The 72089-nt window shown below is 39.0% G+C and overlaps 1 long non-coding RNA gene across 1 annotated transcript; it reads right to left on the minus strand.

The window, feature by feature from the left end:
• Positions 1-3324: 3324 nt before the first annotated feature.
• On the minus strand, positions 3325-51014 carry LOC26515296. The gene is made up of 3 exons (XR_004311340.2): positions 50825-51014; positions 50503-50745; positions 3325-3957 (listed from the first exon to the last, which is right to left on the minus strand). It is a non-coding gene; the product is annotated as an uncharacterized LOC26515296 (long non-coding RNA).
• Positions 51015-72089: the final 21075 nt, after the last annotated feature.

The following is a 72089-nucleotide window of genomic DNA, read 5'->3' on the forward strand; positions in this document are numbered from 1 at the left end:
CACGCTGGCACAAGGAAGGAAAAGAGGGCCCACCTGAGTGAGCTGAAAGCCCAAGCGCAGGAGTCGGCGCAGGCATAAACCACAGAAAAACAAAAAAAAAAAAAAACAAAAACAAAAAAAAAAATTAAAAAACAAAAAATTAAAAATAAATAAAATAAAGAAAACAATGTTATAAAAAAAAATGGAAAAAAATATTAGAAGAAAAGTGAAAAGATGAAAAATGAAAAAAAAGGATACAAAAAAATATTATAAAAAAGAAAAAAAGGATACAAAAAAAAAATATTAGAAATAAATAAAATAAGAAAAAACATTGAAAAAAAAAAAAAAAAAAAAAAAATAAAAAGAAGGGGTAAACAAAAAAGAATTTATATACAAAAAAATATATATATACAACAGCATTGAATGACTCTGACGTCATCCGAAGAAGGGGGGAGGTGGATAAGGGTATCCACACACAAAAATATCCACACGCAACAACAAAAAAAAAAAAAAAAATCAAAAGCAAAAAAAATTTTGGTGCAAAAACAAACATGAAGCTGGAACCACGAAGCTTCTGTCGTTCCCGAAGAAGGGGGGAAGTGTGAGGAGATTAGATCTCCCACACACCAAGACAGGTGGCAAGAGGGGCAACAGCGGGGGGGAACATGCAAGTCAGCACTGGGATGGGCAAGCGCTGCTGTGTTTAGAAATACGGAAGAAGAGAAAGGTATCAAGGGAGAAATGCGTCGAGCACAGACGGCATGCGGGGGCAGCAGCGGGGGCAAGAGGAACCAGCACGGCGTCGCACACGGAAGAGGGCGAAAGAGGAGTCACCGTGGAACGTAACGGTCCCGGCCGGGCCTCCGCGGCCGCGCTCGAAGGTCATAGGAAACAGCGGGGACGGCGGGGAACGAAGCGGCCGGCGACCGCGCAGCTGTGTTTATAAAATGCACAAAATCACAGAAATGCATTTGAATGTCCAGGGGGGATCGCGGGGTATCGGGACGAAGTCCGATGACCGGCACAAAATAATGCGGAGCTAACGGAGAAAGTGAAGGAGCGGAGGATTAACGGCAGGAAGTGGATTCGCAAGGATTAACGGGCGCCTCTGACACTATATAAGGAGGGCCCCTGGAGCGAATCGAGGCCGAGTCTTCTAGGGAAGCTGGGAGAGTGAGTGAAAGACCCCCCGTGGGTAAGTCTGCCATTCAAGTTGGAAAGCTTCCTTGAAGAGTTAGGAGTACAGGCTGAAGGACCCCCCGTGGGTAAGTCCGACGGTCTTCAGTGCGGGCTATTAAAGCGAGTGAGCAAGGATATACGAAAATAGCCTAAGGACCCCCTGTGGGTAAGTCCGGCGGCGGTACGCGCATCAAATCGAGCAAGGAGTCAGGGGAAAAGGATCAAGGATCCGCGGCAAAGCTGAGGCCCAAGGGTAAAAGAGTCGGGTGGAGTTATTCCCGGACACGACAGGTATCCTGGTGTAGTGGCGGCAGCAACGGATCAGCCTGGCGTACGCCTTGTCTGCTCCTGACCGTTCGATCCAGGTGTGATCCTGTAACGCGAGGGCTAACCAACCCGGGAACTCAAGCCCATTTGTGAAACCAGGCAGGGACACCCCGGGCAGTCAAGAGAATCCTGATCCAGGCGCTGGAGCGTATGCACAGTGAACCACCTGGAGTCAAAGGAGACGCGACGCCCAAACCTCTGGCCTACCATAGATCCTGCGGGGCGTAGGCACGCAGGTGTTTGGAGGCGAGTGGCGAACGCGACCGGGGGCGTGTCCTGTAGGGTAGGAAGGCCCTTCGTGCCCTGATCCGGCCGCTAAGCAGCGAGGAGCATATCCTGCCCGGCGTATGCCTGGGAGGTGAGCCACTCGGTCTGTTAACACGGATTAGGTGCCGGCCACGGCGAAAGGGCAAGTCCAGGCAAGCCAAAGGTTCCGAGGTCCACGGCGTTCCCAAACGGAGGAGCAGCAGCAGGAGAGCAGCGACGACGAGGGAGCAGCAACAACCGTAGAGCAGCGACGACGAGGGAGCAGCGGCAACCGTAGAGTAGCGACGACGAGGGAGCAGCGGCAACGGTAGAGCAGCGACGACGAGGGAGCAGCAGCGACGGACAGGCAGCGGCAGCAGAAGACATCAACAACACAGGCCCCGCAACCAGAGTCCGTGAGTCCGAACGAAGGGAACCGAGAGCCGTTTCGGCGCCAGGCACCAGGACCGCACGACCTGCCGGGCGCAAGCTTTGGGAGGGCGTGCGTATTGGCACCAACCCGGAGCGGGGATCGGGGATCGACGGGAGGGCGAGCGGTCGGTCGGCTGAGCCAGACAGCCGGTGAGATTCTCTTTATTGCTTTGTAAATTAATTACAATAAAGGGGATTTATTCGAAAAGAAGCAATAACGTGTTATTTCTGGGCTCGGGCAATCACGTCGAACTATAAATTCGGTGGAACGTACCCTCAACCTCTGTGAGCTAGCCGCGGCGTTTGTTGCGAGCAAAACATAGCAAAACAGTTCGTTACAACGTGAAGCCACTTATATTAAAAATAATATATTTACTTTCAATTTCACATTTGAACGGACAGTGTATGTTTAAATTGATTAATTGATTATTTTCCGGGTTGGCCGAATAAATTCCATAGAAAAATAATAAAAAATGAGGTTTCCTTTCTGTTATGCTATTAATAGTTTTTAATAGCAGCCGTATAAATACACGCGTTTCAAATCAGGGTTTCAATATTTTTATTTTGAGTTAAATTTAACCCTAATCTATGCGGCTCCAATCAATTCCAAATCACAACAAAGAGAGCATACGCTCAAATAACAATAAAGCGCATGCGAAACTGGGAGACAAGACAGACAATAATAGATGCTGATAAGAACAGCTGCAGCTAAGTATTTTATGATTATTTTACATTCATTTTTTGGTAGCTGCCTGGCCCAAAACTTTCTTTGAAGTTGATATTCGCCGTCTAATTTTTTCATCGCATTGCAACTCTTAGGTATAAGGTAAGAAATGCAAGCTTCAAATTTCTTGAAAGTTTCAACAGCTGACATCTACCATAATACTGGGCTGAAAGTCGGTGAGCTTCATTGTCACGATTCCTTTTGAATAACAGTGTACTTGGACATCTGCAGACAGAAACTTACCGAGAATTCATTTGTTAATGTTCCACCATTGCATACACCAAATAAAACTTCATTCTGAACTAGTTTTTGGAAATCGGTTGTCATTTTTTTATTATTTTTAATTCCGATGAAATATGCTGCAACGGAAATTCACATAAAATGCACCAGTGATTAAATAATGAAAACTAGTTAGTCTAAGCAATACAAAATAGAGCCACATTAAATAATAATAATTTAATACATTGTTTAATCACTATATTATAAATGATGCTAAACCGCTGCTTCTGAGCAACGAATTTTGAACTACTAAAGATTTTGGGCTTTGTTTGAGTTTAGAAGTTTTTCCACTCTCATTTTTTCTGTTTAGTGCTCTTCAATCGATTTATTTTCCTTTTTGGCGTTATTCTTTTGGATTTGCTGTTCATCTTTTTCCTCCTGAGCTTGCTGTCTTTTTGCCTCTTTCGCTGAAGTTTCCTGTTCCTTTTTAATCTGAGCGTCTCTCTTACCTACGTGCCTGTGCCAATTCTTCGACAACTTTTGAAACTCATTCAAACGTTTTTTTTTGTCCTTTTCTGATTCAGGTTCCTTACCAATTGAACTTTCATCGACTTCATCTTCATATCCAGCAGGGGGAAGAGCATTAAAATGACTGTTATGAAAAGCAGTGCGATTTCCATCTCGAAACCAAAAAGGCTTAGATCTCTTATACATATGAGTATAATTTTTGAACTCGCTTCGATCCATTTCCATATGAGAACTGAATACAAGAAGAGTAAGTATTGCGACCAAAGGAAGTGCTCCAAAGAGTGAAAACTTCTTCCAACGCCCTGCATGTTTTCCTGTTGTAGCTGTAAAAAATTACAGAAAAAAGATATTATAGAACAAACTTCTTATTTTGTGAAAAAATGAAACATGTATGAGCGTTATTTATCTTCTCAATTTCCCCCAACTCTTTATTGAGCTTAGAATCTACCCAGAGATTATTCTACCTGTAATCTCTGTCAAGTAGATCAGATCAGCGAAAAAAACGAGAAGCAATGCCAAGGCAGAGAGAACTTTCAATGCAGAGGCAGAAACGACGAACAAAAGTGGAAAAAAAATATGTCCGTTGAAGGCCCCTTCAACAAAGAAATTGAGGGGCAGCAGAGACAGCTTGGATACAGCTCGCTTCGTCGTTTTCAAAGCTGTCTTTTACGGCTACCCGTACAAAGTTGCCGATGCTCAACCAATCCCCGTAGATGGGCGAAATAACTTCGCTACCTTCGCTAAAAACCTTCGAAATACTTTCGCTTGGTCGTTACTATTTATCGACCAAGCATTGGCATTTTTAACGGTCTATGACTGGTCTATCCTTGTGCGCTTATCCATTTGCTGTCGGTAGGCTATAAAGGCTCGATAATCTGATATATTTTTTGCATTAAAAAGCTGTGTAGTAATGACTGGAGTTAGCATATTTTATTATTTTTTATTCATTTGATAACAAATTTTATATTAAGACATTATTAAGTCATATTTTTCAAATATTAGTATTTTAATTTCATATATCATATAAAAAAACCTCTTTCAGGTAAAATACCGGTGACGAACTTGCATGCAAAGCCGAAAAAATTGTATATACACAGCTGGCCAAAATAAGAGTACACAGATATAGTGTTTATTTGTTTCGATAGAACTCGATTTTTATGCAATACACACACGCCAATTTTTTTATATTGATAAGTTACAATGTTACACAATTTCTAAAACAAGAATGAAATATGGGAACCTCGTGTATTCAATACTAAGCATAATTTTCTGCTGGGTTGGCGATTTCGATACGATTATTATAGCAGATCGTATATAGTCGGCCGATCCTTATGAAATTTTGCAAATCAGATTATTTTGTTCAAAATAGAATCTGTACCAACTCTCATCTTTTTAACTTAAAAAACACCAAAGTTATGCCAATTCCGATCGTTGTATGACAGCTATAGGATATAGTTGGCCGATCCTTATGAAATTTTGAACACAAGATATTTTGGTCAAATATAACATGTGTGAAATCCCAACTCTCCAACTTAAAAAACACCAAAGTTATGGCATTTCCGATCGTTCAGTTATTTGGCAGCTATAGGATATAGTCGACCGATCCCGGCTGTTCCGACTTATGTATTATACTACCTGCAAGAAAAAGAAGGATGTGTGCAAAGATTCAACTCGATAGCTTTAAAACTGAGAGACTATATATTTTAAGTTAGAGGGTTGGGACTTTCCACACATGTTATATTTGATCAAAATATCTTATGTACAAAATTTCATAAGGATCGGCCGACTATAATCTATAACTGTCATAGAACGATCGGAATTGGCATAACTTTGTTTTTTTTTTAAGTTAGAAAGGTGGGACTTGGTACAGATTCTATTTTGGACAAAATAATCTGATTTGCCAAATTTCATAAGGATCGGCCGACTATATCCTATAGCTGCCATATAACTGAACGATCGGAATTGGCATAACTGCAAGGGTAAATCAACTTCGGCTCCGCCCGAAGTTAGCTTTCCTTTCTTGTTTTTTTTTATAGTTTATTATATAGTAAAAGTCTCATAAGGATAGGACTCTCATCTGTTTGAGACAATTTGGTTTCCCACAACTACGAAACAATTTTGGATTTTAAATACATTTTTGGGAAAATTTTTAGTTTAAATTTTTAAACTAACCAAATTCCCAAACCTTTTTAAATTAAAAATACGTATAACTTCAAAACCACTGAAGCTATCGAAAAATTCTTTACGTTTTTGGACGTTTTTACGTTTTTAATTATTCCACCTTCTTAAATGTCAAAATCTGTGGAGTTAAAAAGAGTTAAAGAGTTTTGGTGTTTATCCTTACAATTAAAGTATTGCTAACTGTGTGAATCGCCAGTCCAGAGGTTACTTCCATATATATATAATAAATCACAGCACCTAAAAGTATGCTATGAAAATGTAACTCAAAACCTGTTGCTCCGCCCACCGCCTCTCCTCCTTTTCGTCCCTTGGTGGCCCCAGGGGGGTACCAAAGGGGGGCATGGGTTGGTCGACCCTCCAAAGTTAGTGGGGGTCGTTCATACATTTGGACTCGATTGGGGCACTCTAAATGGGTCAAAACAATATTTTTCCTTCACGTTGAAACGAGGGACATCAGAATTCATTTTAGAGGTATGGTCTCTTGAGCAAAGTTTCTTATTTTGATCCCTAGAATCCAAAAATCATATGTGCCTAAGCGATTTTTCAATCGACCCACCCTAATATATATTCTATATATTATGCGTTCTGTTTTAAATAATTGAAGATCAATATATACAAAACAAGAAAGGCAAGCGAACTTCGGGCGGAGCCGAAGTTTACATACCCTTGCAGTTGAGTTGCAGTCCGCTAGGTGGCGCCACGCATCTTATATTATTAGATATATAACGGATCGTATATAGTCTGCCGATCCTTATGAAATTTGGCATATCGAATTATTTTGCCAAAAGAGGAATCCATTGATTCTTCCATCCTTCTAACTTGAAAAACAACGAAGTTATAGCGAGTTCCGATCAATCAGTGATATGGCAGCTATAGGATATAGTCGGCCGATCCTTATGAAATCAGATTGTTTTTCCCAAAATAGAATCTGTACAAAATCCCAACCCTCTTACTTAAAAAACACCAAAGTTATGGCATTTCCGATCAATCAGTTATATGGCAGCTATAGGATATAGTCGACCGATCCTGGCCGTTCCGACTTATATACTGCCTGCAAAGGAAAGAAGGATATGTGCAAAGTTTCAACTCCATAGCTCTAAAACTGAGAGACTAGTTTGCGTAGAAACAGACAGACGGACAGACGGTCAGACGGACAGACGGACATGCTTATATCGACTCAGGAGGTGATCCTGTTCAAGAATATATATACTTTATAGGGTCGGAGATGTCTCCTTCACTGCGTTGCACACTTTTGACCAAAATTAAAATACCCTCTGCAAGGGTATAAATATGCAAAAAATATGCAATTAAATTTCGTTAAAAATGGTATATCTACTTTTTTAATATTAATAAACCAGGAATGAAACATGTGGGTAACGTAACGTAAATATATAAAATTAGTGGTTTAAGTGATTTACGTGTTCACTTGTGGTTTTAAATAAACGAGTTCATGCTGTTATTTAAGTAACGTAACAAGCCATGCCAAAAATAAATATTCATATGGAATTACCCCCTGAACCCTTAATAACCAGATGGGGTGCGTGGTTAAAAGCGCCATTATATTATGCCAATAACATGGAAGGAATTGCAGAGGTTCTTAATATACTAAACGCAGAAGACGCTGAATCCATAGAGCAGGCAAAAAATTTCATGAAAAATCGTCTACTACATCGGGATTTGATATTTATAAAAACGAATTTTAATAGAATTGTCGAAATAATAACTTCCTTGGAAGCGAGGGGCCTTCCATTAACAAGAGCAATGGAATTGTTTGAAAATGAAATTTGGGAAATCAGATTATTTTTTCCAAAATAGAAACTGTACCAAGTCCCATCTTTCTAACTTAAAAAACACCAAAGTTATGGCATTTCCGATCAATACTACAATCAGTTATATTTAAGCTATAGGATATAGTCAACCGATCACGGCCATTCCGACTTCTATACAACCTGCAAGGAAAAGAAGGATGTGTGCAAAGTTTCAACTCGATAGCATTAAAACTGAGAGACTAGTTTGCGTATAAACCGACAGACAGACAGACAGACGGGCAGACGGACATGCTTATATCGACTCAGGAAGTGATCCTGATCAAGAATATAAACACTTTATTGGGTCGGAGATGTCTTCTTCACTGTGTTGCACACTTTTGACCAAAATTATAATACCCTCTGCAAGGGTATAGTAACTATTAATAATAATCAATCAAATATTAATCTATTGCGTCTCTATAAAGAGCTTTTATTAAATATTCATATATTTTTGTATATTCTTTGCATGTATTTAGCATATTTTGCATATTTTTTATATATTTTGCATATTCTGCATATATTTTTCATATTTTTTGCAAATGCATTTTATGCAAATATGCATAAAAAAAAAATATGCTGATTGTTTTTAACTATATATTCATTGAAATGAATTTTGGTGTTTTCAGAATTCAAATAACTTAAACCGTTAAAAATATGCAAATATGCAAATTCCGAGGTCTAGTTATAAAGATATCCTATTAGATTGATCGTTGATTATATACTGATTTTAAAAATTTAATTTTCTTAGTGTGGCTCTCTCCGAACGCTCTCAACAAGCGGCGCCTGGATACTCGACCTTGGGGCAGCAGTCCAACATCCAAAGCTGCCCGCCTTCCATGATCTGTTCACGCAACTTGTTCACCAGAACTAGCGTTATCGAATCTTCAGCGGTTTCATTTCCTCAAGCAAGTACTGCCTAAAGAGCAGGACCAAGATATACACCAAATGGAACTCACGTATAAACCAGCTAGCTAAGCCGAAATGCGTGTACGAGCAGTACATGAACAAACAATCTGAGTCAGCAGGCTCAGAGGTGGGTGACCCTGGCATTAACATTGACTTTTCTTAGATTTAATTATGTATAATTTAGCATCTTATATAAGAATTGTTCTTCTGAAATAAAGATAGTTGCAAAATCAGAGTGAATCGTCTCGTTACTCAGTGTTTGAACTACGGCACTTAAAACTAACCTACTTCGAGTGATTCTGTGTAAAACGGTTCACAAGTTAAGACTCTCTAAAAAAGCTATCAACTTCGCGTGGCTTCAGTGTAAACGGACCACCAGTAGAACTTTCATCATCGAACCTACTTCGAGTTGCTCCCGTGAAACGGACCACAGGTACCACCATACCATCTGTACTTTTGGAAACCCAGCCCAGAACTTCAAGTACCCCACATCCACTCCATCCTGATCACAGCAAGCACCTGGTCAACCCGAACAGTCCCTTGCAGAATCCAGGTACCTTTATTCAGAACCTTTATACGTCCTTTTGACTACGACTCCGGGATCTACGGGTATGCCCACGAGTTCAAATTCGACGTAGTGGCCGCATAACGCTCTACGAACGAACAGTTGGTGATCCTTTTCTAGAGGATGTCGCGGTCCAGCGGGGAATCGTGACTGCATGAGCGAGGATTTTTCAACAGACCACCATGCACCTTCATAGCCGCTATAGTTGGTTCTGTCAATGACGGAGCAATGGGGCCAGTGATGCCGTGGAGTGTGGCGCCGAGTGGAGTGTTCAGACACCCTCATGGAGTACCTTGCCATTCCCACCTGAATATCAACGCGCACATCAGCGGCAAGCTGGGAGAACTTCCAGAATAATTCGCTCCCAATTTAGAGCTCAATCGCTTTAACTCATCCTGGAGTATGGTGAATTTCTTGCGCAACACAATTTCCAACGGCTCCAGTACCAAGATGGTCAAATCGTCCTTCTGCACTGCATCCTTGACCTTATCATGCATGGCTTCCATCTCCTGGTATGTCACCTCTGCTCTAAGGTCACCAAAAGCCTTTCCCTGCTTGCAGGAACCGAGGCTCTAACTACGATTCCAGACTCCATTATGTAAGTTTGTAATGGATGGTAAGTTATGTAATGGAAACAACAGCAAGAGTTTTTTCAAACTACGTATTCACCTAGCAGCAGTTCAGCTCATCCAGTCTATTATCTAATCGCTTTCTTCTACGCCAGGCCTCCAGAAGCATCATACATATAAAGCGCAGTGTTCATATGTTTAGTGACTAAGGCAATACATTTAAAAGCAGTCACAGTCCTGTGGGCTCTTCGACGCTTTATCGGATGTAAATGTTTAGGTAGCAGACAACTATCATCGCATATGGCAAAGGGAGTTTAGAAATTCCATGGATACGGACATCGCACCGACCCTGGCGGCATGTATAATCCAATGGCACTTCAATCAAACTATAACTGTTTCTATGTTTAAAACGTATCTATTGCAGGTTCAGCTGGTTTAGTAAAGCTTTTCACAAATTTTAGATAGCCATGACATTTTGAAAATATGGGATTAAAAACTCCTATTTAATTGAAGAATATTGTCGGGTCTAGCAGCCGCCTGAAAGAAGTTTGGTCGGCAATAATTTATTGGGTTCGTTTTTGTTTTTTTTTTTTTTTCATACTTTTATCTTTTATTTGTTGGATCTTCTCTTATTAAGAGACTAACAACAATTTTAAAAATCTTAATCTAATAAATAATTAGTTTATCTTTATAAACATCTATACTATGGGGCCTCCGATGTCAACGGGCTGGAAGGTCATTTCTTCTTAATCGGGATTGTTGACTAACTTGGTGTAGCGATCTGGCTAGAGGATTTTGGTGGGTGGAGAGTTTCCTTTTGTATTTTTCCTGGAGTTGAGAAATTTCGACTTTGACGAGAGGTATACCTAGGTCTCTGTGGATATCTTCATTGCGAATATACCATGGAGCTCCTGTGATGGTTCTGTGCCCTTTGGATAACGTCTATATTGCTACTGCTTGCATTTCCCCAAAGTTCGGAGCCATACTTCCAGATAGGCTTAATGACTGAATTGTAAAGTAGTACTTTATATTCCAGTCGAAGTGGGGAACGAGGATTGATAAGCCAGTGCAGTCCTCTGGATTTATGTCTTAATTGGTCCCTTTTCGCTTCAATATGTTTTTTCCACGTAAGACGCCTGTCCAGGTGGACGGCGTGGAGATATGTGACCTCATTCACAGAGGGAACTATGGTATTGTTTAGAGTTAGAGCGGGGCAGTTTTGTCTGTTGAGAGTAAAGATAATGTGTTTAGATTTTTCACTTCCACTTTTCTATTAGTGCAAGGTGAGAGGAGAGGCTTCTGGATGCCTCCAACGGCCATTTAGATCTTTTTAGTATGGCTGTATCATCGGCAATTGTTGACATGGTCTGTTGGGATATCTGCTGTATATAGAAGCAGATATCCCTTAATTTCGAACTCTTCTGTTGTAAAGTTTTTTGTTTTACAGTGAACACTCGATTATGCAGGTATGTTTTGAGCAGCTCATGACAGTTTTGTGGGAGTAATAGTTTTATTTTATACATAAGTCCTTGCAGCCAGACTCGGTCAAATGCCTGGGATATGTCCAGAAATAAAGCAGAACAGTATTCTCGCTGTTCATAGGCGGTTCGAATTTCAGATGTGATACGGTTCACCTGCTCTATGGTGCCATGCTTTTTTCGGAAGCCAAATTGATGTTCAGGGATTATATTATTCGAAGTCATATGAGGCGTGATACGGAGCAGTAGAAGTTTCTCAAAAAGCTTTGCTAAGCATGAAAGTAGACTTATTGGTCTAAATGAAGAGGCCAAAGCTTTGTCTTTCCCTGGTTTCGGTATCATTATTATAATGGATTTTTTCCATTGTTGGGGGAAGTGGCCAAGCTTTGTAATAGAGTTAAATAGAATTTTTATATAATTGATAGCGCACGCAGGGCTCCATAATCATTTTCGGCGCAATGAGGTCATACCCTGGAGACTTATTTGGCTTGAGGTGCTCTTTGATGACCTTAGTGATTTCAGTTGTTTGAAATTCTATAGCTGTAATTGGATCTGGAATTGGTAGCTCTGGAAGAATGAAAGAAGAGGCTGCTTGATTTGGAGTAAAAACTTTACAAAGGTAGCGAAGACGTTTGCTTTTTCTTCATCGCTGCGCGCCCAAGATCCATCTGGTTTTCGAAGGGGCATATCTGCTTCTATGGGCGGCTATAAGCTAGGATGGGCTTTCCATAGAGGATACCTGGTACTTTTTGAAGAAAGCTGTATGTATGTATGATTTTTGAGCAAGTTCTTCTCTGCTCCGTAGGACCTTTGTGAGCCTTCGAGTCGCTGTTTTTAGCCTTTCCTTTGAAGAAGGGGATCCGGACTAGATTTTCTATATAGGAATTTGTGGCGGAGTATGGAGGTTTTTCTGTGGTCGCAGGAGTCGAGAGTTTTGCTGCTGAGGTCATCATGTCTTCCAGGTGGTTGACTGCATCTTCAATGTCCTTGCTACAGTTAATTGACGGTCTTATGTTTATGTGAGAGCTTATGTACTTTTTGTAACTAAGCCAGTTTGTCCTTTTTAATATGAGATAAATTTGATTATTTTGTAATTCGGCATGTTGAAATAGGTGAAGAAGGACAACTGAATGGTCAGACGATAGGTCATCCAAAGGTTCGGTTCGAATGGTGCTTCGAGGAATTTTTCTAGTGATCGCAAAGTCAATTAGGTCTGGCTTCTTCCGTGGGTCCGCTGTTTATTTTTATATTAAACAGCCACTTTTGTTTCAAAAATCGTTGAGATAAAATAGTCGCGGCTTGAACTTGTTTATTAAAATTTTATAAAATAAGCATCAAGTGACAGTGACACAAGGAATACAAAAACAAAAATAAAAATAAAAAGTTGCTCGCGACGGTAGTGCTGGGGACTTTGAAAGCAATAAACAACAAACAATTTAAAGTTTGCGTCGCGAAACAACATTTATTTAGCAACTGGATTTATTGAAGGAGTCATCGTCATCCCCATGTCCTGGTCTGGCTTCTTCCGTGGGTCCGCTGGCCAGTATGTAGGCTTTCCCGGTGATAGAAATTGCTTGTTTTTACTAAAGCCAATATTTAGAACGTTGAACACAGCTCCCGAAAACGCTCGGTAACTGAATAAATATATTGATTAACTAACTATAACAAATTCAATAACATTATTTCGTGCTTCTCCTTAAATCCAAAACTACAATATTGTAGGATCTACTGATTTTAATAATTTTTAATTTTAATTTTTTAAATTTAGTTGGTGTTAAGCTATTAATTTTAAAGTAGTAAATATTATTAATTAAAGTAGGAATCTCTTTACCTAAACTACTTCGAGTGTTGGTCCTGTGTAAACGGACCACTAGTATTACTGTCATTATCTAACCTACTTCGAGTGTTGCTGCCGTGAAACGGACCACAACTAGGTCCCTCGTTACCTAACCTACTTCGAGTGTTGCTCCCGTGAAACAGACCACTAACCTACGCTGAGTATTGCTTCCGAGAAACGGACTGCCACTAGGACCTGCCGATATGAAATCACACGAAACCCCTTACCATCTGTTCTTGAGAATAACCAACCCAGGACTTCAAGTATCTCATATCAACTTCAGCTTGATCGCAGCAATCTACTGATCAGTCCATTGCAGAACCCAGGTAAATTTAGTCCGACTTTAATACGTTCCTACCGTTACGCCCGCGAGTTCAAGTTCGGCGCGAGTTCAAGATTTGGGGGATCAATCCCCCCCCGAATTCGAATGCCCGAGTTATGTTCAATACTGTTGACTTCTTGTCAACCGACAAATTCTTCCTGGAATTTTTTAGCTTGCCAGCGCTTCTAACGGACCAACCAATCATGCGACCTCCAAGTGATACCTCAGTCAGTCACAGTGCCTCTTAGTTTACTGCGTGCTGCGGCGCTGCATCAGCTGCATATAATAGTTTCGAGCAGTTTCGAGTATGCATTTCGTTTATATTCTATTAAAATGAAGCGATTTTAGTACCTGTAGAACCATTTTGCAAACCTCCAAAAACTGAAGACAATGAAGAAGCGCAATCATCTGTCGAAACAGCCGTGAAAAAACCTCGGTATGCTGCATCGGGTAGTGAAAATACGGGCGATCAAAGCTCATGTAGTGAAGGCAACAAAAACGTTAAACAACATAACCCTCATCCGCCTTATCGGAACGTGAATAAACACGACGTCGGAAATTTTATTGGCATCAGAGTTAGTGAATCTCAGAGGCTGGACTTGGGTTCCAAACAAAAAAAAATATTAGTCCAGATTGGTAGCTCGGGGTTTTACTCAAGAATACTTGTTAGATTATGATGAGACATTTGCACCAGTTGCAAGAATATCTAGCTTTCGATTCATTCTATCCATAGCAAACCAATTCAATTTAAAAGTTCATCATATGGGTGTTAAGACGGCATTTCTAAATGGAATTTTGAAAGAGGAAATCTTTTTTATCGAATCTTCAGCGGTTTCATTTCCTCAAGCAAGTACTGCCTAAAGAGCAGGACCAAGATATACACCAAATGGAACTCACGTATAAACCAGCTAGCTAAGCCGAAATGCGTGTACAAGCAGTACATGAACAAACAATCTGAGTCAGCAGGCTCAGAGGTGGGTGACCCTGGCATTAACATTGACTTTTCTTAGATTTAATTATGTATAATTTAGCATCTTATATAAGAATTGTTCTTCTGAAATAAAGATAGTTGCAAAATCAGAGTGAATCGTCTCGTTACTCAGTGTTTGAACTACGGCACTTAAAACTAACCTACTTCGAGTGATTCTGTGTAAAACGGTTCACAAGTTAAGACTCTCTAAAAAAGCTATCAACTTCGCGTGGCTTCAGTGTAAACGGACCACCAGTAGAACTTTCATCATCGAACCTACTTCGAGTTGCTCCCGTGAAACGGACCACAGGTACCACCATACCATCTGTACTTTTGGAAACCCAGCCCAGAACTTCAAGTACCCCACATCCACTCCATCCTGATCACAGCAAGCACCTGGTCAACCCGAACAGTCCCTTGCAGAATCCAGGTACCTTTATTCAGAACCTTTATACGTCCTTTTGACTACGACTCCGGGATCTACGGGTGTGCCCACGAGTTCAAATTCGACGTAGTGGCCGCATAACGCTCTACGAACGAACAGTTGGTGATCCTTTTCTAGAGGATGTTGCGGTCCAGCGGGGAATCGTGACTGCATGAGCGAGGATTTTTCAACAGACCACCATGCACCTTCATAGCCGCTATAGTTGGTTCTGTCAAAGGGAGTTTAGAAATTCCATGGATACGGACATCGCACCGACCCTGGCGGCATGTATAATCCAATGGCACTTCAATCAAACTATAACTGTTTCTATGTTTAAAACGTATCTATTGCAGGTTCAGCTGGTTTAGTAAAGCTTTTCACAAATTTTAGATAGCCATGACATTTTGAAAATATGGGATTAAAAACTCCTATTTAATTGAAGAATATTGTCGGGTCTAGCAGCCGCCTGAAAGAAGTTTGGTCGGCAATAATTTATTGGGTTCGTTTTTGTTTTTTTTTTTTTTTCATACTTTTATCTTTTATTTTTTGGATCTTCTCTTATTAAGAGACTAACAACAATTTTAAAAATCTTAATCTAATAAATAATTAGTTTATCTTTATAAACATCTATACTATGGGGCCTCCGATGTCAGCGGGCTGGAAGGTCATTTCTTCTTAATCGGGATTGTTGACTAACTTGGTGTAGCGATCTGGCTAGAGGATTTTGGTGGGTGGAGAGTTTCCTTTTGTATTTTTCCTGGAGTTGAGAAATTTCGACTTTGACGAGAGGTATACCTAGGTCTCTGTGGATATCTTCATTGCGAATATACCATGGAGCTCCTGTGATGGTTCTGTGCCCTTTGGATAACGTCTATATTGCTACTGCTTGCATTTCCCCAAAGTTCGGAGCCATACTTCCAGATAGGCTTAATGACTGAATTGTAAAGTAGTACTTTATATTCCAGTCGAAGTGGGGAACGAGGATTGATAAGCCAGTGCAGTCCTCTGGATTTATGTCTTAATTGGTCCCTTTTCGCTTCAATATGTTTTTTCCACGTAAGACGCCTGTCCAGGTGGACGGCGTGGAGATATGTGACCTCATTCACAGAGGGGACTATGGTATTGTTTAGAGTTAGAGCGGGGCAGTTTTGTCTGTTGAGAGTAAAGATAATGTGTTTAGATTTTTCACTTCCACTTTTCTATTAGTGCAAGGTGAGAGGAGAGGCTTCTGGATGCCTCCAACGGCCATTTAGATCTTTTTAGTATGGCTGTATCATCGGCAATTGTTGACATGGTCTGTTGGGATATCTGCTGTATATAGAAGCAGATATCCCTTAATTTCGAACTCTTCTGTTGTAAAGTTTTTTGTTTTACAGTGAACACTCGATTATGCAGGTATGTTTTGAGCAGCTCATGACAGTTTTGTGGGAGTAATAGTTTTATTTTATACATAAGTCCTTGCAGCCAGACTCGGTCAAATGCCTGGGATATGTCCAGAAATAAAGCAGAACAGTATTCTCGCTGTTCATAGGCGGTTCGAATTTCAGATGTGATACGGTTCACCTGCTCTATGGTGCCATGCTTTTTTCGGAAGCCAAATTGATGTTCAGGGATTATATTATTCGAAGTCATATGAGGCGTGATACGGAGCAGTAGAAGTTTCTCAAAAAGCTTTGCTAAGCATGAAAGTAGACTTATTGGTCTAAATGAAGAGGCCAAAGCTTTGTCTTTCCCTGGTTTCGGTATCATTATTTTTTATTTAATTTTTTCCATTGTTGGGGGAAGTGGCCAAGCTTTGTAATAGAGTTAAATAGAATTTTTATATAATTGATAGCGCACGCAGGGCTCCATAATCATTTTCGGCGCAATGAGGTCATACCCTGGAGACTTATTTGGCTTGAGGTGCTCTTTGATGACCTTAGTGATTTCAGTTGTTTGAAATTCTATAGCTGTAATTGGATCTGGAATTGGTAGCTCTGGAAGAATGAAAGAAGAGGCTGCTTGATTTGGAGTAAAAACTTTACAAAGGTAGCGAAGACGTTTGCTTTTTCTTCATCGCTGCGCGCCCAAGATCCATCTGGTTTTCGAAGGGGCATATCTGCTTCTATGGGCGGCTTTAAGCTAGGATGGGCTTTCCATAGAGGATACCTGGTACTTTTTGAAGAAAGCTGTATGTATGTATGATTTTTGAGCAAGTTCTTCTCTGCTCCGTAGGACCTTTGTGAGCCTTCGAGTCGCTGTTTTTAGCCTTTCCTTTGAAGAAGGGGATCCGGACTAGATTTTCTATATAGGAATTTGTGGCGGAGTATGGAGGTTTTTCTGTGGTCGCAGGAGTCGAGGGCTTTGCTGCTGAGGTCATCATGTCTTCCAGGTGGTTGACTGCATCTTCAATGTCCTTGCTACAGTTAATTGACGGTCTTATGTTTATGTGAGAGCTTATGTACTTTTTGTAACTAAGCCAGTTTGTCCTTTTTAATATGAGATAAATTTGATTATTTTGTAATTCGGCATGTTGAAATAGGTGAAGAAGGACAACTGAATGGTCAGACGATAGGTCATCCAAAGGTTCGGTTCGAATGGTGCTTCGAGGAATTTTTCTAGTGATCGCAAAGTCAATTAGGTCTGGCTTCTTGCGTGGGTCCGCTGTTTATTTTTATATTAAACAGCCACTTTTGTTTCAAAAATCGTTGAGATAAAATAGTCGCGGCTTGAACTTGTTTATTAAAATTTTATAAAATAAGCATCAAGTGACAGTGACACAAGGAATACAAAAACAAAAATAAAAATAAAAAGTTGCTCGCGACGGTAGTGCTGGGGACTTTGAAAGCAATAAACAACAAACAATTTAAAGTTTGCGTCGCGAAACAACATTTATTTAGCAACTGGATTTATTGAAGGAGTCATCGTCATCCCCATGTCCTGGTCTGGCTTCTTCCGTGGGTCCGCTGGCCAGTATGTAGGCTTTCCCGGTGATAGAAATTGCTTGTTTTTACTAAAGCCAATATTTAGAACGTTGAACACAGCTCCCGAAAACGCTCGGTAACTGAATAAATATATTGATTAACTAACTATAACAAATTCAATAACATTATTTCGTGCTTCTCCTTAAATCCAAAACTACAATATTGTAGGATCTACTGATTTTAATAATTTTTAATTTTAATTTTTTAAATTTAGTTGGTGTTAAGCTATTAATTTTAAAGTAGTAAATATTATTAATTAAAGTAGGAATCTCTTTACCTAAACTACTTCGAGTGTTGGTCCTGTGTAAACGGACCACTAGTATTACTGTCATTATCTAACCTACTTCGAGTGTTGCTGCCGTGAAACGGACCACAACTAGGTCCCTCGTTACCTAACCTACTTCGAGTGTTGCTCCCGTGAAACAGACCACTAACCTACGCTGAGTATTGCTTCCGAGAAACGGACTGCCACTAGGACCTGCCGATATGAAATCACACGAAACCCCTTACCATCTGTTCTTGAGAATAACCAACCCAGGACTTCAAGTATCTCATATCAACTTCAGCTTGATCGCAGCAATCTACTGATCAGTCCATTGCAGAACCCAGGTAAATTTAGTCCGACTTTAATACGTTCCTACCGTTACGCCCGCGAGTTCAAGTTCGGCGCGAGTTCAAGATTTGGGGGATCAATCCCCCCCCGAATTCGAATGCCCGAGTTATGTTCAATACTGTTGACTTCTTGTCAACCGACAAATTCTTCCTGGAATTTTTTAGCTTGCCAGCGCTTCTAACGGACCAACCAATCATGCGACCTCCAAGTGATACCTCAGTCAGTCACAGTGCCTCTTAGTTTACTGCGTGCTGCGGCGCTGCATCAGCTGCATATAATAGTTTCGAGCAGTTTCGAGTATGCATTTCGTTTATATTCTATTAAAATGAAGCGATTTTAGTACCTGTAGAACCATTTTGCAAACCTCCAAAAACTGAAGACAATGAAGAAGCGCAATCATCTGTCGAAACAGCCGTGAAAAAACCTCGGTATGCTGCATCGGGTAGTGAAAATACGGGCGATCAAAGCTCATGTAGTGAAGGCAACAAAAACGTTAAACAACATAACCCTCATCCGCCTTATCGGAACGTGAATAAACACGACGTCGGAAATTTTATTGGCATCAGAGTTAGTGAATCTCAGAGGCTGGACTTGGGTTCCAAACAAAATTACTTTTTTCCATTGCTGCCAAAATTCGAAACTCGAAAATTTAAATTTTGTTACGCCACTGGACTTGGTTGTTGATAAGAGTACTAGGACTGTGGAAAATGACTCAGAGTTTCAGAATGAAAGTATGGAACTGGTAAAAAGTATTCAGAATGATAGAATGAATAATCTACAACTGTCTACTGAAAATAATTCAGTAGCAGATGAGTCAAATATCCCGAATGAGGGTACGGATGAGAAATCTGATAATTTTTAATCTGATAAACCGCCTAGTGAGACAACAACTTGCAAAACTGCCGGTCCCATTGTTATCATTGGTGAAGAATTGCCTAGTATGCAATTAAAAGTAGATGGAAATAAAGTCAGAAGAAGGAAAAGATAAAAAGACAAGCAAAAAAACATTTTGTTGGTCTTTAAACAATTGCTTAATGAATGTTCACGCTTTCTGTAATGACATCCCAATTAACTACGATGATATTAAACATCTGTACAGCCGTAAAAGAGGAATTAGATTCGCATTCTTATAATGAAACTTGAACTTTAGTTGATCAGCCTTTAGATAAGAATATTGTTGATTGCAAGTGGATGTTTACAATAAAAACTAACGAGCATGGCGAGCAAATCAAATATAAGTCCAGATTGGTAGCTCGGGGTTTTACTCAAGAATACTTGTTAGATTATGATGAGACATTTGCACCAGTTGCAAGAATATCTAGCTTTCGATTCATTCTATCTATAGCAAACCAATTCAATTTAAAAGTTCATCATATGGGTGTTAAGACGGCATTCCTAAATGGAATTTTGAAAGAGGAAATCTTTATAAAGATTCCGGAGGGATTGCCATATAAAAATGGTAAAGTATGTAAATTGAATAAGTCAATTTATGGTTTGAAACAAGCGGCACGATGATGGTTCGAGACTTTGAAAATGTTTTAAAAAGCATGGGCTTCAGTAATTCAGCAGTGGTTAGATATCTCTATCTACGAGTCCATGGTTCCTTGCATGGTTCAGTTGCTGAGCGTTTTTTCTGTTAATTTTTCTGTTCTAAATATTGCCTTTAATAAAAACAACCACAATTCGATTTCAAGATGTTGATAGAATTTATTTAATTGTTTTGGCGTTTCTACAAATGATATATTTACATACATATACGACTGAGTTGGGTTGACGACCGAATTAGAATGATGACGCGGGAGCGCGGCTCAACGCTTGATGCTACGGAGCGACCGAGACATCCCGCGAGAGAGCGAGACAAACGCTAGCGCATGACGGCAGAAGCAGGTGGCCGATCGAATGCACGAGAGCGGGCGATGAGAATAGAGCGGGAGACGCGCACATAAATATAAAGAAAGAATATTGCCAGCCAAACTTCTTTCCGGCGGCTGCTTGACCCAACAGCATCATGAAAGGGCAGCAGGCACAATTTGTTGCCTCAGCAGCGCCACCCGACACACTCCGTCATCTCCCTCACCAGGAGCCACTTCATTGGCAAGTTTTCGTCCTTCACCAGCACGATGTCATTTACTGCTATGCCTTGACCAGGGTTGCGCCATTTCGATCGTTGCTGCATCAGGGTTAAATACTCTTCCTTCCATTTGGACCAGAAAAACTATTAAAGAAAGACGACGCACAAACACGTGCATCTCGATAGTTTTCACCAGCCCAGACGCCACGGATAACTATGTGGCAGGACAATGTTATCCGTTTTTCCCAAAAATCCCGTTTGGTATCGGCGGCCAACTCGCCCCGAAGTGTCCTCCAAGATCTTCTGAGCCCTCACGTCGTCGCTGGCTGCGGCCGCTGGCGCCGCCTTCACACCGAAGGTTTCGATCTCGAAGTAGCCCTCGACGACCCGTTCCACATTGTCGTCCAACGACGTGGCTAGCAGAAAAGAACCGGTGATGGCGTGTCACGTCGTCCTTCTACAGGCCCGAAAACGACCCATACTAATGCGGTTGCGGCCGCGTACGGTCCCTCTCTGGCAAACCGTCTCGTTCTCAATGGCAATCCTAAATGTCCATGGTCCAATCCAATAAACAACTTCGGTTCTGAATTTTCGTAGGGCTTTATTGGTAATCGAGCGTCGTTGTTCACGCTCCTAAAATCTCTTCTGTGCAGTCTCTGCATGGGCAAATGGCATACACGTTTCTCAGCACATTTCGGGAGGACTTGCCTGCTCCACTAATCTGCAGACCTATCACGTTAGTAGGCTCTCTTGTGGCCCTGCCTCCGAACCATTGAATATTCAGCTGACGACGTACTCTTTGTACGCCTAGCTCTGCAACCAGCTCGTGGTCGACCATCGCCACCGAAGAACCTTCGTCCAGGAGAGCATACGTATCCACGTGAATTCGCGACATCACTTTCTTTTATATTTATTTTCGCGTTGCCCGCTCCTGCATCTGCCGTCATGCGCTATCGTTGTCGCGGTATCTTTCGGTCGCTCCGCAGCATCAAGCGTTGAGCCGCTCCCGCGTCATAATTTTCATTCGGTCGTCAACCCTACTCAGTCACATATGTAAATATATCATTTTTAGAAACGCCAAAACAATTAAATAAATTGTATCAATATCTATAAATCGAAATGTGCTTGTTTTTATTAAAGCCAATATTTAGAACACAAAAATAAAGCTCCCTAAAACGGTCTGTAACTGAACACTATGTCTTCAGCATAAATTCACTAGCCCCCAGTCTAGAAAGAAACTATTCCAAAGCTTTTTGAAAAACTTATCACTCCACATTTGCAACACCTATGTAGTTCAATAATAACTCCGTGCCAGCATGGCTTCATGAAGCGCCGCTCCACCACTACCAACTTATTGGAGCTAACATCTTTTATGACGGATGGGTTCCGGAATGGCTTACAAACAGACGTCATATACACTGACTTCAGTAAAGCATTTGACTCTGTTAACCATTCGCTTCTTATAAGTAAACTCAGTCTTTTGGGATTCCCAACTGATCTTCTTATGTGGATTTTGAGCTACTTATCAGGGAGAACCCAACGTGTTTTCTTTAAAGATGTTACCTCGCGTTTAGTCCGCGCCACATCGGGGGTGCCCCAAGGAAGCCATCTTGGACCCCTTCTTTTTACTCTGTTTATTAACGACTTGCCCCTTGCCTTAACTAATTCACATCAGCGTATTTATGTATGCTGATGACGTTAAGCTATGCCTTCAGTATAAATTCACTAGCGCCCAGTCTAGACTTCAAACCGATTTGGATAAACTTCAAAATTGGTGCTTAGCAAATAACCTAAAGCTTAATGGATCGAAATGTAAACTTATGTCTTTTTACCGATCTAGTCCTCACCAGGCTATGTACTTTCTCTATGGGAACGCCTTAGAACGATTAACTCAGGTTAACGATCTAGGTGTCCTATTAGATTTGAAACTTAAATTTACCGACCATGTATCTACCATGGTTAATAAAGCTATGGGTGTGCTTGGTTTTATTAAAAGATGGTCAAAAGAATTTAATGACCCGTACATAACTAAAACGTTATATACATCATTGGTCCGTCCAATTCTTGAGTATGTCTGGAGTCATCAATACGGAGTACACCAAGATCACAAAGAATTTGTACAAAAAACTTCTTAACTATCGCTCTTAGGGGACTTAATTGGGATGTAAATTTTTAACTCCCTTCTTATTGTTGTAGACTTTTACTCATCAACTTACCATCATTAAGAATCCGTAGAAGAATGCTGGGAATCAGGTTTCTATATATACTTATTTATGGAAATGTAGACAGCCAGTGTTTACTAACACGCGTACATTTCCTTATAGAAGGACTATAAACTTTTGTCCTGTACTCCTCAGCCATTTTAGTTCGACATATGTCCAACACGATCCATTCAGGGTATTTCGGACTACAATGGTCTCTACCAAATCTTATAACTTTGCTCCACTAAAAATCTTAAATCTCTTATATGAAACACCTTATCAGTGCAACACTCTTCTTCTTCTTCTTTATGTTTTTCTCCTACTCTTCGCTTAAACTATCTCGGATCTATTCCAGCGATTCGAGCCGTGCGTTACGCGGCAGCGTCCCTCGGTCGGTTGTACGGAGGTGGGCTGTACGTTTGCAGTGGGAATGTATATTTGGATCTGAAGCAGCTGTAAGAGGAAGTCCTCATTACCCTTAACCTTTATCATAGTTTTGGCCATATTCTGGCCATATACCGAATAATGAATTGGCTATGGATCCAACAATATTAAACGGAGATCTGCGTTGCCGATAGTGATGCATAAGATTATTTACATCTTCAAGCTCTGCATACACATGTTTAAAATGGTCCAGAATGGAACTGCATGCTGCTTCGTTTGTCAATTCCTCACACTTTTGTGAGAGCTCAGTTGGACGGGAGGTGGGCTGTACGAATGCTGTATGCACAGTGAGAAAAAAAATTCAAACGACTTTAATTCCACACAGCTTTCATATTGACGATTCAACTATTTTTATACCGTTTCATAGAATTTTAGGATACGCTTTCAGGAAATTCAACCTAGTATATATGCTGATTGAGAGGCTGGTGGAGAACTGCATGCCACGCATGAAAATGTTCATAAGGCCATACGCATGCGCATCGCTCGAGGAGGTTATGGGTCTAGCCGACGAATTCGAGGAGCTGGCCTTGGAGAAAGACGTTTTTAATAGGCAAGTCTCCGAGGTAGACAGGAGGTGGCCGAAAGAAGGACGGCACCAGAAACCACCGGAGCAACAGAGCCCCCCAGGACTGGAGTGGGGGCAGAGATGGCAGCCTGAGGAGCAACTCCAAATGCCACAGCAACAGCAGCCGAGCCAGCAATGGACAGTCCCAAGGCAACAGCAGCCGAGTTAACGATGGGCAGTAAGTCAAAGTCAAAGCCGAATCCTAGACAGACCTTGACAGGGACATATAGAAAACTCAGCACAGGCATGCAACAGGTGCGGAGGCATGAGGTCATAGGGCCAGTGGGTGCAGGAATCCCAGAATTTTGTTCTGCAGAATGTGCGGCGCAATAGGGGTGAGGAGCACAAAATTTTGCCAAAGACCGGGAAACGCGCAGCTATCTCAGCCATAGAGACGAAGGCAGAGATCGCGAAGTGCTGCCTCTCAGAACTAGTTGGAGCTTTATCAGGTCGGAGGTGCAGAATTGAAGGCCATGAAAGACACCGGGGCAACGAGGAAAACGATTTGAACATGTTGGTGTTGGTGCTAGGATGGGATTTCCTCGCAGAACTTTTCACAACAATAAGACGCGCAGGCCACTAAGTCACGATCCCGAGAAGAGAAAGATGGAGCGGATGCCTGGAGGATAGGCTGTCCATAGCGATAACTGGATTCTCGGAGGAAAAGGTTCATCGAGGAGGAGTTAGTGCCGTTCACAAACCAGAAGGGTTGTTCGAACATGATGAAGGACGACATCCCAATAAAGCAAAGATATTATCCAAAGAACCCCAAAATACAGGGGGAGATCAAGAAAAAAGTAAAAGAGCTGCTGGAAAAGGAATACATCGAGCCTTCAAAAAGCGCTTACAGCTCATTCATCGTCATGGTAAAGAAAAAGACGGGTCCATGGAGAATGTGCATGGATTTCCGACAAATAAACGCAAAGTCAATAAAGGACGCATAACCGATGCCACGGATAAACTTCACCCTGGAACAATTGAGGGAGGCAAATCCCACTGGAGGAAGGGAGCAGAAAATACATTTGAATACCACTGTGTTTGCTTTGCTTTTTCTTTCACTTCAATCAATGACAAACAAAACTTCATTTATTGCTTTCGCTCTTCTTTTCTCTCGTCTTTTTCGACACACACCTTCTTCTGATCATTTCTGCACTTCTTCTCTTCTTCTTTTTCTTTTTCTTCTTCTTTAGGGCACTTGGTCTCAATAAATCAAAATAAAAAATAGGAAAATAATATAACTCACTAATGAATAATACTGGCTTAAATTTTATTTAATATTTTTCTTGATTTTTTTCATTTTTTTCTACATTTTTCTCTTTTTTTTGCTTTAAACTTCACATTTATTCAATTTTCATTTTTGGTTGGGATCCACTTATCAATAGCGTTAACTTAAACTTTGTTCAAAAATTCTTCTTTTCTTCTTTTTATTTTCACTTTTCTTTTTTAAAAAAAAAATTAATGGTAGCCATGATGTAAAGAGATGAACTTGTAAGCCGCAGTCAAGTATAGCTTGGCCGGATCCAAATTGGAAGCGGGAAAGGAAGAGCTTGTTTTACTCTGAACATTTTTATTAGGTTATAGGCCCAGAGTAGCAAACAACTTAATTACCGTGTGCTATATAAAATCTTATACTTGTATACTTATACACTCCGTTTCACTTGAATAGCACACAAAATTTTTCACACAAATTTTTCACACAAATTTTTCACACAAAATAATTACTTGTTCATCTCTCAACAATTGTTTGATCTAATGCAATGATTGTTATAGTTAAATAGTTTAAATACAAAACTATATTAATTGTGACCTTTCTGTAGTTAATATAGCGAAAAAAAACCAGAAGAAGCAGAAAAGTGGTTTAAAATTTTATCAAGAACAAATAAAACTATAGAGAAAATATAAAAGGTCGCAAAAGTTGTGTTCTTAGCGACACAGATAATCGTGCTAATATGCGGGAAGCCTCAAATTCTCATGACTCTGTGATCAAGACAAGAGCAAAAGCTGGTGTTTTGCCTGTAGAGATTATTATGGTGTTTTGTTTTATAATTTTTATACATTTATAATCATTAAACAATTGTTTCAAATTTAGTATTTATATTTTCAAGATTCCGTTCACTATTTATAATTCTTAATTTTTCATTAATAGTTTTATGAAATCTTTCTATGTCAAAAACGCCATTTTTACTTGTGGTTATAGTTATTCTTACATCTTCTGATTGCAGCCAAAGTTGCAATGCTGAGCACATAAATGCGGAGTCTTTGTCGGCTTTAATTTCTTTTGGTTTACCCATTACATTAAATATCATGAGTAATGCCCTTTTTGCTTCTAACCAATCCCTACTGTTGACATTTATTAAAGCAGCATATTTGGAATAAATATCAATGCAAGATAAGAATTGTTTATTATCGATCATGTAAAAATCTATAACATATTTTTCTCTGGGGTTAAAGGTTTCTGGGGTTAATTCAAATGTAAGTTTTGTATCTCTGTGTTCTGTTTTAGCAAGGTTACAAATTTCACACTCATTTATAATATTCTGAATTAATCTCTGATAATCGGGAAAATAATATTTTTCTTTAAAAAGGCTTGTTTGTTTTTCTATTCCTGGATGTAATAATTCTACGTGAGCTTTAAGGACAATTTCCTTGAATTCGGCGAATGTTTGGACATCTGTTAATATTGTACTAGTTTTCATAACTTTGGTTAAGTTGTTTGGGCTGATGATTTCTTTATAAGCATTTTGAAATATTATGAAGTCCATTTCACAAGGAAAATAAATAACACTTTTTTTAGAGCACAAATATTCTTTAATTAATTCTTTTGCATATTCATGGGTCATTTCTTTATAAATTATTTTAAGGTTGGTTTTATGAAAGTATTGGCTCAATTTGACTTCATTTGAGTTTCCTCTATGAAATTCAATTTGTCTATTGTAATAGTTTAAAGGTCTTTCCGTTATTTCTATATAATTCTGATTGTCTTCATGTGCACTATGAACTGTTGCTATTGTGGGTAATGACTCGGTATTATCCGGTGTTTCTCCTAAAAAATTTTCTTCTAGCTTCACTCTTGACAGAGCATCAGCTACCTGGTTTTCCTTTCCCGGCAAATATTTAATAGTGAAGTCAAACTCGTTTAATTTTATTCTCCATCTTTGTAGTTTCATGTTTGGTTCTTTTATATTATGAAGCCAAACTAATGGTCTATGATCGCTAAGGATTTCGAATTTTCTACCAAAGAGATAAGACCTAAAATATTTAGTGGCCCAGACTATAGCCAGAAGCTCTTTTTCTATTGCTGAATAATTAATTTCATGTTCATTAAGAGTTCTACTTGCATAACAAATAGGTTTATGATTTTGCGATAATACTGCGCCTATGGCGACATTGCTAGCATCTGTTGTTAAGGAAAATAATTTTTCAAAGTTAGGGTAAATTAAAATTGGGTCTGATGTAATAAGAAGTTTTAATTTCTCAAATGCTTCTAAATATTCTTTATTGGTTGAATTTATAGTGGAACCTTTCTTTAAGTTTACAGTCATAGGTTTTGCAATTTTAGCAAAATCAGGTATGAATTTTCTATAAAATCCACAGAGACCTAAAAATGATTTTATTTCTTTTTGGGTTTTTGGTATTGGAAATTTTTGTATTGCCTCAATTTTTTGGGGGTTTGGCTTTATTCCTTCTGTTGTTATTATATGTCCAAGGAATTCAGTTTCCTTTTTCATAAACTCACATTTGTCAAGTTGAAGTTTAAGATTAGCTTCTCGAAGTTTTGAAAACACCTTTTTTATGGACAATATGTGTTCTTCTAATGAAGTAGAAAATATAATTATGTCATCCATGTAAACAAGGCAATGCTGGTATATTAAATCTTCTAATAAATTGTTCAAGCAACGTTGGAAAGTTGCAGGCGCATTTTTCAGACCAAATGGCATTCGTGTGTATTCGTAATGTCCATTTTTAGTAGAAAAAGCTGTTTTTGAAATAGAATTTTCATCCATTTGAATTTGATGGAAACCCTTGGCAAGGTCAATTGTTGTAAAATATTGACACTTTCCAAGTTTGTCAAGTATTTCATCCATAACTGGTATCGGATACTTATCATCAATAGTTATTTCATTTAGACTTCGATAGTCTATTACTATTCGAAATTTCTTTTTACCTGATGCATCTTCTTTCTTTGGGACTATCCATATTGGAGAACAATAAGGGGATTTCGATTTACGTATTATTCCCTGATTCATCATTTCTTTAATTTGGACTTCTACTTCTTGATCATAAGCTTGGGGGTATTTATAAGGTTTTTTGTAAATAGGATCTTCATGTTTGGTTTGGATTGAATGTTTTATAGCACTGGTAAAGGTCAAATTTTCACCTTCCCTGTACTGGATATCCCTAAATTCAAATAAAATGTTATTTAATTTAGTACTTTCTTCCTTATTAAGATGATTTATTCGAAATTTATTATTTTCTTCTAAGTCATTATTAATTGCAAAATTAAAAGATATACCCTCAGATGAAGGTGGACTGAGATAATCTTCCAATGTTTCAATTTCGGAATTCTTGAAATCTTCGTGGTTATATATCATGGAAAAAACAAATCCGCTCAAAGTGACTGTTTCCTGTTTATAATTAATAATTGCTTCACATGCTTCTAAATCAGGGATGCCCAGTCCCATTGCTCTCGTTCCTCCTTTGTTGTTGGATTGCTCTGTCATATGGGTAGAGCAAAATCATATACGTGTGCTGCTCCCAGTATAGGCAAGGCAAATTACAATAACAATTTTTCGTAGTTTAATAACACTTAAACAGTTTCAACACTTTTCTGGCATTTTGTTGTTGGATTGCCGAAAACTTTTCACTGCAAGAAATCACTTCTTGTTGAGGTTTTGGACAGAATGGTTGACTGTGGAACGATGCATTTTTTCTTTGTCGAAAATTTTCTTTGCGAGCAGCAATGTATTATATGTAATATAATAATAAGCGGAAACAAAAAAATTAATTTGGAAAGGCATTTTATTAAATGCTATGCTAAAGTATCTGCGTCACAAGCCGATATGGAAGCGCAGTAAAAAAAATTCGAAAAATAATTGAGCATATTGAAAATAATTATAATCCTAAAATTAATTCTCAATTATCCGAAAAAATTTTTTTTTTTTTTTCTGTTGAAAATGTTACAAAAATTTTTTTCAGTGATACGATAGAAAAAAAAAAAAAAACTATCGCTCATATGTATTTGTGCTTTTGTGCATAGGTATTGGAATTTGCTCTGTCATAAGCAGTGCTTGGGCACCCCTGTTCTAAATACTCTCTTCCTATCAATATGTCATATTTTTGCGAAAAATTGTGAACCCAAAATGGTTGATCGATCGGACAAAGTTTACTTGATTTAAAATTTACGGACTTATTTAATTTAATTACACCATTAATTGTGTGCACTTCTAACGTTTTTAATGTTTGTGGGAAATTAAAATAATTTTCTTTTATTAGGTTTATTGAACTTCCTGTATCTATTACACATTTAAATGCGCGATTGTTAATAGTTATTCTGATGTAAGGATTTCTATTTCTTCTATTGGATCCGAGGCTATTTGATGAAAATTTTCGATTTCCATTCTAGATTGATCGCTTGAATATTCACGCTGTCTTTTCACTGGTTTGTTAGAATTATAACCTTGTAAAGAAGATGTTGGCTGTTGATAATTCATAGGATTCTGAGCTCTACCATGATTTAAATTTTGCTGCAATTCCTGTTGAAATTGTTGTTGATTGAAATTATTTGGTTGTCTATAGTTACTTTGCTGATTATAATTTTGTTGATTATTATTATTATAAAAGGAATTATTTCTTTGGAAATTATTATTTCTTTGATAATTTCTCCTATCTTGTCCGTTTTGTTTTGAATTATGTTGTGATTTAACTTTATCAGAACCAGAATCATAACAACCTTCTTGTTGTGCTACTTGTTTAAGTTTACTGACTGTAGTTATATCGTGCCTTGCTAATGTCATGAATAACCTGTCAGGAAGTTTTCTCATTATTACATCTTTTACAGTATTATTCATGGCATTATTATAAATCATTGTATTTAAATTGTTATTTTCTAACGACAATTTGTTTGTTATGACAAATATTTTATATTCTAGATCCTCGACGAACTTACGAATGCTTCCATTGAAAGGGGTATTGTAGAGTCGTCTTAGTAATTCCTCGCATGGGGTTTGGGTTTTATACTCATCGATGAGAGCAATCCTTAGATCGGGCCAATTGGTTGCTGCTGATATCTGTGACACTCGCTGGGCATCTCCTGATAATTGCATCTCGATTGCACTGAAGAATACAGCTGTTTGACGCGGATCAGTTGATGGATACAAATTTAAAATGTATTCGATCCGTCTGATGAATGCACTTAATTCCCTGGTGCTTCCATTAAAATTGGGAACTTGCCTAATCTGGCTTAAAGCCTGATTAAGGTATAGCTCGGAGAGTAACTGGACTTGTGCTACTGGTTCGGCCATTGTAATGTTCGTATTTCTTATTTGTTTCGGTAGCGGTCACACTATGAAAGCGGGCTACTAATTTATTTTAAGTTTTTGTGTTTTGTATATTTTCGGTAGCAGTCACACTTCGAAAAGTGGGCTACAAATTGAAACTAACACGTAAGCTCTTTTGCGGATGTGAATAGCGATTAACACTCGCGGTTAGTATTAAGGCTGCAGTTGCATTAGCACAAAATACTTCAACGATGTTCTATGATCTCGATTGATCACTGGTCACTTTTACACATCCTACCGACTGCGCCAATTAAATATCTTCTTCAAAAATAGTTTGAAAAAAATATATTTTTATTTGAGTTCCGTTTTTTGATACAGTGTGATTTTTAAAACTGCTTAGAATTTTTGGAGTTTCAGAACTAACTTAACTTTAGGGCTCTAAGCCCCTTTTATAGCTACCCTTGCTGAAGCTTTTTGCAGATCAAAGCTCGAAAGAAGCTTTTCTCTCAGAGAGGCTTTGTTTTCTGAAGGAAATCGATTGAGTCGGAACCTATTACTTGAGGTGTCAGTTGACGTGGAAGACTTTGGGTCTCAATTAATCGAGGTGACAAGAAAATGTGAAATTTCCTGTGAAGTGGATGCCCATTTAAGTTAAACTTCCCAACATATCAGATACCCCACTAAAATTCTTTCTATTAGATACACTGAAAACCTTCCATGGAATTCTATGTAACGACACTATGAAAAAACTAGGGGCAATAATAGATGTTAAAAATGATATTCTGCTGTTGGAAAATAATAGGAAAATTAAAATCCATCAATTAGAGGCACAAGCCGTAAACAAGATCGGACCAACAGACGAACATATGACAGAAACTCAAAGAGAAATAATCAAAAAATTTATCGACACCCATAAAAACCTTTTCGCCGATCCTGAAACGAAACAAATTACACTACCAGAGTTGTAGGTGAAATTAGGACTTACTCCGATACCCCTGTCTACGGAAAGCACTACCCATATCCGGCATCGCTTAGGCAAGAAGTAGAACAACAAATTCAAGAAATGCTGCAGGATGGCATTATTAGACCCTCACGGTCACCCTATAATGCACCAGTTTGGGTAGTCCCGAAAAAAACCGACTCTAATGAAAAAAAAAAATACAGGCTAGTTATTGATTATAGAAAGCTCAATGAGGTAACAATATCCGATCGGTACCCCATTGCTGAAATAGGCGAAATAATCGCACAATTAGAAAACAACAGATTCTTCTCAGTACTTGAAGTGGATTTCATCAAATACCACTTAAAGAGTCAGACATGGAAAAAATTGCATTCGCAGTGAATAGAGGCAAATACGAATTTACCAGATTACCATTTGGATTAAAAAATTCACCAGCCATATTTCAAAGAGCTTTAGATGACATTTTGCGAGAACACATAGGGAAAATCTTTTATGTGTACGTCGACGACATCATCGTTTTCAGCAAAACAGAAAACGACCATGCCGAAAACTTGAACAAAGTGTTGCTAACATTACAAAAAGCCAATATGGCTACAAATCGACATGCCACTTTTTCAAAAAAGAAGTTGATTTTTTGGGATACACCATTTCAGAAGAGGGAGTTAAAACCAACATCGAAAAAATCAAGATAATTGAAAACTTCCCAATACCTAAAACACTAAAGGAACTTCGATCATTTTTAGGAATGACAAGCTATTATAGGAGATTTATTAAAGATTATGCGAAGATTGCCAAACCTTTAACTGCCCATTTAAGGGGAGAAGAAGGACGCGTATCTAAATACAAGTCAAGCAGAATAGCTATTAACCTAGACAAAGAAGCAACGGGTGCATTCGAAAAACTTCAAAACATACTTATATCTAGGGATGTAACATTAGCGTACCCAGACTTCACGAAGGAATTCCAATTGACCACAGACGCATCAAATTTTGCAATAGGAGCCGTTTTAGAACAGAACCATAGACCAATAACATTCATATCCCGTACCCTCTCGAAAACCGAGGAAAATTACGCAACGAACGAAAGGGAAATGTTAGCCATCGTATGGGCTCTCCAAAGCTTAAGACATTATCTGTACGGATATTCGAAAGTGATAATTTATACAGACCACCAACCTCTGACCTTTTCAAATAGTGCAAATAACCACAATGCCAAGCTAAAACGCTGGAGGGACATTATCGGCGAATACAGCCCAGAAATTAAATACAAGCCCGGTGTAGCTAACGTAGTAGCAGACGCCCTATCCAGAGCCCGACCAGAGGTTAATTCAATCCATTCAGACTCTACAATCCGCAGCGACGAAAGTTCCTCACATAATCTAATATTCTCAGTAGAAGCCCCGATCAACGCATTTAAAAACCAAATTTTTTTATTAAAAGAAAACACTGATGCGTATAACTTCGAAATTCTATTTCCAACTTTTCATCGCCATATAATAAAAAAGATTTCTTACACAGAACAGGAAATCATTAATACACTCCGAGCCCGATTAGATCCCAGAATTATCAATGGTATCTACACTTCAGAAGAAATAATGGGAAAAATTCAAACTATTCATCCAACGCACTTCAAGTCTTACAAAGTTAGGTTTACTAGTAATCAAGTTGAAGATGTACCATCAGAAACAACCCAGAATCAGATCATTACATTAGAGCACAAAAGGGCACACAGAGACGCAAAAGAAAACAAAATACAAATTCTTAAAAAATACTTCTTCCCACAAGCTCAAAAGAAAATTCAGGCAATAGTCCAATCCTGTCAAACATGTAGAGAATCCAAATACGATAGACACCCATCAAAGGGGGCAATCCAACCAACTCCCATCCCTAAGTACCCAGGAGAAATCATCCACATAGACATTTATATTACAGAAAAAAATAATATTCTAACTGGTCGAGAAGTTCTCAAAATACGCCCAAATCAAGATATTAAACTCAAGGGCCTCTGAGGGCATTAAAGCGCCTTTAAGAGAAATGCTGATAGCATTCGGCACGCCCAAGTGGGTAGTAATGGACCACGAACGCGCTTTAAACTCTGCAGCGATTCGATTCCTTTTAGAAGATCAACTTAAAATATCAGTCCATACAACAGCCCCATACGCTGCAACCAGTAATGGTCAGGAAGAACGATTTCATTCAACACTTTCAGAAATCATGAGATGCATTCAAAAAGACAACGGGAGTATGACATTCGAAGACCTAATTTTCAAATCAGTCGAAGAATATAATGGGTCCATCCATTCAGTAATAAAGGAAAAACCAGTTGAGGTGTTTCACTCCGAACACCACAGAGGACATAGAGAAACGGCGGACCGAAATCAGGGAAAAAATAAAAAAAAAAACAGGTAGCCGACTTAGAATACCATAATCAGGATAAAATACAGCCAAAACAATATGAGACAGAAGATACAATTCATGTAAAAATCGACAAAAGACTAGGTACCAAGCTTACCCCACGCTATAAAAAAGAAACAGTCAAAGAAAATAATAACACTACAACAAAAAATCCATCCGGGAAAATAATACACAAGAATAACATCAGAAACTAACTTTCAGACTATTCATACCAACTTTCCTCAGCGTGTTTACAGTCCTTGATTATTCAAATTCACAAGTGATCACTTGAGACTGGACTTGCGGCCAAACAAGAGGGAACATTCAAATTCATCCATACATTCGACCTAAAAGAATACGACAATACATTTGACGAACTTAACAAAGGACTAAACAGCCTCACACCATCACACCATCTATACCCCTACCTGTCTTACGAATTAAATCAAATAAAACAAAACCTTCTCAAACTAAAAAAAAGCAATAGACAAAAAAAGAGCAATAGAAATCGGCAGGAACACCGGACCGCCATGATCATGAAATACTAAAGAACAAAATAAACGGACAATTAGAAAATAATAATAAGCAGGTTATAATAAATAAAAAATTAAGTGAGAAAATTAATCAAATAAGTAACGTAACGAATGCCATTTTAAAAATAACTAAAAATTCAAACGAAATAATTAATGAAGCGGCAAATATCCTCAGATATAGAATTCAAATAGTAAAAGAAGAAATATCTAATATACTACACGCAATAACTTGGGCCAAAACAAATATTATAAACTCTTTTATATTCTCAACAATAGAAACCAATATTTTAGAACAAATTTTTAATAAAGGAAATAATCTGTTTATTAATGTGGAAGAATTACTAGAATTTTCAAAAGTCAAACTTGCATCGAATAATAAAGCTCTTCTGTATATCATAAGTATCCCAATAATAAGTAATGAAATCTGTAGAACCCTATTAGTCAAAGCAGTAAAAAAGGCCCATATAATATATGACATAAAATATGAAAACTTGTTAGAATGTAAAAAGAAACTATTCGCGATATCAAAACCATGTGAATCGCATAATGATAGAACCATTTGTGTTAAGGATAAACTGTTAGACTTAAGCAATGGCACTTGCGTAAACGCTCTATTAAACCTAAGACCACCGGAATGCAAGGCAATCAACAGCCAACATGTGCCTAATTTTGAGGAATTACTACCAGGAACACTGATGCTGAACGACTTTAACGAAATGGTTTCTTCGGACGGAAAGAACCTTAATCTTCAAGGATCCTTCATCATCCAGCACAGGAACTCCACGGTACGCTCCACGGAAGAGGTCACTGTGGTAGACCCCGAATCTCCGCTTTTCCAACTGTCAGCGGTAAACCCTAAAATTAACGAAGTCCTCTCCCTTCAATTAATCAAAGAATTAAACATAAATAACACTAAAATTCTGAAAAAAATTAAAGAAGAGAAGACAATCGAGGCTTCCGTGAATTATACGTCAGCCACTATCCTGCTCATAATGATCGTAAGTCTGAACATAATGCTAGTTAGAAGGTGCAGACCAAAAGAAGCCGCCCCGAAAACGACAAAAACACCGGCGGATCCAACCCCACCTAACCCTGTTCTCTTCTACGTTGCGAACGAGGACGCCCGCGTTTAAGGGGGGAAGAGTTAACACCTAAAATGTCAAACACTAGATAATATTAATAAAACGCTAGGTCCAAGCACATAAGTTCTCAATAACAACTGCAAAAGAGCTTACATAAACGCATTGAGTGCACCGTGCACCGGATGCAATATGATGCCGTGGCACCAATAAGGGTCACACGGATCGAAAGACACGTGCGCTGAGTAAGCACTTATTACACAGCCACACAAAAAAAAAAAAGTGTCCGGGTTGGGAGATCAGAGTACCCTATCCCCATGTATTTTGGACCGCTAAACACGAATCTGAAGTCCGTTTTGGTCGTGTACGTTTCTTCCTAACCTCAAAAAAAGTTTCACATTTTTGGAGGTATGCGAATTTTTTTTTAATTTATTGGATTTTCATGAAACTGGGTACCCAGGGGTTTTTAGGGTCGCTGATTACGAATTTGAAGTCAGATTTTCAAACTTCAATATGGCGGATCCAATATGGCGGACGAATTTTCAAAAATTTGTTGTGAAACTTTTTTTGAGGTTAGGAAGAAACGTACACGTGCAGGACCAAAACGGACTTAAGATTCGTGTTTAGCGGTCCAAAATAATGGGGATAGGGTACTCTGATCTCCCAACCCGGACACTTTTTTTTTTTTGTGTAGCTGTGTTATGCTTGCGATCGTGGGAAAGCCAAAAGAAAGAAAACACCCAAATATTTGGCAAAGCTCACTGAACTTAATGGCAAGTGCATCCACCAACAACACAATGCACTTGCATTGACCAATCAGCAATGAAGATATGGACTAAAGCTACTGCAACAACATCAGCTACCAATGACATCGAGGGACGCCAGCAGCAGCAGATTATATGAGATTAAAAACTCCTATTTAATTTTTTTTTTTCGGTTGCTTTTATTTCTTGAATCTTCTCTTTGGAAGACTAACAAGAGGTGTATCAAATCTTATATTTTTAACTTAAGGGGGCAGGATGGTTTGAGACTTCAAAAAAATTTTTTTTTCAGAAATTTTTTATATAATAGAACATTATCTTAGGAATATCCTGTGAAAGTTTCATGTCAATCGGACTAAAACTTGCTGAGATACCGATTTTCTAGTTTCTTTCTCTCCATATACTTTCCATTGCTTTTAAAACTTTAGACGCGTTTTTCTCAAAACAACTTTTTCAAGTCGGTGCGTAACGTTACTCAAAAAGTAATGCTCGGATCTAAATAAAATTTTGCACACATCTTTAATAAAATAAATACTTGCGGATGAACGAATGCTTTTTTTTTAAATTTTTTTTCCCCATTTTTACGGGCAATAATGGGCGGATTTTTATGTAAAAATGGTTCCTCCGACTTCACAACCGCGCCAAAAATTCAAAATCGCATATTTTTCAAAATGGTTTCGTTCATCCGCACAAGAAACTATTATTTTAAGTAAATCAATTCAATTTTTGTATTTCCGATAACACTGTAAGGCCAGACTTTACGCACCGCAAGAGACCAATTTTTGGAAGCGACTCCGGTCGACTGCCCGTTACGGGATAAATTATAATTATTTCTTAAAAATAAAAATTCCTAGATACTCTCCAAATATAGCCATTAATTGTGTAAAAAAATTGAATTGATATATTTACTCAGACATAACAAAAAAAAATCGCAAAAAACTGCTATTTTTCAGCCTCTGAAACCATCCTGCCCCCTTAACTAACAGTCATGTTGACTGATACAGAGTTAGACGGCCCTAAAAATCGATTGCTGGACTGGAAGGTCGTTGCGTCGCAGGCGGGATCTGCTAGAAACCCAAGTCAATCCCTGAGCGAGGGGATTTGGGTGCGAAGACAGTTTTTCTTTGAAGGACTCTTTTGCTTCTGGATTTCGTCTTTCACTGCGAGGATGCCCACATCCCGGTGGATGTTTTCGTTGCGAATATACCAAGGTGCCCCAGTGATAGTTCTCAAGATTTTTGATTGTGCGCGCTGTATGATGTCTATTTTGCTGCTGCTCGCATTTCCCCACAGCTGGGAGCCATACGTCCTCGTAGTCCAGGCACAAAGGCGATCGTGAGTTTATGATCCAGTGGAGGCTGCTGGCTTTCAGTTTTAGGTGTACCTTCTTGCATTCGATGTGCTTACGCCATGTTAGTCGTCTATCAAGGTGGACGCCAAGGTACGTTACTTCGTTACCTTGAGGAATCTGCATACCTTTTAGTGAAAGTGGAGGGCATGTTTGTCTATTAAGAGTTAAATTAAATGTTACATGTTTACACTTTTGTTCGTTTATTTTAATGCGCCAGTCGGACAGCCACCTTTCCACTACTATTAGATGATTAGCTAATTGGTTTGTTGCTTGCGTTGGGCATCTGGAGCGACTAAGGATAGCGGTATCGTCGGCGAATGTTGACGTTGTTAGTTGCGCGTTTGTAGGAATTTCCGCAGTATACAAAACATATAGACACGGGGCGAGTGCGCTTCCTTGTGGAACTCCAGCTTCGATGATGTAGTCGCCCGAAGTAGCTGTGTTGCATCTCACCAAGAATACCCTATTGTAGAGGTATGATTACAGTAGCTTGTGGAAAATACATTTTAACTTTGTGCATGAGTCCATTAAACCAAACTCGGTCGAAAGCTTGAGAAAGCTTGTTCGAAGGCTAGGCGTATTTCGGATGTTATTCTGTTCACTTGCTCTATGGTTCTGTGGTTTCTTCGGAAGCCAAATTGGTGTGCCGGGATAATTTTGCAAGCTTCCAGATGTGGTGTTATTCGAGTTAGCAAGCATTTTTCAAACAATTTAGACAAACTAGATAGAAGCCTTCTTGGTCTGTACGACGACGGTGTTGTGTGGTCTTTTCCAGGCTTCGGTATCATTATAATGATGGATTTCTTCCACTTTTTTGGGAAATAGCCAAGATATATGATACCATTAAATAGTTTGCAGACGACCTCAATACCGCATTTTGGAAGTTCAATCAGCATCTTTGGCGTCAGTAAATCGCCACCGGGAGCCTTTTTTGGTTTTAGCCCTCTTATGACTTGTTCAATTTCGTTCGGCCGGAATGAAGGTGCAGTTGACTTTGAAGCTGGTGATCTGCTGTTTTGCCAATCACGACGCATGTCCCTCTTTTCTCGCACGAGCTGTTCAATTTGCTGATTAGAATTTTGGTATTTGTTTCGGTCTACTTTCTTCCATTGAGGCGAAGAGATTTTGGCTGCCGCAACGAGTACTTCTTCCAAGGCACTCGTTGTGTAATCGATGTCCGATTCCATGTTAAACTCCGGGGCGAGTTCTATGTGGGCACTCACGTACTTTTTGTATTTAAGCCAGTTCGTTATTTCTGGGATTTGAAGAAGCGTTAAAAGCACTGGTCTGATGATAAGTCCGGGACTGCTTTGGCCCTTATTAGACTGCAAGGTATGTTTTTTGTCACCGCAAAATCAGTATGGTCTGGGAGCTGGCGTGGGTCGGTTGGCCAGTATGTGGGACTTCCAGGGGAAACATAGTCCAGTTTATTTCTCACATTTATAATTGCATTCTACAATTGCCTTCCTCTGGGAGTCACTAGACGTGATCCACAGTACGTGTGTTTGGCGTTGTAGTCTCCTGCGGCTATAAAACGATCCCCAAGTGAATTGTAGAAGTCCATAAATTGTCCTTCCGAGATTGAGAAACGAGGAGAGCAGTAAACGGCAGCGATTGAAAGGCTTTTGTTTCTTGACTGAATTTGTATTGATGTGGCCTGCAAGAAGTTTGTTTCAAACCTTTTGTGATCTATACTGAAGACAAAGCTTAACAACATTAGCGTAAATAAGTACAAGTGAATCAGATGAGGCAAGGGTCAAATCGGTCATGAATAATGTAAAAAGTAAGGGTCTAAGATGGCTTCCTTGGGGTTAATCAGATGTGATGCGGACTAAACGCGAGCAAACATCTTTAAAAAGAGGAATTTCAAAAGACTGAGTTTACTTAAAAGAAGCGAATGGCTTACAGAGTCAAATGCTTAACTGAAGTCAGTGTGCAAGACATCTTTTTGTAAGCCATTGCTGAACCCATCCGTTGCGAAAGATGTTAACTATAATACAATAAGTTGGTAGGGGTGGAGCGGCGTTTTATGAAGCCATTCTGGCACGGTGATATTATTGAACTATATAGGGGTTGCAAATGTGAAGTGATAAGTTTTTCAAAAAGCTTTGGAATTGCTGAAAATTTAGAGATGCCTCTATAATTTGCAGCGTCTTATTTTTTCCCTTTTTTATGCAGCGGAATAATAAAAGATTCCTTCCACATAAGGGGAAAGATTGAAGTTTCCAGCGATAGATTAAAGAGTTTAAGGAGCAGTTTGCACAGAGCCTCGGCGCAGTTCTTCCGAGCCTGGCGAATGCACGGGCTTGACCTTAAGAAGATCCGATAACACACCACTTTAATCGAAAGATGGGAAAAATATGAAGTTGTCTGATTGGATATTATAAGTGTAAGGCTGAGCTGAACTGCTGATAGGTGAATAGGTAGTATGAAAAAAAATGTGCAAAGAGATCGGCCTTTGCCTGCTCAGTGTTCGCATAAGAGTTCTCAAACGTATTGTTTACAAAGTTATAAAACTGCTTCGAATGCTGAGTAAACTGAATTCTGCAGCGGCAAACATAACTTCTATAACATTCTTTGTTATGCACTCTAAAATTGGACGGAGCGACTAATTATCTTGAGTAACTAACTGTACAGCCAGATAATCTATTTTTATTTAAAAGTCTACTCATACTGTTCCTTAAATATATAAGATGCCCTGTATACCAAGGCGGATTCGTTGAAGCGGACGGATATTTCCACGGTACGCAAACGTCGAAAAATATTTTCAAGGTGTAATAATATTTTTGTAATGCGATGTTTATATCTTCGCATGCCAGTAAATCAGACCAATCAAATTCCGAAATTAACTTAAGACGGTGAATTATCAATATTAGACCATTTTATCCGTCATAAAAGATCCAATAAGTTGGTAGTGGTGGAGCGGTGCTTTATGAAGCCATGCTGGCACGGAGTTATGATTGAACTACATAGGTGTTGCAAATGTGGAATGATAAGTTTTTCAAAAAGCTTTGGAATTGCTGTCAATTTGCAGCATCGGATTTTTTCACTTTTGTTTGCAGACTGCTGGGCACAACATCGATCCTTGTGCATGGTCATTAACGCCAGTCCAGCTCTATGCGCCCTGTGTGTTGTTTCGGCTTACGAGCTACCCTCTTATCCAAAGTTCAGTGCTTTGCCAATTTAGGAACGGAACGAGAAGTGCGTCGCGTCTGACTTGCTGTTTTGTTTGCCTATTAGATGGCCATTTTGCTCGCGGATTCTCAGCTTCTCGCTGCTCGACATGCAATCACCGTCATAATTTCCTGTTTCATCCTCGCGGGCAGGTTTCAGCCGCACGAGTCCGACAATGCTGAGCTAGTGCTGCTGCCAAAGTTCTCGTTCCTGGTTGATCTGGAGCCAAATTCCTCAAATTCCTCCTCTAATCTATTATAGGGTTAATTTGCCGGAACACTTGCCGTCGTTGGGGTTATGTTTGACGAGTCGGGGAATGAATTAAAGGGATAATGGTGCCCTTTAGATCTCTGCTCTGGAAAGCCTCACCCAGATGGTTCTCGAGTCGGCCGCAATTTAATAATCTTAAAACAGCCACAGAACGTACCCTACATAACACAAGGTGGCGCAAAAGTAATCCTCCTATCAGGAGATGCTATAAATATTGCGATTTGCTACTAATGTCAATTGTTTCTTGACATTTGTATAGTAAACCTGGCTGGAAGAAAACGCGTTTTGGATGGGTAGTTTCTGGATGAGTTCCATCAATTTACCTGACCATTGATATTGTAACTATCCTGAATTATACATTTTATATTTTTTGACACTTTTTTTGTGTTTCAATAATAAATCCAACAAATATTAATAAATTAATTTTGTAATTTTCAATAATTAAATCTAAAACTGTTTCTTTGTTCAAAACGTATCTATTGCAGGTTCAGCTTGTTTCGTAAAGCTTTACAGAAGTTGTAGATAACTATGACTTTTTGAAAATATGAGATTAAAAACTCCAATTTAATTGAAGAACATATTGTTTAACCACCTATTATAAATTCAATAAAATTATTTCGAGTTTTTCCTTAAACCCAAGATTAAAACATGGTATGATCCACTGATTTCAATAAGAAAATTAAAATCTTCCATAGAAAAATGTTTAGAGAAAAATCGTAGAAGACCAAAAATGAATGTAGAAAATCTGAGATTTCAACTTTGGGTATTCCAAAGATATTGTAACTGCTAGATACCATTTTTTAATTGAAGTTGGTACACATACATTTCAAAAATGATATGTACTAGAAGCAATGATGGTCATCGCCATTACACGGCCTACATAATTCAGTATATGGTAAAATTTGATCAATTTCTTCTTAGGTTTACCGCGGAAACTGTGGGCGATAGAACCTATGTTTGTTTTGGACTTTGGTTCAGGGTAGCTTAAAGGTTATGGAGCAGGTGAAATTATGCATGGAGATTTTTTGCTGTTGACCTGTGCAATATAGACAAAAATATTAATAAATTTTTTAAAATTTATTATAAATTAATAATTGATTGTATTTTAAATTATTAATAATACAATCTCCTCTTCACAGCCTACCATCTGGCACTGCTGGCGAAAACGTGTGCCGGTTCCTCACTTTAGGATGCTATTTCACGTAGGTCTGGTCTCCACTTTTGCTGTGACGGTTGTTCAGGGGGAAATGAGTTCGTTCATGAGACAGACTGAAAGTGAATTCAAAGCGTTGATTAGCGGTTTTCGAAAAAACAATGACCAACTCTGTGCTTTCGATCCACAGTTTAGTAGTCTTCATCTACTAAACGAGTCACCAAAGCGTAAAAAATCCTCTTTTAGGGATGTGATTGTGGCGAATAATCTTCAGACTACTCAGACAATAATTATGCAGCGGCTCATATCTCAGGTCACCTTAAGAATGGATCTCAGAAAAAATCGGCTTCCGAATATCTTAAAATAAATGAGCAATTGTCAGATATGTCCTCTGTGGCATCGCTTTAAGTGATACCACCAGACCCAATAATTCAACCCACTATATAATTCAACCCACTAACATCTTTTGTCATGGATGGATTCAGGAGAGGCAAAAAAACAGACGCCATTCACTGACTTCAGTAAAGCATTTGGCTATGTTAACCATTAGCTTAACCATTATGTTTGTATGTTTGGATCTGAGGCAGCTGTAGGAGGAAATACTCATTACCCTTAACCTTTGTTATAGTTTTGGCCATATGGCCGAGAGTGATGCATTAGATTATTTATATCCTCAAGCTCTGCTCTGAAAAATTCAAACGACTTTAATTCCACACAGCTTTCATATTGAAAGCTTTTCAGCTCAGTTAACCCAACTGTAAATACGTTCATATCATTTCAGTATGGATCCAAGTCCAGTATGGATTACCATTCACGTGGTTTCCGGACGGTCGAAAAATATTCCTGGCTTGTTTCTGAACTCCGTTACTTTAATGGGCGTTGAAATGGCTTCATGGCTCTTGGAATTAGAACCATAAGTGCTAGAAGTACGGGTATTAATGAGAGGCTTCCCCTTTGCGGTGTACTGTGGTCTCATCACACTGTTCGGCCTTAAGGGTTTCGTCCAATGCGAGCTCGTGTCACTGGTCTCTTGAATATTCCAGATGACGTTTTAATGTCCACTACTCGAGCGGTGTTGGCTGGTCCAGGATACGTTTTGAGATCTTTTCCAAACAGCTCATTGCAGGCATATTGTCTTCCTTTATCCTTCTAGTAAAGTAAAGTAAAGTAAGGACTAGTAATCCCTCTTCGATATTTGGAGATGCATGCTTCCACTTGTGACGATTCTGGAGTTCTTGCAGGTACTCACAGCAGCTTCCCATAGGCCACCGAAGGATGGTGCTCGTAGACCGCAGTAATCTACTCCAGAGTTAAAGAACGGGCTGGTAGATTTCCCATAATTTGACTCATTAATTTAGGCTTCGCTCTGGTACATCGCCATTGTTTTGTCATTGATGATCCAGTATTGTTGCCGAGCAATGGCGCGCAAGGCTTGGGCGCCGCAATGCATGTTGGTTTCATGTTGTTCTCTTAGGATCATTTTTACAATTGTGTCATTGTTCAGGAGCAAGACTGGATGTTTTGCGTCCTCGGATAGGTTTGAATGTTCGAATTAACCCATCAGATCCAAGGATGGGAGCCAAATGTGAAATATTGTGAAATATAATTATATAAGATGCGTGTCGCCATCTAACGGACTGCGACTCAACTGCAAGGGCATATAAACTTCGGCTGTGACCGAAGTTAGCTTTCCTTTCTTGTTTTTAAAATAATTTTCACCAGGATTAGCGTCATATAATCCCAATTCCATAGATTATAATTTTAATTTCATGATGGTTGAAATATCTTTATGAAATATCTATTTATCTGAAGACATGTATAGTCTGTCTGGAAGTTTTCTATCAATGGTTTCACAAATTTTTTTTTCTTATAAGTATAATTAATTTTATCAATGGGGTTAAATTCGGTTTTTGAAAAAAGCTTCTAGACCTTTTTTCAAACTCTAGGATAAACTTACTTATACTATTCCTAAATTCTTGTAATGCGATGTTTATATCCTTGCATGCCAGTAAATCAGACCAATCAAATTGCGAAATTAACTTATTTAACTTATCTGATTGGGTGGTAAATGATCCCGAATTTGGTCGAGTTGGTCTCGTAGCTGCGTAGGTGATATTAATATTGGTCTGACTGTTCAATGGCGAACATCAGTCAACACATTAGTTATCTCACTCAGCATTCGCTGTAAACCATTTAGAAATAGATTTATTTGTGCCGTGAGGATCCTAAATGCTTGCTCCAAATGTGCGCCTTGGTACTGTCCTCGTTGTTTATTTATGAGGGTTATCTGTTGTTCCAACGAGCTTAAGCGGTTGTTGGTAGCCAAATTTTCTTTTCGCACCAAATTGATGGTGGATGGTGGATGTCTGCTTTCGAAGCAGCTGTAGGAGTAAGTCCTCGTTACCCTTATTTGTGATATTTTTATACCCTTGCAGAGGGTATTATAATTATGGTCAAAATATTATTATAATTTTGGTCAAAAGTGTGCAACGCAGTGAAAGAGACATCTCCGACCCTATAAAGTATATATATTCTTGATCAGGATCACCTCCTGAGTCGATATGAGCATGTCCGTCGGTCCGTCTGTCCGTCTGTCCGTCTGCCTGTCGCTATCTATGCAAACTAGTCTCTCAGTTTTAGAGCTATCGAGTTGAAACTTTGCACACATCCTTCTTTTCCTTGCAGGTAGTAAATAAGTCGAAACGGCCGGGATCGGTCGACTATATCCTATAGCTGCCATATAACTGATTGATCGGAAATGTCATAACTTCGTTGTTATGTTATACATGTTATATTTGACCAAAATATCTTATGTACAAAATTTAATAAGGATCGGCCGACTATATCCTATAGCTGTCATACAACGATCGAAATTGGCATAACTTTGGTGTTTTTTAAGTTAGAAAGATGGGACTTGGTACAGATTCTATTTTGGACAAAATTTCATAAGGATCGGCCGACTATATACTGCTATATATCTAATAATATAAGATGCGTGGCGCCACCTAGCGGACTGCGACTCAACTGCAAGGGTATATAAACTTCGGCTCCGCCCGAAGTTAGCTTTCCTTTCTTGTTGGCCATATCTTCTGCATACGTGGAGTCGAGTACACCGAATAATGAATTGGCTATGGTTCCACCAAGTTTTAACGGTGATCTACGTTGCCGAGAGGTATGCATTAGGTTGTTTCCTGCCTCAAGCTCTGCAAATTGATGTTTAAAATGGTCCAGAATGGAACTGCATGTTGCTACGTTAACCCAACTGAAAGTACCTTCATATCATTCCAGTATGGATCCAAGTCGAAAGATATTATCATTGTCCATTCTGAAACTGCCATTCTTGTGGTTCCCAAACGTTCGTAGAATATTTCTGGCTTGTTACTGAATTCCGTCACTTAAATTGGCGTTGCCATCGCTATTGGAAATAGCAACATAAACGCTGGAATTACAGGTATTGATGAGAGGATTCCCTTTCTGTGTTGTACAGGAGGCTCATCAGACTGGTCCACCTTTAGGGTTTCATCTAGTGGGCACTTGTTGGTGACATCTTCTGGGAACAGTGGAGCTAGCCGCGTCACTGCATCTTGAATATTCCAGATGACGTCTTGATGTCCACTACCCGAACGAGGTTTTCTGGTCCAGTATTTTAGGAAATCTTCCTATAGGCTAACTCATTACGGGCACATTGTCCTTTATAAGGACTAGCACTCTCCCTTTAATACTTGGAGGTGCATGCTATTCCGGAGCCAATTCCGGAGCTCTGATGCCATTACGTTTTGCTATAAGCAGTGCTTGGGTACCCCTGGAGTTAGGACTAAAAAAAGAGTTTTGGTATTTATGATTTAATTTAAAATATTCTTGTTGCCTGGGTAAATCGGCAGTCAAAAGGATAGTTACTGTGGTTTTGTATATATTATATTCTAAGTAAGTAATTTTGGTCAAAATTGTGCAACGTAGTAAAGGAGACATCTCCGACCCTATAAAGTATATATATTCTTGATCACGATCACCTCCTGAGTCGATATGAGCATGTCCGTCTGTCTGTCCGTCTGTTGAAAATTTGCACACATGGGATCGGCCGGGATCGACCGACTATATCCTATAGCTGCCATATACGGTTTGATGGGGAATGCCTTAACTGCATTAACTGAAACGTTGGAACTTTCATAAGGATCGGACAACTTTATCCTATAGCTACCATATAACTGATTGATCGAGAATGTCATAACTTGGTTATGGCATACATAGAAGACATTGAATTAGGAATGCAATTTACAAGATTAGGCATATTCAACCCAAAGCTCCTAAAACATGACCCGCTTAAACATATTAACTATTACGAACTATTTATGTAAACAACAACATAACTAAACTCGAGTCTTTTTCCTATATCGTGGCCAAAGAAATATTCTAAAACCCTTCAAAACAATATTTTAACCCAAACAATTTTATTAATACTACTAGCAATAATAATTATTATTATAATCATATATTTGATTTATAAATTTAAGAACATCCCAAAAAGGCAAATAATTAATTATAAAAATTAAAAGGAGGAAATTCGCAACCCAGCTGCAAATAGCCCCATGCCAATTTTTATAAAAACAAACATTTAATTATGCTAATTCGGCTGAAAACAGCCTCATTTCAGATTTCCATGAGTTCCATGATTTCCATTTCTATGAGTCACTTCAGATTGAAAACCAAAACCATATTTGGGTAAACAGAATCCCAACTCAAATCTTTCTCACTTCTTTTAAGTGAATTAAAACTAAATAGCTTAAACCATTCTTAAATGGGAACCCACATCACAGGAAATGTGAAAACATTTTCTTGTCACCTCGATTATTTGAGACCCAAAGCCTTCCACGTCAACTGACACCTCAAGTAAAAGGTTCCGACTCAATCTATTCCCTTCAGAAAACAAAGCCTCTCAGAGAGAAAAGCTTCTTTCGAGCTTTGATCTGCAAAAAACTTCAGCAAGGGTAGCTATAAAAAGGACTTAGAGCCCCAAAGATAAGTTAATTCTGAGCAGTTGTTCTGGGATTCTAAAATTCTAAGCAATTTTAAAGAATCACACTGTATCAAAACCGGAACTCAAATAAAAATATATTATTTCAAACTATTTTGAAGAAGATATGTAATTATATATATTTCTAGCCTACTAATGAAAATGCGAATATTTATAATTAAAAATGGTTTTTTTGTTTTTCAAAGTATTCTCCAGCAAAACTTGTACACTTTTGCATGTTGCAATTGTCGAAGCACTTTGTCCCTTCCGATTGAGACCCCTCCACAACATCTTTTTTGAACGCTTTAACAGTTTCTTCTGGCGTCGAAAATCGTTGAACACGCATTTTTCACTTGATGTGCGGGAATAAAAAGAAGTCATTGGGTGCCCAGTCAGGGCTGTAAGGCGGATGACTCATCAATTCGACATTTTTGTCGGTCAAAAAGGGCTGGTTTGAGCTGATGTGTGAGAGCTCGCATTGTCATTGTGCAGAATGATCCGTCTTCTCTCTTTCTTTTTTCGAATGTCTCCGAAGATTTTAGGCAAATAAATTGTGGTGTACCACTCAGAATAGACCTCAGAATGAGCCTTTTTTTGAGCGATTGTCAATTTGTGCGAGATCCAACGAGAAAAATTTTTTTTTACGGCTAAGGGTTCATGCAATATCGAATGTCTGGTGGTGGAAAAAATGTCCAAGGATGCCTATATCTCACGGTATGTCACATGACTATCTTGCATTATCAGTTCATGCACGGGTTGAATGTTCTCTGAAACAACGACTGTTTTGGACGACCTTCACGATCTTCGCTTTCGAGCGAGCGTCGGCCACGATTAAATTCATTATACCATTTTTCACAGTGCTATAAGATAGTGCTCCATCGCCATAAAAAGATTTAAGTTCATCGATGTACTCTTCTCGTGTGAATTCACGTCGAAAGCCGTGACTTAGACTTAGTATAGGATTTCTGGCCTAGACTTAGTATAGCCTAGGCCAGAAATATATATAGCAACCTTCGTACCCTTTTAGAGGGTATTATAATTTTCTTGAAAATAATGCAACGCAGGAAGAAGAGATCTCCGACCCTATAAAGTATATATATTCTTGATCAGGATCACCTCCTAAGACGACATGAGCATGTCAGTCTGTCCGTCTGTCTGTTTGTCTGTTTCTACGCAAGCTGCCATATAACTGATTGATCGAAAGTGCCATAACTTTGGTATTTTTTGATTTATAGGGTTTGGATTTTCCACACATGGTATATTTGGCCAAAATATCTTATGTACAAACTTTGTACATAAATTACTATGTGTTTATGCTTAAACTATATGTATGTCGGCCGACTATATCCTAAAGCTGTTATAGAACGATCGAAATTTGCATAATTTTGGTATTTTTTAATTAAGAAAGATGGGACTTTGTACAGATTGATTTGTCAAATTTCAAATTTCATTTCATCGGCCAACTTTACTCAATAGCCGCCGTATAACTGAACGATCAGAAATGGAACAACCTTAACTGCAAGGGTATATCAACTTCGGCTCCGCCCGAAGTTAGCTTTCCTTTCTTAATTCGATTAAAAGCTCAAGAGTGGGATGATATGGATCCTCAGGGTTAGAAAGGGGCAAAGTTCTGGAAAGAGTAATTCCATCAGGATCAGAAACGAAACATAAGTCCAACAGTTGACCTAAAGAATTTCTAAGGTGGTTAATTTGCCCGAGTGACATGTCGAACATGCTCGCAGGGAAGCCGTGGTGGTAGTTAAGCTGTAAAGACGGTGAATTTTCAACATTTGACCACATGAGTTCTGGTATATTAAAGTCCCCCAAAGCTATCAGCTGGTCACCATCAGACATACGATCAAAAACCAAACGAATAGCGGACAAATGTTGCCAGTATGTTGGCGGTTCGGACGAAGGTGGTACGTACGAACAAGTAACATACGAAGATTGATCGGACAAAGTGATTTTGATGCAAAAAAATTCAATGTCACCAAACTCTTGTGATTTGATGAGTCTACAGAGATTTACACTCCTCCCCTTCACAGAATTCTATAACATCTAAAATTGGTGTACCTACTAGGAAAAACTTCGAAGCTTAAGATCTCCGGCTTTAACCAATTTTCTGTAAATACAATAATGTCAAATGCAAAGAAAATGTTCTCTGGCCAAAAGTTGGCGGAACAAGTCGTCTTAAACACTTGCAAGTATTTTGAAAAATGACGTGTGCCTGGTGTATGAATATTAAAATTTTGTAATGTCCACCACCTTTATGTCAACTTTTGTTTTGGCTTTGATGTAAGCCGAGATATCAATCTCAGAAGTATTAGGGTCAAGCCGGGAAACAAAAATGTCTTTCGATGGTGGGAGCCGAATTTTTCTCAGCTGCGGCCCTTGTGGTGGCCAGTGATATAAGCGGCTGCATAGTTGTCGGCTGAGCAGGCTGAAGATTATTCGCTACAAGCACATCACAGCAGAGGATTTCTTACGCTTTCAAGACTCATTTTCAAGACTGTGTATCGAGCGCACAGAGTTGGTAATTGATTTTAAGAAAACCGCTAATCAACTCCTTGAATACGCTTGTAGTCTGCCTCGTGAACGATTTTATTTCGTCCTGATCAGCGCGACGACCGTCACCGCAAAAGAGGAGACCAGACCTACGTGAAATAGCATCCGAAACTGAGTCCGTGAACCCGGCATACTTAGCGTGTAAAACGTTGGGAAGAGGAGATTTTCTTATTACAAGACTTCAGCGCCCAAACAATTCAATAATTAATTTATTAATATTATTATTTTTTTTTCTATTTATGAACCTTGAACCACTTTACCAGGGAAACGAAAGGGGGAGATTAAAGAGAGCAGTTAGTGCGAGTTAGAAGAGAATCTTTATTGAGTGAGAATAGACCGCTTTAAAATAAAGAGAGGAAGTCGATATTTGGCTTATGATATCAAAATATTTTATGTACAAAACTATATCTTGTAGCTGTCAAAGAACGATCGGCATAACTTTGGAGTTTTTTATGTTAGAAAAATTTGTTACTTCGTACCGATTCCATTTTGGACAAAATAATCTGATTTGCCAAATTTCATAAGGATCGGCCGACTATATCCTATAGCTGCCATATAACTGAAAGATCGGAATTGGCATAAGTTTGGTGTCTTTTAAGCTAGAAAGATGGGACTGCAAGAGTATATCAACTTCGGCTCCGCCTGAAGTTAGCGTTCCCTTCTTATTTTAGAAAGTAAAAAGTGATTAAAGAAATGTATCAAGTCAAATTCGAATGTCTCCAATTTCTGATTTATTGTACCCTTGCACGCAGTATATAAGTCGCAACGGCCGGGATAGGTTCTATAGCTGCTATGTAAATGATTGATCACAAAAGCCATGATCTGCCAACTTTTATAAGGATCGGACAACTATATCCTATATCTGTCTTATAACTGATTTATCGGAATTGGCGTATCTTTGTTTTTAAGCTAGATAGATGGGACATTCTACGTATTCCATTATGGGTAAACTTATCTTATCAGCAAAATTTCATAAGGATCGGCGAACTCTCATATGGTTCGTCCACCTGTATCACCGTATCACCGTCCACCGTCCAATATATATATGTATATAATAATATTACCTGCATTACGAAATTCTGAGTATTTTCGTTCTAACGAGATAATTTTTTACGCTACATTTAATAATTTTTGAAAATATTTTGCATGAATTTACAAACACATTTTTAAGGTGAATGAAAAATATGAAAAGGAAATACTAACGTTTATTATGGGTTTTGGTACGACAGTTTAATCCACCTCCTTGAATTGAAGTCAGTGCAGTCTTTTTTTTTCTGGATGAAGTTTTACCATCTCGCTTCAGAATTAAATCCTCACAACTTTCTCTCTTCTTTTTTTTTTTGTTGGGCTCAGAGCAAATTGCAGTTTTTGGCTTGCATTTGGTTCCACCGGCAATACTTGTCTCATCTTTATAACTTGATTTGTTGTTTTTTTCTTTTTCGTTATCTTATTACAAAAAAAATGTGCAAACAAAAAAATATTGAAAAGGATTTTAACGAATTTTTTTTCATCCCCCACGACTTACTTTTTTCATTTTTAGATAAAAAGCGTATTGCTCCAGAAGGCCCAAAACGATATCTGGACGGTTGCCAACCATTCAAAATATTAAATAAATGCAACATTTTACAAAATTAATTTTAGAAGAATATTTTCGAAACCCTAATTTCAATTTACTTTTACTTACTGAATATGCGTTACTCACTTATATACTGTCACTTTAAAATGACAGCCTACTTTGAGGCTATTAAAAATATAGCAAGAACGGAAACTAAAAACTAACAAAATTATAATAATATCCGCAAGGGTAAATAAAGAACAATATAACAATAAAAGATATCGGGCGCAGCCAAGATTTTTAATATCACGATTTTTACATCAGGTCCCAATAGGTCCGATATTTTCGTTGAGCTTGTTGGTTGTGCACATGCACATGAAAATTATAATCACGTTACTGTTGGTTTTTTTTACTATGGGATACTCGAGGAGACGGGACTCATCTTTAATAAAACGAGCTATCTCAGTTAAGGTTGAATGAACTCTTTCAACTTGCCCATTTGAAGGGCTATGTTGGGGTCTACATAATGATGAAATACCAGAACTTTGTAGGATCCTTCTTATTCTTAAATTGATGTACTTCTTGTATGATGTAATTCTCGTCTCGTTATCTGTCATAAACTTGTGCTAGAGGAAATGCTTGGAGTATTTTGCATACTTTTGAGTCATAATAGCTAAAAACGTGAGACATTGAGCGTAGTAAATATCAATAATAAAGTGCTAACCTTTTATTCTTGGAATGGGGCTGTTGGGCCAAGCAGCTACCAAAGAATGCATATAAAATAATTATAATATGCTAAGCTGCAGCTGTTGTTATCAGCATGTTTTCGTCTCTGTTTTGTCTCCCAGTTTCGCATGCGCTTTATTGTTATTTGTAGCGTATGCGCTTTGGGGAGCTTTGGTTGAGCTTCTGCGCAAGCTTTTGGTTTTGCGTTTTTGTTGTGATTTTGGAGTTGATTGGAGCCGCATATATTAGGGTTAAAAGGAACCCAAAATAAATATATTGAAAATATAATTTTAAACGCGTGTAGTTATTCGGCTGCTATTACAAACTATTAATAGCTCAACATTTGGTGACCCCGACCTGATCGCATCCCGTTTAATTATCGTGATCAGCATTAAAAGTACCACTAAAATACTGTTGAGCTATTAATAGTTTTTAATAGCAGCCGAATAACTACACGCGTTTCAAATTATATTTTCAATATATTTATTCCACATCTTGGTCAAGTGCGGGTGACTGTCAATGGTTGTTCTAAATAGGGCACAGAAATCCGGCCACTCGGTATAGCCGCCGCTATATGTTGGCATTGGCAACGGGGGCAATCATTTCCTGCCTGCGGGACTCAGCCCTGGAGACTGTGAGGGCGCTTGAGATTACCAACGCTAACTATGATGTTGCCCTTGACCTTAACGAGATCCTACAGCTACGCGTGGTTGAGCGGAGTAGCAACGGTCCCGTTGCTACTCTTCGGGAGTTATCCGACCGATTCAATGGACATATGCGGGACCTCATGAGTTCCGGGACGTCGGCCGAAATTCAAGGGTGCCTCCTCATCCAGATCATTTTCCAAAAGCTGGACCCTGCTACAAAGGCCAAATGGGAAGACTCTCTGGCAGGAAGCACTGATGACAGCCTTCCATCTTGGGAGTCTATGGCACGATTCTTAGAGCAAAGGTGCCGGACTCTCGAAAGCGTTGACTTTTCCTTGGCGTATTCACCAGTTAACCAAGTAAGCCGAGGTAGATGGTCCAATAACCGATCCTCGTGCATGGTTATTAACGCCAGTCCTCTATGCGCACAAGCTTCCTTCTTGTCCAAAGTTCAGTGCTTTGCCAATTGAGGAACGGTACGACGAAGTGCGGCGTCTGACTCGCTGTTTTGTTTGTCTAGCGGATGGCCATCTCGCACGCGGATGCTCAGCTTCCCGCTGCTCGACATGCAATCACCGTCATCATATTCTGATGCACCCTTGCGGGCAGGTTTCACCCGCACGAGTCTCACGTCCCATCGGTGCAGCTGCTGGTGCGAGCCCATCCCGCACAATTAACACTGTTGTGACCCAGGATCGCAATGCTGAGCTAGTGCTCCTGCCAACAGCCAACGTACTCGTTCGTGGTCGATCAGTAGCCCTCCTGCCTTGACGAGTCTTATTGGATTCCGGTTCACAAGTGCATCTCATCTCGTCGCGGCTGGCGAATGAACTTCAGCTTGGCCGCTAAAAAATGCTCCACAACGGTGGCCGGTTTCGGCGGCGGTGGATTTCAAACAGATGGAGCCTCCGTTAATATGTGCTTAAAGTCCCACCTTAGCACATATTCAGTGGAAATTGAGGCTGTTGTAGCTTCGCATATAACGAACTATCAGCCTAGCCAGGACATAGATGCTTCGGTCTGGAAGATTCCTGGCAATATGGATCTAGCTGACCCCAACTTCCACAAAACGCAGCGAGTGGACCTGCTGATTGGAGCCGGCTATTCAATTGCTCAGAACACTTGATTTGGCTGGTTGTTTTCTGTGGTACCGAGAACAACCCATGGATTTGCAAATCGGATTATTTCGCCCAAAATAGAATCTGTATCAAGTCCCATCTTTGTAACTTAAAAAACATCAAAGTACATTACAATTCCGATCGTATTATCCTTTCTCTCTTTTTCTTAAAGAGGACGGACGTGTTTTTTTAGTGCGCATTTTACTAACTCGCATTAACTGCTCTCTTTAATTTCCCATTTACGTTTCCGATGTTCAGTGGTTCAAGGTTTCTCAATAATAAAAATAATGAATATTAATAAATTAATTATTGAATTTTTAATAATCTTTAATAATTAATTATGGAATTTAAACTTGTCTGGGCGCTGAAGTCTTGTTATAAGATAATTTCCTCTTTGGATGCTATTTTACGTAGGTCTGGTCTCCACTTTTGCTGTGACGTTTGTCGTGCTGTGCAGGACGAAATAAGATCGTTCATGAGGCATACTAAAAGCGGATTCAAGGAGTTGACTAGTGGTTTTCGTAAAATCAATGACCAACTCTGTGCGCTCGATACACAGTCTTGAAAATGAGTCTTGAAAGCGTAAGAAATCCTCTTTTAGTGATGTGCTTGTGGCGAATAATCTTCAGCCTGCTCAGCCGACAACTATGCAGCCGCTTATATCACTGGCCACCCCAAGGGCCGCAGCTGAGAAAAATTCGGCTCCCACCATCGAAAGACATTTTTGTTTCCCGGCTGCGAAGAAATCTACTGCGAATAATCTTCAGCCTGCTCAGCCGACAACTATGCATTCGCTTATATCTCTGGCCACCTCAAGGGCCGGACCTGAAAAAAATTCGGCTTCCGAATATCTCAGAATTACGTACGTACTGTACGTACTGATGCCGCAGTATTAGCTACGAAGGCACCTAAACCCACCGAAACACATTTTTGTTCCCCGGCTTGCCCCTGATACTTCTGAGATTGATATCTCGGCTTACATCAAACTCAAAAAAAAAGTAGACATAAAGGTGATGGATATTACAAAATGTAAATATTCATACACCAGGCACACGTCATCTTTTAAAATACATGTGCCCTCGCAGATGTTCAAGACGATTTTTTTCGCCAGCTTTTAGGCAGAGAACATTTTCGTCCAAGAACATCAGCCAAGTACGGTGAAAAAAAAAATAACCAATCCTGTGGGAGTAAAACTCCCACATGTTACGCCCACTGACCAACCTTCCACCTCATCTTCCTCAGTTTCAAAAACCTTATGTCTTCACTTATACTTACCTAACACAATGATAATTGCTTCTTTGCATCTCACATTATTGTATTTACAGAAACTTGGTTAAAGCCGGAGATCTTAAGCTCCGAAGTTTTTTAAAGTAGGTAAAACTACACCACTCTTAGATGTGATAGAACTCTGCGAAGGGGAGGAGTAGTGTTAATCTCTGTAGACTCCAAACTCGCTTCTGAAGAGGTAAAATCACAAGAGTTTGTCCGATCAATCTTTATATGTTACCTGTTCGTACATACCACCTTCGTCCGAACCGCTAACATACTGGCAAAATTTTTCCGCTACTCGTTTGGTTTTTGATCGTCTGTCTGATGGTGACCAACTGATAGCTCTGGTTTACTTTAACATCCCACAACTTCCGTGCGGGCATGTTCGACATGTCACTAGGGCAAATTAACCACGTTAGAAATTCTTTACATCGGCTGTTGGACTTATGTTTTGTTTCTGATCCTGATGGAATTACTCTATCCAGAACTTTGCCCCTTCTATCCCTGAGGATTCATATCATCCCACTCTTGAGGTTTTAATCGAAATCAGTTGCTTAATTGCCCTTATGTCTACAGTTAAATCTCAGAAAGTTCGTTTCTTTTGTAAGGCTGACTTTATGAAATTAAATAAGTTAATTTCGGAATTTGATTGGTCTGATTCACTGGCATGTGAGGATATAAACATCGCATTACAAAAATTTTATTACAATTTAAACATATTTTTCGATGCTTGCGTGCCATGGAAATATCCGTCCGCTTCAACGAATCCGCCATGGAATACAAGGCACCTTATAAACTTAAGGAATAGTATGAGTACACTTTTAAATAAAAATAGATTATCTGGCTGTACAATTAGTTATTCAAGGTACTTAGTAGGTAGGTCCAATTTCACTGTGCATGACGCAGAATGTTATAGGAGTTATATTCGCTGCTGCAGGATTCAATTTATCTCAGGATCCGAAGCAGTTTTATAACTTTGGAAACACTAAGCGTAAACAACTCTTACGGATATCACGAGGAAGAGTATTGCACAGATAATGCGGTTAATATAAGCGATTTAAGGTTGTTAGTAGAACAAAGAGATGAGATGTGGTAGAGATCATTGTAGTCTAAACATAATACCCTGAACGGATCGTGTTGGGCATATGTCGAACTTCAATGGCTGAGGAGTAGAGGACGAAAGTTTCTAGTCCTTCTACTAGGAACGTTAAAATTAACGCGTGTAAGTAAATGCTGGCTGCCTACATTTCCATCAATAAGATTATATGGAAACATGACACCCAACATCGTTTTACGGTTTGTAAATGATGGTAAGTTGATTAGAAAAAGTCTACTACGATAAGAGGGAAGGTAAATATTTGCATCCCAATTAAGTCCCCTAAGAGCGAAAGTCAGTAAGTTTTTCTGGTACAGATTCTATGTGATCTTGATGTACTCCGTATTGAGGACGGCAGGCACACAATCCATACTCAAGAATCGGACGGGCTAATGAGGTAAATAACTTTTTAGATGACCATCTTTTAATAAAACCAAGCACACAAATAGCTTTATTAACCATGGTAGATATATGGTCGGTAAATATAAGTCTCAAATCTAATAGGATGTAATATATTTATCGAAGGTTCTCCATGTAGTTGTAGTTTGTTTCTGTATGTAGATGCGTTCCCAATTTATTTGTATAAAGATGGTTGAGGTTTAGTTTAATCTTTATTTATTTTAAATTTGGATTATGTTCAGATCAGCTGTTGTTGCCGCTCCGAGCTCATGGGAGTTTCTCATTTTACAAATTTACTTAGGAGTTAAAGAAGGTCTATGTCTCGTAGCTGCGCTGCCCAAAGCGGCAGCGGAGAGACGGTTATGTATTCTTAAATATTTATATATAAATATATATTTATGTTATATATATATGTTCGCTTAGGCGGAGGTATGTGGACATGCATAAGGTCCACTCGTGTTACGTATATGCGGACATATGCACTTCTCGGCGTACAGCAAAGCACAGCGGGCGATTCAAATTTCGGTGCACTTAGGTTTATGACCGAGACCTTGAATAACATAAACACTGCGACAAAGTGTTACAGTGTGAACCCTTTAAGTACTCTTAGTACAGTGGGTGGTCGATATATATAATAAGATATTAATTGTGCATATATTATATGTGCATATTACATCTCCCTCCTTTTGAAAAATAACGTAATTTAATGAAGTTATTTTCTAACATAGATTGTACAAAATTTAATAAATGATGTTAACAAAAAGATTTTTTTTTTTGTGGTGTTATTTTCGGTATGCTTATTTTTCTCTTTTTTTTTATTTATTTGGTTATTTTTCTTTCCTTTTGTTTTTTTTGTTTTTATGTATGACCAAAGGTTTTAATCTATCTTTAGAATCTAGCTTATGTCCAGTTTCATTTTTTAATAACACCTTATCTCCTATTTTCAACTCAAAATCAAAACTAGTTTTGTCGTAAATAATTTTTTGTTTTTGTTTATGAGATTCTAGCATTAGTCTGGCTCTCTTAAATGCCTGTTCTAATCTGAATTTTGATTCCTTAGCATAATAAAGAGGTTTTTTGTTTTCTATGCTATTAAAATGCTTTGGTAAATTTGAAGTTTTACCAAAAACTAGCTCGTATGGACAATAGTCATGTGCCATAGAGGGGGTCGTATTAAAACAATAGACGAAGTATTATAGCCATACATCCCAATCTGTTTTGTCAACTGAGATGTATGAACGAATGTACTCATTGAGTGTTCTGTGGCTTCGCTCCACGGTACCTACAGTTTGGTAATGATGTGCAGTCGAAGTTATGTTTTCAATATTTAAATTTTTACATAGACCTTCAATAATTGAATTTTTATATTCCGTTCCCATGTCCGTAATGAACGTCTTCATTGGACCGTACTTTAGAATAAAATCTTCAAATATAGCTTTTGCTACCGTATGTGCACTTTTATTTGGTATTGGTATCGCTACCAGGTATTTGGTTAAATCGCATATGAGTGTTACTGCATACTCGTTTCCATTGTTTGATTTTGGAAGTGGACCAACAGTATCCACAATTACTCTATCGAAAGCTCTTTGTGGAGTTTCAGTTATAGTTAATGGGGTCTTAGTGTGTTTAGTTGTTTTAGACTTTTGGCATTTAGGACATTTCTTTATCTTTGGACATATTTTTCCAGTAATAGTGTCTCTGGACCTTGGCCAAGGTTTTAGTAATGCCTGAATGACCACCTCATCGTGGATCATCGTGAAATGTAGACAATATAGCTTCTTTTTCTTTATTATTTTTTATTACGGTCACCGGGTCGAGTAGCGCTACTCCTAATGATTTCAATATATAATTGCCCATATTTTTAAAATTATCAATTGAAACATGTTCGAAGATATTTTCCCACGGTGCCACTTTAAGTTGGCTGATTTTGTGCATACCGCCTTGCTTTTCAAGCCTTTGAAAGAATTGACCTAAGTCAAGGGTTTCATTAGTATACAAATCGCTAACATTATATCTTGCTGTAATTTTCCTTCAGTGCTTAAATAAACACATATTGTTATTTACATGCAAGGTCACTACTTTACGTACTTCATCATTATTAATGACTTCATATACATTGGGCTTTGAAGCTTTTTCTATGGATTGCTTATGCAATTCTATTTTTTCTTTTCCTGCGGAGGATTTTTGTCTACTTTGGTTTCCGGTAGTGACTTTCAGAATTCTAATGTTTAAATGTATGTTTTTCAAGTCGGTGATTGTTATTCTAGACTGCGCATCGGCTACATAATTATCTTTACCCTTTAGATACTCTACTGTAAAATTGTATTCCTCTAATTCTTGTCTCATTCGTGTTAGTTTGGAACTGGGATTTATCATTGAAAATAAATAGGTAAGTGCTCTGTGGTCTGTTTTGACAGTGAAGTATCTACCATAAATATATGGTCTGAAGTATGTTATTGCCCAATGAATTCTTATGTTCTGCTAATTCTTGTTCTGTAGTGCTCTTGTTGCTTTCACCTTTCGTAAAGGATCTTGATGCGTATGCAATAGGAAGCTGTAATCCATTTTTATTTTGAGTTAGTACTGCTCCACAAGCGTATTTGCTAGCATCTGTAATTATGCAAAATTCTTTGCTAAAATCTGGGTATTGCAACAGAGTTGGGTTTAGTAACGCTGATTTTAGATGTTCGAAAGCGTTTTGACATTCTGTTGTCCATTCGAATTTTACATTTTTCCTACCTAATCTTGTTATGTGACGGGAGTATTCTGCCAAATTCTTTATGAAACGTCTGTAATAATTGCAAAATGCAACGAATCTTCTAGCGCTGTCCACATCATGTGGGACTGGGTAATTTTGAATGACGTCGTATTTTTTGTCGTCGGGCAAGATTCCTTTATTTGTGCATTTATGTCCTAGGAAGGTGACTTCATGTATGAAAAATGAACATTTTTCGGGATGTAACTTTAGGTTGTGTTTCCTACATTTCTCGAAAACATCAGTTAGATTCTTGAGCATGTGGTTTTCGGAGCAACCTATGACTATTAAGTCATCCATATAAAGAAATGCTTGCAAAGGTTCCAATCCAGAGAAAGCTATAGTCATCATTGTCTGAAAGGAGTTTGGCGCTATTTTTAAACTGAATGGTAATCGCGTGAAACGATTTGAAACATTATTCGTTGAAAAGGATGTTATATCTCGTGAATTTTTTTCGAGTTAAATTTGGTGAAAACCGGACATTAAGTCGAGACATGAGAAATACTTTGCTCTACCTAGTTGATCTAAAATGTCATCGATTCTAGGGAGTGGAAATTTATCAGATAAGAGTTTTTTATTAATTTGACGATAATCTATTACTAATCGCTAATTTGGGAGTGACTTTTTTGGTACTAGCAAAAGTGGGCTATTATAAGGTGATACAGAGGGTTCTACTATTTTATCATTAATGAGTTTTTGGACTTGTTTTTGAATTTAGTCTTGTTAACTATGAGGGTTTCTGTAATTTTTTGTATATACGGGTTCATCATCACTTAATCTCAGTTTTTGTTTATAGAAATTATTTGTAGTGATCGCTTCGGTTTCTAGTCCGAATACATCACTATACTGGGTGCATAATTTTGTAAGTTGATCATTGAATTGAGGTGGGAAGTTTTTTGTAAGTTGGGATAATACAGTTTTTTTACGGGTTTCTGGGTCTGTTTTTACTACATCGAAGTTTGAAAGTGGTTCATGATGAATATTTTTAATATTAACTACCTGATCTATATTTGTGGTATTTAGTAGTCTTACATATGCATTCTGGACTGTTGCTATGGTATTTGTTATATAGATACCTTTATGAATCTCTTGATTCGGAATTAATACACTATTTTCTTCGGAATTTATCTTAATTTTTCGGATGACTTGGGATCTTGCTGGCAGAATTAGGGAGTTGTTGCCAAAACTTTATGTTATCGGAACATAAATTGGATATTTGAGATTATTTGGTCTAATTACAAGCCAGTCTTCAGAAGGCTTGAAGTCTAATTGACAATTGTACCTTTTGATAAAATCTAAAATTATCAAAATTTTCCTTTAATATGGATATTTCTGCACCAGTATCTAGTAGAAAAACTAATTCTTTTCCTGTTGCTGCGTTTATGAAACTAACGAATGTACTTTGAATGAAATTTATAGTGTGAATTTTGTTGTTTTTTACTGACGTGTATCTAAAGGTGTTTGGGGGTTTTCCGAATTCGTTTGGGCTATCCTTATATTGGTATTTTGATTATTATTATTATTACCGTTATTATTGTTATTTCCCCCACGGCTTTTTCCGCCGCGGTTGTTTCCACCAAGGTTATTTCCACCGCGGTTGTTGTTTGTGTAATAACTGTTATTCTGGTTACCGATATTTCTGTAGTAGCTAGTGTTTTGATTATAACCGTTATTTTTGTAATATCTGGTATTATTATAATTACCTCGATTATTACCTCTACCGCGATAATTGTTTCTGAAATTATTACCGCGATAATTGTTTCCTCGTTGGGTGTATAATATTCGTCAATGTACGAAGCTTCTAGGAGTTTCCTTAAGTTGTCTATTTCCGTCGTGAATTTTTCCGCGGTTTTGCCTTTCTGGGTTGTTTTTGCCATTTTGGCATTAATTATGTCAGAGGTTTCTCCGACTATAAATTCTTGTAGCTTTCTGATTATGGCTTCTATAGTTCTTTCATTTTGGACTCTGTATAAAGTTGATCCAATTATTTTGGATTTAATTACTTCTATAGCCAAATTCTCGAATGGCCCTTTCGTTAGGTTAACTAACCTCAAAGCTGTTATAAATCTTTGAAGGTGTAACCTTTGCCCTTTAAATTCAGGGATGGAATTCGATATTTCTCTAATGTATGCTCTTTGGGCAATCCTCTCGTCAGCCATTGTGGTTGGTTTTAATTCTACAATGCTGTCGTTGAATTCAGAGTCGGTCAAGTCCTGGTCTGATAATTCAGATTGAATAACGACTGCCGGAACCGTAAGGTTGTTAATATCTCTTTCTTCTTTTTCTTGTTGGTCAATAACTTCTTTTGATTCTGGTTCGTCACCAGCTTCAACTGTTATTGAAGTATTGAGAATAGTAGGTATTGAAATATCAAGCTTGAACCTTTCTTTAACAGATGTTAGATTAGATCTTAGTCTGATCAAAAACTTTGATACTCGAGCCCAGTGATCCGGATTTAACTTTTCTCTGTATTCATATATTAATATTCGAGCTTCATTAAAGCATTTAACTAATATTTCTACGTGTTTATTGACCGTTGTTTTTCGTATCGGTCTATTCTGTGTTTGTGACTTATGCGATTTGTCGAATTCTGCTTTAATGCTTGATAGTTCTTTCGATAATTCATTCCATTCCATTATATTAAGGGTATGGATTATCTTTTAGAAACCATCATAACAATCGTTCTACCTAAAAGTGGATGCTCATCTATTCTTGATTTCACTAGCACACCCGGAATTGTTGTTAATACTATTCCTTTTTGGGTTGCGGTGCAGTGAAACAATGGTGAAACATGGCAGTTAAATGTTTCTATATAAAGTATTTCTAACTCATACACACTAACTGGGGTTGTTGATACTAAAAGCTTTATTCTTTCATTTAAATAGGGGTCCTTTTCATATTTTTTGTCTATGGCTCTTTGTGTACTCATACTGGAATAAGTTTTTTTTCAACTTTCTTTATTTTATTTATTTTTATTTCATTTTATTTTCATTGTACGTAAAGATAAGATTATTCAAGAACATATGAAATCGTTTTTTTTTTTTTATATATCACAAATTTTATATATATAAAACACTTCGGGTCCGAAGAACTCTCGGACCTTAACGATCTCTCAGAGATTTCTCCACACGGACTGGTTGCCTTCATAAAAAAAGCAGGGACCATGGGCCGCCACAGGTAGTCTAGGCATATATATGCACTGGTAGACAGGAAGGGGGGAGTAGTATCTCGGTGAAACCCTTGCTCCAGCGGCAGCACAAGGAGCCCTAGCGGCTCAAGTGGAACCGAGGGGGTCTTCTATGTCCCCCTTGCATCACCGCCCTAACCTAACCTAACCTATTTTTATTTTTTCCATAAAAACCTGCCTAAATTTTTTTTTATATATTTTGGTTGTTTTTTTATTTTTTGTTCTTAGTATTTTTTTTACATGAAAAACCTGCCTATTTTTATACCCTTGCAGAGGGTATTATAATTTTGGTCAAAAGTGTGCAACGCAGTGATGGAGACATCTCCGACCCTAAAGAGTATATATATTCTTGATCAGGATCACCTCCTGAGTCGATATAAGTATGTCCACCTGTCCGTCTGTCTGTTTCTACGCAAACTAGTCTCTCAGTTTTAGAGCTATCGAGTTGAAACTTTGCACACATCCTTCTTTCCTTTGCAGGCAGTATATAAGTCGGAACGGCCGGGATCGGTCGACTATATCCTATAGATGCCATATAACTGATTGATCGGAAATTCCATAACTTTGGTGTTTTTTAAGTTAGAGGGTTGGGACTTTCCACACATGTTATATTTGACCGACTCTATCCTATAGCTGTCATAGAACGATCAAAATTGGCATAACTTTGGTGTTTTTTAAGTTAGAAAGATGGGATTTTGTACAGATTCTATTTTGGGAAAAACAATCTGATTTGTCGAATTTCATAAGGATCGGCCGACTATATCCTATAGCTGCCATATAACTGATTGATCGGAACTCGCTATAACTTCGTTGTTTTTCAAGTTAGAAGGATGGAAGAATCAATGGATTCCTCTTTTGGCAAAATAATTCGATATGCCAAATTTCATAAGGATCGGCCAACTATATACGATCCGCTATGTATCTAATAATATAAAATGCGTGGCGCCACCTAGCGGACTGCGACTCAACTGCAAGGGTATATAAACTTCGGCTCCGCCCGAAGTTAGCTTTCCTTTCTTTGGGGCATCTCTTCTTTATCCTTGGAAACTCCTGCTTTGGCGGTGGATTATATTTTATTTTGTCTTTGGATATGTTTGGTATTGCAGTGTAGGTGGATGTGGCTGGGGACTTAGGAGGTCTAAGTCTCGTAGCTGCGCTGCCCAAAGCGGCAGCAAAGAGACGGTTATGTATTCTTAAATATTTATATATAAATATATATTTATGTTATATATATATGTTCGCTTAGGCGGAGGTATGTGGACATACATAAGGTCCACTCGTGTTACGTATATGCGGGCGATTCATATTTCGGTGCACTTAGGTTTATGACCGAGACCTTGGATAACATAAACACTTGGATAACTTAAACACATAAGCGACAATGTGTTACAGTGTGTAACCCTTTAAGTACTCTTGGTACAGTGGGTGCTCGATATATATATATAAGATATTAATTGTGCATATATGTGCATATTACAAGGACCCCTAGATCGTTAACCTGAGTTAATAGTTCTAAGGCGTTCCAATAGAGAAAGTACATAGCCTGGTGGGGACTAGAACGGTAAAAAGACATGAGTTTACATTTTGATCCATTAAGCTTGATCCCCTTAAATAACCTTATTATTTGCTAAACACCAATTTTGAAGTTTATCCAAATTGGATTGAAGTCTAGACTGGGCGCTAGTGAATTTATACTGAAGTCATAGAGTACCGTCATCAGCGTACATAAAAACAAGTGATTAGTTTGGGGAAGGGGCAAGTCGTTAATAAACAGTGTAAAAAATAGGGGTCCAAGATGGCTTCTTTGGGCACCCCAGATATTGCGCGGACTAAACGCGTGGTAAGTACTTTACTGAAGTCAGTGTAAATGACGTTTGTTTGTAAGCCATTCGGGAACCCATCTGTAATAAAAGGTTTTACCGCCATCAACTTGGTAGTGGTGGAGCGGCGCTTCATAAAGCCATTGTGCACGGAGTTATTATTGAACTTCATAGGGGTTGCAAATATGGGGTGAATAGTTTTTCAAAAAGCTTTGGAATTACTAAAAATTTGGAGATGCCTCTATAATTTGCAGCGTCGAATTTTTTTCCCTGTTTTATGCAGCGGAATAATGAAAGATTCCTTTCACATAAGGGGAAAGATCGAAGTTTCCATCGACAGATTAAGGAGTTTACTTCTTCTCTTTATCTTAAAGCATACGGACGTGTTTTTTTGTGCGCACTGCGTTTTAATCCAATTTGCATTAAGCTTTCCATAAACAATCGGTGTTTATTCCTTTAGTCGCCAGCTGCGAGAATCTCCAATAAAGCTCACTCCCGATCTCGCTGAAGTTAAGCTCCTCCAACTCTTCTTAAAGCGCGGTGAGCCGCTTACGCAAACGCTTCTCCACTGACTCCAGCGCCATAATGGTGTCATCCTCATTCCGCGCTGCAGCCTTCACCTTATGATGCAGCGCCTCCATCTCCTGGCACGTCACCTCTGCTCTTCTCCGCAACATCCTTTCCCGGCTTGCGGCAGCAGATCCAATAGTTCCACATCCAGACTCCATCCCGCAAATATCCAGTGCGAGTGATGCAAATCGACAACCAAGAGATGTTTGTTTTTTTTTTTTTTTTTATTTTTGTGTTTTTTGTACCGCAGTTTTTTCAGTTTCTCGGGCAATTAAACTGATTGAACTTCGGGAGCGTTCTCGTTGGGGTCACCATTGTTGAGCGATCAGAGTTTTGATAGCGACCGAATTAAAGACGAGATTCAATAGTTTATATTCAATTTATTGAGCTAATTCCGCACAATAAAACAAATAGCGGCCCGTCAATAACAAATCCCAAAATACAACAAGAAGAAGAACCGCTTTGGCGCAGAAGCTGTTCCAAAGCTCCCAAAAGCGCATGCGCTACAAAATGACAACAAAGTGCATGCGAATCTGGGAGACAAAAGAGAAGATTAAATGCCGCTGCAGAAAACAAATTATCAATATTCTAATTAGCCTATCTGGTGGCTGCTTAGCCCAACACATATATTTATTCCTTTATGATAACCGTGGGTCATATAATTATCAAGAAAGACAATATACTTTTGATTCAAATGATTCAAATGTGCTTGTGGCGAATAATCTTCAGCCGGCTCCGCCAACAACTATGCAGCCGCTTATATCTCTGGCCACCCCAAGGGCCGGACCTGAGAAAAATTCGGCTTCCGAATATCTCAGAATTAATGAGCAATTGTGCGATATGTCCTCTGTGGCATCGCTTCAAGGGATCCCAGACCCAATAATTCAAAACGTAACCGTAACAGTCATCAAACAGGTTGATCAACCGCCCGGACCCCCGGTACGTACTGATGCCGTAGTATTGGTTATGAAGGCACCAAAACCATTGCAGGTGATCCCACCATCAAAACACATTTTTGTTTCCCGGCTTGCCCCTGATACTTCTGAGATTGATATCTCGGCTTACATCAAAGCCAAAACAAAAGTCGACATAAAGGTGGTGGATATTACAAAATTCAAATATTCATACACCAGGCACACAGATGTTCAAGACGATTTGTTCCGCCAGCTTTTGGCCAGAGAACATTTCGTCAAAGAACATCAGCCAAGTACGGTGAAAAAAAAAATAACCACACCTGTGGGTGTAAAACTCCCATATATTACGGCTACTGATCAACCTTCCACCTCATCTTCCTCAGTTTCAAAAAACTCACACTAATCAGAATAGTATTCTGATCAGAATACTAGAGGGTTACGTAGTAATCTTCCCAAACTGTATTCTGATAGTTCTTTCTTTACATCTCACCTTATTGTATTTACAGAAATTTGGTTAAAGCCGGTGATCTAAAGCTCCGAAGTTTTTCCAAGTACCGCCAACATACTGGCAACATTTGTTTGCTATTCGTTTGGTTTTCGATCGTCTGTCTGATGGTGACCATCTGATAGCTCTGGGTGACTTTAATATCCCAGAACTTATGTGGTCAAATGTTGAAAATTCACCGTCTCCATGTTTGACATGTCACTTGGAAAAATTAACCACGTTAGAAATTCTTCAGGTTCTTCGATTGCAGTCGTCGCATGCAGACGTGTTTTTTATTGTGCTCCGGGAAAAAATATTCAATAAAATCATAAAAGTGCAGTGACTGCTCTAAGAAATCTACAAAAACGCGAAAAGACGCTTTTTGCGATGAAATCGCTAATGTTTATATTGATTAATTAATTAATTAATTAATATAGAACACAACACTTAAAACTCAAACTAAATCAACCTCGACTGCAATGAGCTCAAACGACGTTCGCACACAACGTCAACGTGAGCTAGACGAGAGACGGCTCTCAGTACAAAGAAACAACGCGTACTTCTCTTTTAAAGCAACCGAAAACCATGCAAGCTCCGATCAAGCGCGGTCAATTACCCCCAACTTGACCGAATTCTTAAACGTAGAGAGCGAGAGAGCGCGTTCCTGCTCCCCCTCGATACCATCGATGTCTCTGCAGCCAAAGAGTGCAGTAACTAGCACCTCAATTTCTTTGACAACGTCAACAGTAACAACAACAACAACCGCAACTGTATCGACAGCTCGTTTAACGACGTCATCAGCCAGCAGCGCAAATAGTAATACGTCCGCGCTGCCCGAAAACCAAAACAACAACAAAAACAATGACTATATTAAGCCGGCTGTGCAGACTGGCATGGACCGCTACATCCAAATCAAAAGGAAGCTGAGCCCCCTGAATTCCAAACGCAAAATAACCCGTGGCAATGCTAGCCTAGTAGCAAAAGAAACGCCCATTAACTCAAACCGATTTAAAATCTTGGCAGACGCCGATGAGGTTGAGGCGGTCGAATCCACTGAAGTTGGGAAAAGGAAGCCAAAACCTCCGCCTATCTATATACGCGAAAAAAGTTCCAATGTTCTTATCAACAAAATTATTGAGCTTATTGGTAAGGATAACTTCCACATAATACCCCTTGTAAAGGGCAACATTCAAGAAACAAAAGTTCAAATGAAGTCTGAAGATAACTACAGAGTATTATAAAAATATCTTACCGAGAATAAAAAGAACTTTTACACGTACCAGCTAAAAAGCAGCAAGGGCCTGCAAGTCGTACTTAAGGGCATAGAGCCCGAAGTAACGCCTGCAGATATAAAAAAGGCGCTACAGGAGAAGGGTTTTAGCGCCAAGACAGTCTTTAATATCCTTAACAGGGATAGAAAGCCGCAGCCACTCTTTAAGGTTGAGCTCGAACCAGAAACCAAGCTCCTGAAGAAATACGAAGTGCACCCAATATGCAATCTTCAGTACCTGCTGCACCGCAGAATTACAGTTGAGGAACCGCACAAACGCAATGGCCCGGTACAATGTGCGAACTGCCAGGAATATGGCCATACAAGGTCATACTGTAAACTGCGCCCGGTGTGCGTAGTTTGCGGAGAGCTTCATGACTCCGCACACTGCCCAGCGAGCAAAGATGACAGCAACTCGAAAAAGTGCGGCAACTGCGGTGGCAATCACACTGCTAATTATAGAGGATGCCCAGTCTATAAGGAGCTGAAAAGTCGCATCCACCAGAAAGGAATAGCTGCCCGCACCCAAAATGGACAGTTCACGGCGTCCAGATCAAACCCTGAAGTCTTCTTCTCGACTGCAGCCAGATCCTCACTAGGACCCATTAACTTTGACAAAAATGTGACATACGCAAGCGCCTTAAAATCAGGACCGGCGACACCTGCCTCAAGAAGCTCATTTCTGCAATCAGCATATCAAGAACCGAACACGGCTCAGCAACATCAACCAACAGAGCAGCCAAAAAGCAACTTTGAAGCTATGATATGCAGCCTACAACAAAGCCTGACGGAATTTATGTCGTTTATGCGCACAACTATGCAAGATTTAATGCGAAACCAAAATCTATTGATTCAAATGCTGGTTTCACAACAATCCAAATAATGGCTTTCCTACGGATATCTACGTGGAACGCTAACGGCGTTTCGCAACATAAACTTGAGTTAGCTCAATTCCTACTCGACAATCACATCGATGTAATGCTGCTCTCTGAAACACACCTCACAAACAAATACAATTTTCAACTACGAGGATATTCATTCTACGGAACAAATCATCCAGATGGTAAAGCACATGGTGGGACTGGAATTATCAAAACAAATTTGCAAAAAACTACCTACAGGCCACATCTATAAATATACAACTAAATACTGGCAACCAACTTACACTAGCCGCCGTATACTGCCCCCCTCGCTTCAATATAGCTGAAGATGAGTTTATGCAGTTTTTCAACACACTTGGAGACCACTTCATAGCAGCAGGAGACTACAATGCCAAGCACACACACTGGGGATCCCGTCTCGTTACTCCAAAAGGGAAGCAGCTCTATAATGCAATTATCAAAGCCAAGAACAAGCTCGACTATGTTTCTTCTGGCACACCAACATACTGGCCGGCAGACCCAAGGAAACTACCAGATTTAATAGACTTTGCGATTACCAAAAACATCCCTAAAAATCTGATAAGCGCCAATTGCCTATCGGATCTTTCATCTGATCACTCGCCTGTCCTGTTTATTCTACTGCGACATCCAGGAACATTGGAACAACCATTAAAATTGACCTCACAGAAAACCAATTGGGTTAAGTACAGAAAATATATCAGCTCACACATTGAGCTATGTCCTCATCTCCACGATGAAGCCAACGTAGACAGCTTTGTTAATTCACTTGAGTCTGTACTCGTCTCTGCAGCTCAAGCCTCAACATCGCAAACTATAAATACACAAAGCAATAAAAAGACAAATCTACAAATCGAACAGCTCGTCCTCGAAAAGCGGCGTTCACGTCGCGAGTGGCAATTCCACAGATCGCCATCTACTAAGCAAAGCTTTAGACATGCCTCACGTCAACTTACTAAAGCCCTACAGCAAGAAGAAGCTTATGTCCACCGCCGCTATATAGAGCAATTGTCAACTTCTAGTACAAAACACTCACTATGGAGAGCTCACCCAACTCTAAGCTCACCGAAAGAAACAGTGATGCCTATTAGAAATCCCACAGGCGGCTGGGCGCGCAGCGATGCAGACAGAGCCAGCACGTTTGCCAATCACCTTAAAAATATCTTCCAACCAAATCCGGCCACTAGTGCCTTTACTTTGCCGACTTTACCATACGAGCCTCAGCTTCAACATGAACCAATCGAGTTTCGCCCAAACGAAATCGCTAATATCATCAAAAACCAACTAAATCCGAAAAAATCACCAGGCTGCGACCTCATAACTCCCAAAATGATCATTGAGCTTCCATATTGCGCCGTCTGCACTATCACCCAGCTCTTCAATGCCATCGCAAAACTTGGCCACTTCCCAGCGAGATGGAAAAAGTCAATTATAATAATGATAGCAAAGCCGGGAAAAGACCACACGATTCCCACGTCGTATAGACCTATAAGCCTACTTTCATGCTTATCTAAACTCTTTGAGAAATGCATTCTGACTCGAATAAACACATACCTAAGGATCCAGGAAGGAATCCCGTCACATCAGTTTGGGTTTCGTGAAAAGCACGGAACAATTGAGCAGGTCAACCGGATAACAGCAGAAATTCGGAATGCATTCGAAAAACGCGAGTACTGTACCGCAATATTTCTAGATGTCTCTCAAGCATTTGATAGAGTCTGGCTAGAAGGTCTAATGTACAAGATCAAGACAATGCTCCCTTGTAATACCCACAAGCTTTTAGAGTCTTACCTCTACGACAGAAAATTTGCTGTGAGGTGCAACACTGATATATCTGACGAATTCACTGTTGGAGCTGGAGTTCCTCAAGGAAGCGTACTCGGACCAACATTATATGTTCTCTACACAGCAGACATCCCGACAAGCACACGACTAACAACATCTACGTTTGCTGATGATACAGCTATTCTTAGCCGCTCAAAATGCCCGATGCAAGCAACTGCGCAGCTAGCTCTTCATCTGGTGGATGTTGAAAAATGGCTATCAGACTGGCGAATTAAAGTAAACGAACAAAAATGCAAGCACGTTACGTTCACCTTGAATAGGCAAAACTGCCCGCCCCTTACGCTAAACAACACCCTAGTCCCGCAAGCAAACGAGGTAACATATCTAGGAGTACACCTCGATAGAAGACTCACATGGCGTCGGCACATAGAAGCTAAAAGAACCCACCTAAAGCTAAAAGCCAGCAGCCTTCATTGGCTTATCAACGCTCGGTCTCCCCTTTGCCTTGAATATAAAGTCCTGCTGTATAACTCAGTACTTAAACCTATATGGATGTACGGCTCCCAGTTATGGGGGAATGCCAGCAATAGCAATATTGACATAGTCCAGCGAGCTCAGTCGAAGATCTTGAGAACAATCACTGGGGCACCGTGGTACGTTCGCAACGAAAACATACATCGCGACTTAAACATTCTTCCAGTCAAAGATGTGATCGCAGAACAGAAGGAAAAGTACTTAAGCAAGCTATTGTCGCACCCTAACCACCTGGCGAGAGGTCTAACAAGGTTGAGTAACCAATCACGACTTCGTCGCAATGACCTACCCACCCAGCGACCGTCTTGAGGAACGTGCAACCAGAATGCAGTCTTAGTCTACTGTTAGTTAAATGTTAATGTTAAGATTTGAAAACTTATTGTTAGTCTCAAAATTAAGAGAAGATCCAATAAATAAAAGCAAAGTTTAAAAAAAAAAAAAAAAAAAAAAAAGAAATTCTTCAGGTCGGCTGTCGGACTTAGGTTTCCAGAACTTTGTCCCTTTCTTACTTTGAGGATCCACATTATCCCACCGAAAACAATTCCTTAATTGACCTTAAGTCTACACTTAAATCTCATAAAGTTCTTTTCTTCCGTGAGGCTGACTCCAAATTTTTATTGGTCTGAGTTACTGGCATGTGAGGATATAAACATCGCATTACAAACATTTTAATTCACTTTAAACTCATTTTTCGATGCTTGCGTTCCGTGGGAATTTCGGTACGCTTCAACGAATCCGCCTTAGTATACAAGGCACCTTATAAATTTAAAGAATAGGAACTCTTATGAGAACACTGATCAGGCAATGCCCGATCTCTTTGCACAGTTTTTTCAAATTACGTATTCACCTAGCAGAAGTTCAGCACAGCCTTACACTTATATTATCCAATCAGCCAACCTTATCTTTCGACCAAAGTGGTGTGTTATCGGATTTTCCTAAGTTCAAGCCTGTGTATTCACCAGGCTGTGTTTTGAAGAACTGCACCGAGGCTCCGTGCAAGCCGCTCGTTAAACTCTTTAATCTATCGCTGGAAACTTCGATCTTTCCCCTTATGTGGAAGGAATCCTTCATTATTACGCCTCATAAAAAAGTGAAAAAATTCGACGCTGCAATTATAGAAGCATCTCTAAATTGTCAGCAATTCCAAAGCTTTTTGAAAAATTTATCACTCCACATTTGCAAAACCTATGTAGTTCAATAATAACTCCGTGCCAGCATGGTTTCATGAAGCGCCGCTCCACCACTACCCTCTTATTGGAGCTAACATCTTTTATCACGGTTGGGTTCCGGAATGGCTTAAAAACAGACGTCATTTGCACTGACTTCAGTAAAGCATTTGACTCTGTTAACCATTCCCTTCTTATAAGTAAACTCAGTCTTTTGGGATTCCCAACTGATCTTCTTATGTGGATTTCGAGCTACTTATCTGTGAGAACCCAATGTGTTTTCTTTAAAGATGTTACCGGGCGTTTACACTGTTTATTAACGACTTGCCCCTTCCCTAAACTAATTCACTTGTACTTATGTACGCTGATGACGTTAAGCTATGCCTTCAGTATAAATTCACTAGCGCCCAGTCTAGTCTTCAATCCGATCTGGATAATCTTCAAAATTGATGTTTTCAAATAATCTAAAGCTTAATGGATCGAAATGTAAACTCATGCCTTTTTACCGATCTAGTCCTCACCAGGCTATGTACTTTCTCTATGGGAACGCCTTAGAACGATTAACTCAGGTTAACGATCTAGGTGTACTATTAGAT

Source organism: Drosophila ananassae (genome assembly GCF_017639315.1).
Source record: "Drosophila ananassae strain 14024-0371.13 chromosome Y unlocalized genomic scaffold, ASM1763931v2 tig00000060, whole genome shotgun sequence".
Taxonomy (NCBI): domain Eukaryota; kingdom Metazoa; phylum Arthropoda; class Insecta; order Diptera; family Drosophilidae; genus Drosophila; species Drosophila ananassae.